Source organism: Triticum urartu, chromosome 3 (genome assembly GCF_003073215.2).
Source record: "Triticum urartu cultivar G1812 chromosome 3, Tu2.1, whole genome shotgun sequence".
Taxonomy (NCBI): domain Eukaryota; kingdom Viridiplantae; phylum Streptophyta; class Magnoliopsida; order Poales; family Poaceae; genus Triticum; species Triticum urartu.
Genome location: NC_053024.1, coordinates 593651201 through 593722493, shown reverse-complemented (window position 1 = coordinate 593722493; position 71293 = coordinate 593651201). Strand labels below are relative to the sequence as shown.

Here is a 71293-nt window from a genome sequence, read left to right as displayed (position 1 = left end):
AGTTTATAAGATCCAAAATTTTAGTTTCTTTGTTCCCGGTTTTTCTTTTTGATGTTTTCTATTGGTTTACTCGAAATTCCAAATAATGTTCTCGATACTGAAATTTGTTCAGAAATTCAAAAAAAATATGTGTATTTTCTGAAATTACTCATATTTTTCAAACATTGTTCATGTTTCTAGAAATCCGATTTTTTTAAAAAAAATTGAATGTTTTAGAAACGAGAACACTTTTCAATTTTTAAAGTTATTTTGAAAAAATACAAATATTTTCTCAAAATGCAAACATTTTTATAAATCACGAACAGTTTTTAACATAAGAAGTTTTTTTTAAACGGAGAAAATATTTTGAAACTCTTATTTTAAAACGTGAACATTTTTTAACCTCCCCCCCCCCATTTTTTTTTAAAATTGGATCATTTTTAAAAATTGGCGAACATTTTTTTAAAATACTAATAAATTTGGAAATACGATAGTTTATAAAAAAACTCAAACATTTTTTGAAAGTGCAGAACAAATTTGAAAACGTGAATAATTTTCAGAAACAAGAACACTTTTTTAAATTTGCAAACAACATTTAAATAAAGGAACAGTTTTTGGAAACACAAAAGTTTTTCCAGGACGTGAACATTTTTTGAAACTGCAGAACAAATTTGAGAACATGAATAAATTTTGGGAACACAAACTTTTTTTGAAAATGAGAACATTTTATGAACGAATTTAATTTTCAAAAACACCCAAATTTCCGTAAAATGCAAACATTTTTATAAATTTGTTGACAATTCCCAAAAAAACACAAATATTTTTTGAAATAAACGAGAACATTTGTCGAAAACTCAAGCTTGTAGCATTTTTTTGGTTTTCTTCTACTTTTATGGGTTTTCAATCAACTTTTAATATTTTTCCATTAATATGAATGTTTATTTAATAAAAGGTTGTGCATAATCAATATTTTTAAAGGACACGACCATTTTGTAAAACTGTAGACATTTTGTTATTACATGCACATTTTTAATAGTTTGCCAGTATTTTTTTACATGATTTCTTTCAAAACTACATGATTTTAGAAAATATGTTTCATTTCTTAAATTGCACAAACGTTATGAAAACTCACAATAGACATATAGAAAATTCACAATATATTTTAAATATATATAATTTCATATATATTCATGTATTTTTAATTAAATATGTATCAAAAAGGAGAAATAAGATAAAAGAATAGGAAATCCCTGAAAAGAAGAAGAAAAATAATTAAGAAAAAGAAAAGGAAATGAAGACTAAAAACCGAAAGAGTAAAAAAAGAATAAAACCCGAAGAACGAAAAAAAGAGAGAAAGGAAAAACGAAGAGAAAAACGCCAGCGAAATCGCTAATGGGGCCTGGGCCTACTGCCCCACGCCTGTGCGTTAGGACAACTATTTGCCGCATTGAGCGGCAAATAAGATTTTCGCAGCCGAATTCATCCCCTCTGCACCTCTTTTTTTTTTTTTTTTTTTTTTGAGGGGCATCCCCTCTGCACCTAGACGCACCTATTTCCGATAGGCAGGCCGGCGCTGCGAACCCACGACAGATCTCCCTATTGTCGCCATCTCTCTCACGGTCCTCTTCCCCTCCGGCGACTCCAGCGCGCGGCACAGCCGGCAAGGCGGCAAGCAAGGTAATACTCCGCACCCATCCTTCTCGTCCTCCTCTTCTCGCCCCTATAATCCTTCCAAGAATTCCTCTTATGTCGACATGGATCCACGGAAACCACGTCCCGGCGCCCCAGATCCATCCACGATCCGCCCCTTTTCTTGTACCAATCGAACCACCTGACCCCCGTCCTCTCCTTTCTTGGTGCGTAGATGGATTGGCAGGGGCAGAAGAGCGCGGAGATGCTGATGCAGGTGCTGCTGGTGGCGTCGGCGGTGGCGGCGTTCCTGGTCGGGTACGCGATGGCCGACTTCCAGCTGATGCTGCTCGTCTACGCCGGCGGGGTTGTCCTCACGGCGCTCGTCACCGTCCCCAACTGGCCGTTCTTCAACCGGCACCCGCTCAAGTGGCTCGACGCCGCCGAGGCTGATCGCCACCCCCGCCCGCAGATCAGCAGCGCACCAGCGACGACCGGGGGTAAGAAGAAGACCGGGAAGAACAAGTAGTCATGTTACTTATTGGTCCATGTGTCGCAGACATGTTTTATGATATATCAGTTGCAGAACTTCTGAGTATGACATGCTAGATGTTGTGTTACCTGAATGTTTTATATGACAAAAAATTAGCTTCCTTCTTGGTGTCTGGATGTCTGCTTTCATGGTGCTGAAAAGCCTGGTCACCTATATATGCTCAATACGGGCAGTGCCTATCAAAAGAAAGGAAATTATAGCATGTGCTCAGTTCTATCATGTGATTTTGAAACTAAATGCTTTGTTGCCACTCTGGAGTATGGAAAGGACTGGTGAGTTCTTAACAATTGCCAGGATATGAGTTGTGACTGTTGGTCATTGCAAAATTAAGATACCTTGAGAACTGCCTTGATTTGCCCGGGTGGTTTCAGGTTAAGCTGTGCCTACAAATTTTCTACAGTATCATTTTTTGCTCTCAGTTTTGCTGTTAAGTGCAATCTATGCTTAGCTACTGTTTTGCTGGTCGTTAGATGCGTGATGATAGACTGCGTTGTAGCATTTTATTGGTATCTCTGGTGTTTGTTTGTTTCAGTCATCATGATGTTCAAGAATACCATGCATGATGGAGCTTTTGTGCGTTCTGAGTTCATCATTAACCTGTTGTTAATGGTCAACGTTGCAACTGGAAAATATTGGTCATCCCTAGTTAGTTTCTTTGTCTAATACAACCTCGGTCCGAATTACTTGTCTTAGATTTGTTCAGACAAGGATGTATCTAGACAAGTGTAAATCTAAGACAAGTAATTTGGGACGGAGGGAGTATTTGATTGAGGTGGCATCTAACATGGTTGTCTGAAGGGGACAACTTGAACACCTTCAAGAGTCAAATTGAGTTTTTTTTCAGACTTTATCTCTGACCTTTGAGACTTCAGGGTACCAAACATGTATTCAGAAATGCTTTTGTTGGGGTAAAATAAACTTCCGGTTATGCTCCCCTAGTTATACGGCCATATCTTAGTCATGTTGTAATAATTTTTTAACTAAGGGAGAACCTTCAACCACTATGTCTCAACATTTGGGCTGTCTTATTGCCAATACTTCTGTCCACCATTGTTTGTCATATCAAAATCTTAACATCAGCCACACTTGAGCCACCACAGAAACTGGATGATTTTTGTATTTCGATGTACTCCCTCCGTCTGAAAAAACTTGTCCCTCAAATGGGTGTATCTAGCACCAAGTTAGTGCTAGATACATCCATTTGACGAACAAGTTTGGGACAAGTTTTTTCGGACGGAGGGAGTACATTTTTTTTTTGAAACGAAAGGGGCTGCCGCCCTGCCCCAACTTTTTATTAAAAAAGCAAAGGCAACCATAGCAGACTGTTTTTTTTTTTTTGCGGGAAACTTCGAGCTTTATTCAACTATTCTCTGTTCCCGCATGATCAGCCAAAACGCTGGTCATGAGGAAGCCAGGGGGGAGTCCATCCAGCACTCGGTGATCCCCAAGGTGCAAGCATGTTTAGCACACAAGTGGGCCGACATATTAGAGTTTCTCGATACATGTTGAACATCAAAAGATAGAAAAGATAAGGCTAGCTCTTCTATTTCTAATAATAGCGGCGCTACGATGGAGCGCGAAAACCGTCGCGAGTGCCATAGCTAAACCAATTCTAAGCAATCTGTTTCCATGAGCACTTGCGAAAAGCCTTGAAGTTGTGCGAATATCACCCCATCTCGCAAAGCAGACGCCTCGGGGTAGGGCTTACTCCAGGCTGCCAAGAAGGTCGAGGAAGTCCGTGCCACTCCTCCAGCTCCACTTCTATGTTCAAGCACTGAAACACTAGCATCTGTGTTTACCTTTGTCCAGCCTTGATACGGTGGCCTCCAGCCATAGCCAGGTAGAACCTTCGTCTGTTCCAAGGGAAGCTCCATCAAGGCAAGAGTTTCTCTTATACGTTTGAGAGATTGCATCGGGTTCATACTTGCTCTGTCATGCGTTATATTATTGCGAGAGGTCCAAATAACCCACATGACAGTAACAATTTTTGCCAGATCACTCTCTGAGAACCAAGAGTCGCAAAGAATATCCCTACACCAAGTCATAGGGTGTAACTCCGGTAGCTTGACTTGCAACCATTTTCGAGCTTCTGTCCAGAAAGTTTGAGCATGTGAACACTTGATCAAAGCATGCATCAAATCTTCATCAGCTCTCATGCACACCTTGCATCGTGCTATGGTTGCAATATGCCTGTACTGTAGTGTGCTCTCCACTGGAAGAATGCCACGGAGGACCCTCCACCAAAACACACGTACCTTAGGTAGCACTTTGAGCTTCCAAAGACGAGTCCATAACTGCTTATTATTCTCTGAAGATTCTGTAGTCGCCCCTTCCTCTAGAGTTGAATGCTCGTTATGAGTCATTAGAGCGCGATACGCTGACTTCACAATATAGGAACCCGACCTCTCATGATCCCAAGCCCAATAATCATCACCACCTCCTTGTCTGAGTGGAATATTTAAAATAGCATCAACATCCGGTGGGATAAAATTTTCTCAAACAACGCCAGCTTTCCAAGATCAAGTCACATCATCGATCAAGTCTGAAACAAGATTAATAGGTGATGTACCTATCTGTGCAGTGGGCCGCAACGAAAGCTTGCCTGGTAGCCATCCATCCTGCCACACGCGCGTGGACGAGCCATCGCCAATCCGTTTTAGCAGGCCAGTCTCCAGTGCCGCCTTCCCGGCAACGATTGCTCGCCAGGTAGCCGAAGCGTTACAAGGAACAATAGCATGCATAAAATCCGTGTTCGGGAAATAGCGGCCTTTTAACACCTACAAAAAGAGGGGTACACTTTTTGTACCCCTATAACTGTGCACGGGCAGTCTGAGCCACGGGCACCACCACACTGAGCAAGGCAATGGAGGTGAGCCAAGGTAAGGCCGAAGCTCAGGAGAAGCAGAACGACGCCAAGACCAAGACCACAGAGAGCAAAGGGGACGAAGCGGACCCCCCCCCTCGGCAAGATCCTTGCCGGGAGGCGGTTTTAGCAAACCCGGCAAGACCCTTGCCGTGGCAGCTCGCCCCACGCCTGCGGAGTGAGTCACCCTTGAGTCCACTGCCCCCATGGGGCAAGGATTCGGGAGACATCCCCGTGGTGGCATGCAGATCTTTATGAAGGCATTCAAGATCAGATACACCCTTTAGAAGATGATGATCCTTGGCGGGATCCCAGCCAAGGAAGACCACAAGGCCCCCGGCAAGAGCCTTGCCGGGGATGACAGCAGGCGCCACGGCAAGACCCTTGTCGGGGCCCCGGCAAGGCCCTTGCCGAGAACACCCGTAGGGCCACCATCAGGCCCACGCCAGTCAAACCTCCACCACCGTTCACATGCAGCTGCCGACCCAACCAGCTGGGCAACCTCAGCTGCCTGCCTGCCTACATGGCACCGCGAGCGCCGCTGGCCAGGGCGCGTGTCAACATGAGAGGGAGCGGCGACAGACGAGACAGGGCTCTCCCCCATCCCCGATAAAGCAAGGACACCTGGGCAAGATGCATTAAATGCGCCTTGTCATGTAATGCGAGGGATAACCTCACATCACTGTTCCCTTTCCACCTCCTGGTGCTACTGTGGCAACCCCTTTCCTATAAAAGGAGGCCCGAGGTGACCAGGAAGAGGATTCGGCTTTTGGAGCTCCTCACGTCCCATAGCTAGCTCAAGAACACAGATATGCAATCCACCAAAGCAGGAGTAGGGTTTTACGCATCCTCGCGGCCCGAACCTGGATAAACGAACCGTGTGCTACCTGTTAGATCCGCTCTTCTCACGACCCCGCGCCCCGCAACCGTAGCAGGGATTCTTGTGATCCCATAGGTGTCGTTCATCACCGACATCTTTGGCGCGCCAGGTAGGGGAGCGCAGTTGTGAGAATCGGCTTTAGCAGTTAGTTCGACGCTTCTTCATCATCATGGCGCCCAAGAAGAAGACGATGGTGGCGGTTGGCCCGTTGGAAGCCGGACATCCCGTCCCGACGCGGGCGAGCAGCGGACCGGTCGCAGAAAGGACCCGGGGCGCCGTTCGCGAACACCAACACGTCCCAGCAGCCGGAGTTTGGGAGACGGCGATGTTCGTGCGCCTGGTAACGGGCCGCACGCCGCCAAATCCAAAGACGGAGCCAGGCCCTCCGCGGGTGGCGCGGGGCCTTCCAAGATCGCTACCGCCCCGCCCGAAGGCGATGCGAGGGCCTCCAAGACTCCCACGCCGGCACCGACGGCGCGCTCTTCTCAAACGGCGCGTGACGAACGACGCAATCACGCAGAAGACCCCGGGCGACGCCGTGGGAAGAGCCCCGAGCGCCACTCCCGGGAGGTAGAAGACCTGCCCGCTTGCCGAGGCGCTGGTGAAGATGGCATGCGACCGCGGGGTCGTGATAGAGCTCCTTCTGACATGGTCAGAAGTCGAAGCGCGTCGCGATCCGTGCAGGTTTCGCTGCCACCAACGCCAGCAGAAGCCCTGGCGCGCGCGCGGTTGCTCCTCGATTTTCCTCCCACTACGGGGAAACTCGACGAATGGAGAGCCACTATCCGAAGCCTTGTTGCGGTGGCCAACAAAGACGAACCGAGTCTGGTGGAGCCCCCGAGTCGACGCTCCGACGGAGTCCCACGCACCAGTGGCAGGAAAGCCGGCGGCGCCGCGACCACGGTGCACTCGCCTCCTCCTCGCCCGGTACCGCGGACGCCAGCCCGTCGCGACGTTGCGGGCGACGAAATCTCCATAGCGTCGTCCGACCCGCGGACCCAGTATGACCAGCGCCAATTCCTTCGGGAATGAGAACATGAAGACGCTCGAACCACTATCGAGCGCCGGCGCGGAGCGCGCCACCAGACAGACAGGCGAGCAAGGCCTGCTGTGAACCACCCGGCACCGGAGAGCCCTGGAGGCCTACCTTACGAGGTAGGCTGCCCGGCTTTTACCCGTGAGCTGCGGCAGTTCCAGTGGCCCACTCACCGCACTTTCAAACCTGACGTGGACGAAAAGTACAGCGGCAAGACCCACCCGTCCGAGTTCCTCAGCATCTACACCATTGCGATGCAAGCTGCCGGAGCTCGTGACGATAAGGTGCTTGCGAATTACTTTCCGTTGGCTCTTAAACCCAACGCCATGTCGTGGTTGATGCACTTGCCGGTAGACTCTATTTCCTCCTGGTCGGATTTGTGCCATGAGTTTGTGGGCGCCTTTACTGGAGGCCACCAAGCCCATGGCCAAGCGAGCGACTTGCACATCATTCCCCAGAAGGGAGGCGAGAGTCTCCGCAAGTATATACAGAGGTTCAGCTGGATACATTACAATATCCCTGATGTTCACCCTGCCGCCATCATCAGCGCGTTCCATCAGAACGTGCGTAACCGCAAGATGCACGAAGAGCTGGCAATGAACAAGGTGAAAGATGTAGCAGAACTCTATGTTCTTGCTGACAGATGTGCCCGGACTGAAGAGGGAAGGAAGTACCCCGGCGAAGACGCCGGCGTGGAAACCGACTCCTCAGATGAAGATACCGCCGCCTCAGCGAAGAAGGGCCGGCGCCATAACAGGAAGCGCAAAGGTAAAGCCGTGCTTGCCGTTGAGGGATCTGGAGACACCAGCTCCACCAAGAAAACCAAGGCAGATGACCCCGGCAAGGAAATTGTCGGATGTGTCGCCTGCCGGGCCTTGGCGGTTGCCGAGAAGCCAGGAAACTCCGACAAGTGATACTGCAAGATCCATCGCACCAAAGGCCATGCTCTCCAAGACTGCCGACAGGTTGAGCTCCTCGCTGAGAAGCAGAGGGCTGAATATGAGAGGCGGGACAAGGAGAAGGGCCAAGACGGTGCTGAGGGGTCCGGCAAGAAGCGTGACGGCCAGGCGGGCCGTCGCGGCAAGGATAAACAACCGGAGAGGCCCGCCCGGGGCCGTGACAAAAAGCCAGACGACGACGATCACGAAGAGGATGACGAATCCGGTGACCAAGAGTTTCAGAAAGCTATAGAGGCCATGTGCGTCGACGGCGGCGCCTCGCTGCATACTTCTCACCGCCAGCTTAAACAGTGGGCACGTGAGATTACAGCGGCAGAGCCGTCGTTTGATGCCCGAAGGCCGCTGAAGTGGTCCAGCACACCTATCATTTTTTACAGGATCACCCTGATCGCACTACTGCGGTCGGGTGCTTGCCATTGTTGGTTTCACCAACAATACGCAACCTCAAGGTGACAAAGATGCTAGTCGATGGCGGGGCCGGTCTGAACTTGATCTCGCCTGCCGCGATCGAGAAACTGCAGATTCCTGATGGAGACCTCGAAGAGATGGGCATGTTTCAGGGGGTCAACCCGGGAAGAAGCCAACCTAAGGGAAAGGTCACGCTGCCCGTGACTTTTGGAAGCGACCTGAACTACAGGACAGAGAGGATTGTGTTTGATGTTGCCAAGATCCCCTTGCCCTACAACAGGATCCTTGGCCGCCCAGCGCTGGCCAAGTTCATGGTGGCGTCACACTACACCTACAACATCCTGAAGATGCCAGGACCTGTGACGATCATCACCATCCCCTCCGATAAGAAAGATGCGCTGATTTGCGCTGACCAACTATACCAGCAAGCAGTTGCAGCAGCTGCCGCCACTAGGGCACTTGCTCCTGCCGCTGGGACCCCGGGAGGGAAGAAGAAGACCGGTGAGACCTCAGACACCCACTCCGGCAAGCGCACCTCTTCGAAGTGTAGCACTCCCGTCGAGGACGTGCCAGAGAGATCCACCGGCGGAAACAAGAAGCCCAAGGCCATACCGCCGGGAACCAAGAAGGTTTCCGTCAATAAGGACGGCACGGGAGGAGCTTTCACCATAAGCTCCACCCTTGACGACAAATAGGAAGACGCGCTCGTCACCTTCCTACGGGCGAATGTCGATGTGTTTGCATGGCAAGCTTCCGACATCCCCGGCGTTCCCAGGGAGGTGATTGAGCACCAACTTGCTGTCTGTCCTCATGCGCGGCCCGTCAAGTAGAAGGTCAGTAAGCAAGCTTTGGAACGACAAGAGTTCATCACAAAGGAGATCCAGAAACTGGAAGCAGCGGGTTTGGTAAGAGGAGTGCTCCATCCAACATGGTTGGCCAATCCGGTCGTAGTGCGCAAGGCTAATGGGAAGTGGAGGCTGTGTATTGATTACACAAATATCAATAAGGCTTGTCCTAAGGACCCCTTCCCGTTGCCGCGCATCGACCAGATTGTTGACTCCACAGCTGGGTGTGATCTGTTGTCATTCCTCGATGCCTACTCCCGCTACCACCAGATCTTCATGACAAGAGAAGACGAAGAGAAGACAGCATTCATCACCCCATGTGGTACGTATTGTTTCATACGGATGCCTTTCGGGCTGAAGAGTGCTGGTTCGACGTTTGCGAGGGCGGTCCAGATTGGTTTTGAACCCCAGCTCCATAGAAATATGGAAGCTTATATGGATGACACAGTGGTCAAAACCAAGGACAGGGCAACCCTCATACCAGACTTGCAAGAAACATTTGCAAACCTGCGCAAGATCAATCTCAAGCTGAACCCTGAGAAGTGCGTCTTTGGCGTCCCGTCCGGCAAGCTTCTCGGGTTCTTTGTGTCACAGCGTGGGATAGAGGCCAATCCGGACAAGATCAAAGCTATAGAGCAGATTGAAGCACCCAAGCGAATCAAGGATGTGCGTCGGCTTGCTGGTTGCATCGCCGCCATTGGCAGATTCATTTCCAAGTCTGCCGAGCACGCCCTTCCCTTTTTCAAGATCCTGAAAAAGGCGGGCCTGATGGAGTGGACGCCAGAAACCGAAGCAGCATTGCAAGATTTGAAGAAGTACCTCTCCTCCGCGCCGATACTGGTTGCGCCTAGGCCACAGGAGCCGTTGCTGCTATACCTGACGGCAACGAACCAGGTGGTCAGCGCCGCATTAGTGGCGCAGAGAGAGGTTGGCGACGAGGTAATGGCAGCGACAGAGCCCGATACCACCAATGCAGAGACGACACGGCCGGTTGAAGTGCCGCCGAAGAAGAAAATGATGCAGCACCCGGTCTACTTTGTCAGTTCCCTCCTGCAGGGAGCTAGATCAAGGTACTCCGGCGTGCAGAAACTGCTCTTTGGCCTTCTTATGGCCTCGAGGAAGTTGCGTCACTACTTCCAGGCACACGAGATCACCGTCGTCACTCGCCTCCCTCTGCAACGGATATTGCACAATCCAGATGCAATGGGAAGAGTTGTGGAATGGGCACTGGAGCTGTCCAGCTTTGGCCTCAAGTTTGAAAGTACTTTGACGATTCAGAGCCGAGTCCTGGTGGAGTTCATTGCGGAATGGACCGCAACACCTGACGAAGAAGCCCAAGAGACTGCTCTCCCCGGCAAGGAGGCAAGTTGTAGTTGGATCATGTACTTTGATGGAGCTTTCTCCTTACACGGCGCCGGGGCTGGCGTACTGCTTGTCGCGCCCACCGGAGAGCACCTCAAGTACGTGATCCAGATGCAATTCCCCAGGGAGGTGTCAACAAACAATACGGCAGAGTACGAGGGGCTGCTTGCCGGTCTTAGGATCGCGGCGGACCTCGGAATCAAGAAGCTCATCATCAGGGGCGACTCGCAGCTCGTCGTCAAGCAAGTCAACAAGGACTACCAGAGCCCGTTGATGAAGGCCTACGTCGATGAAGTGAGAAAGCTGGAAGAGCATTTCGACGATATACAGGCTGAATACGTTCCCCGAGCGGAGAACGATATCGCCGATTACCTGTCAAAACGCGTTGCCCTCAAGCTACTTGTGAAACCAGGTACCTTTGTGCTCCAGCTAACTCAGCCATCCGTTGATCCATCAACAGAGCAGAACAAGAGGAGGAAATCAGGACCCGGCAAGTACTTTCCCGTCGAGCTTCCCGGAGCCGCCGGCAAGGATGTTGCCAGGGACACTGAGCCCGCCACAGGACGGCTAGCTCCGGCGGAGCGTCAAGCTCTTGCCGTCGAGACAGCCGTTCCTATAGCGGAGGAAATGCCTTTAGTCCTCGCCATCGAGCCCCAGGCTCCAGCGTGGGCACAACATACCGTCCGATTCCTCCAAACAGGGGAACTTCCTGAAGAGCGGGAAGAAGCGGAAAAAGTAGCCCGTCGCTCTACCATGTACCAGTTCGTTGATGACGTCCTGTACAGAAAGAGGCCGAACGGTGTAAAATTGAAGTGTATCCCTCGGGAGGAAGGACTGGAGCTGTTGGCGGAGATACACGGAGGCATATGTGGATCCCACATCGGATCAAGGGCCCTTGTCGGCAAGGCATTCCGGCAAGGCTTCTTCTGGCCCACCGCCCTCCAGGATGCGACGACACTAGTCACCAGGTGTGAAGCGTGTCAGTTCCATTCAAAGAAGCTTCATCAGCCAGCTCAAGCCCTTCAAACCATTCCTCTCTCCTGGCCCTTCTCGGTCTGGGGGCTCGACATACTGGGCCCTTTCCCCCACGCTGTCGGGGGCTTTGAGTACTTGTACGTTGCAATCGACAAGTTCACAAAGTGGCCGGAGGTGGAGGCAGTGAGGAAGGTCACAGCTCAGTCAGCCGTCAAGTTCTTCAAGGGACTAGTGTGCCATTTTGGTGTACCCAACAGGGTCATCACCGACAACGGTACACAGTTCACAAGCCGCACCTTCATGCAATATATCCAAGACCTCGGCAGCAAAGTCTGTTTCGCTTCCGTTGCTCACCCACGGAGCAACGGTCAAGCTGAGAGGGCAAACGCTGAAGTACTATGAGGATTAAGGACCAAGACCTTTGAAAGAACATGCGGTGCCCCCATGTTTGGTTTTGGTAATTGATGACAATCTCTATGGACTAATGGTTGCCTTGAGTTATATTTGAAGGTTTTTGTCCATAGGCTTTTCTTGGAGTACATGTGTTGGTTTCAAGGAGAGTTTGTGTCGACCAAGGTGCTATTCAAGGAATTACCTAAAGATTGGTCTTGTGAGAGGTTGATCAAGACTAAGTCAAAGAGTGAATCAAGTTGACCAACCCACAAAGCGTAGAAGATGTACCGAGAGGGATCAAGTGATCCCATGGTATGGTAAGCATTGTCAATTACGCTTCGTGTACTAACCCATGGTCTTCGTGAGGGTTCTTTGTGGGGTTAGGTTGTGGTGTGCAAGTTCAAGTGGAGTATCACGAAGAGATCAAATGCTTGAAGCTTGCCGTCCTTTGTGGTGACAATGGACTTGTGAAGATGTGCGGAAGAGTGGCTCACCCATAGTGGAGTATAGGGGAGCAATCAACTAGTCTTCATCAAGTCAACCCAATCAAGAAAGGTGGTCCAACTTGAGGGAGTCAAGATCGTCTTCATCTAGCTCAAGTGGACCATGTGCAAGGCAAAGGTTTGCCCTTGATAGGTTTTCTATTTTACCGGTCTCATGATGGTAGTTGGGAGACTGGGTTATAGGATCGATTGCCGTACTATCAAGGGGGGCTCTCGATGAGTAGCTTGATCGTATCGTTCACTGAGAGCTCAAACCATTGCATCCTTGCATCATCTTTCTTGGTTCTTGTTTGGTTCTCTTTGTGAGTCTTAGAGCTTATGGTCATCTTGATGACAAGCTTGAGTTCATCGAAAACGGAGTTCGCATGCGTCTTCTATGATGTTTTCGGTGTTGTAGGTTTTACCGGTCTTATCCGAGGAAGGGTCCTCACCATTTTCTTATGGGCATTTTCTAATTTGCTTCTTATTGTTATTTCTTTCAATATTGTGTTATCCCTTGTCGCTAGCTTTCCAACAAACTTGGTTTCATCGAAAACGGAGTTCGCATGCGTCTTCTATGATGTTTTCGGTGTTGGAGGTTTTACCGGTCTTTTCCGAGGAAGGGTTCTCACCATTTTCTTATGGGCCTTTTCTCATTTGCTTCTTATTGATATTTCTTTGAAGTTTGTGTTAGCCCTTGTCGCTAGCTTTCCAACAAACTTGGTTTCATTGAATTCGGAGTCCGTTTGCAAAAGTTGTGGCAGTTTTGGTGTTCTGAAAAGGCTGCAGCGGTACTACCGCGAATTGGAGCGGATGTAATTTTTTACTACCGCTCCAGAGCAGTACTACCGCGGCTCCTACAGCGGTAGTACCGCTCCGGACCAAAAACTCGTCCCAAGTCTTGCGGTGGTAGGCCCGGATGTATTTTTTTAGTACCGCTCGCAAGCAGTAGTACCGCTACCGTTTGCGGTAGTACCGTGAGGTCGAGCGGTAGTACCGTGAGGACGAGCGGTAGTACCGCTCCGGCGGTTCTTCTGGCCTTTTGCCTCCTCGCTGTTGTTTTTCAAAGGGGTACTTCCGCCCTAGCGGTAGTACCGCTCCTTGGAGCAGTAGTACCGCTCTGTGCGGGCTGTGAGCATAACGGTTGGATTTTACCCCACCTATAAAAGGTGGTGTTCTTCCCCAATGAATCTTATCCTTTTAGCTCGTGTTCTTCCCCCATTGTTGACCTTCTTAGAGCTTGCTAACTCTCAATCCCTCCATGGATTCTTGCTAGTTTTTGAGGGAAAAGAGAGAGGAGATCTAGATCCACGTTTCCACCAATCACTTTCTCCTCTAGGTGAGGGGAACCCCTTGGATCTAGATCTTGGAGTTCTTGGTGTTCTCCTTCTTGTTCGTCCTCTCATTTTCCTCCCTAGCATTAGTTGCTTCGGTGGGATTTGAGAGAGAAGGACTTGGGCATTCTGTGTGCCCTTGCCATTGCATTTGGTGCATCGGTTTGAGTTCTCCACGGTGATACGTGGAAGTGAAGTTTGAGAAGCTTATTACTCTTGGGTGTTTGGGCACCCTAGAGCTTGTTCATCTTGGGTGCCTTGGCGCCCTAGACGGTTGGTGTTGTTCGGAGCTCAATCATTGTGGTGTAAAGCTCCGGGCAAGCGTCGGGGTCTCCAATTAGGTTGTGGAGATCGCCCCGAGCAATTTGACGGGTACCGGTGACCACCCCCAAGGGTTGCCAAAGTGTACGGGTTCGGTGACCGCCCCCAAGGGTTGCCATTTGTACGGGTTCGGTGACCGCCCTCAAGGGTCCCTTAGTGGAATCACGGCATCTTGCATTGTGCAAGGGAGTGAGGAGATTACGGTGGCCCTAGTGGCTTCTTGGGGAGCATTGTGCCTCCACACCGCTCCAAACGAAGATTAGCATCCGCAAGGGTGTGAACTTCGGGATACATCGTCGTCTCCGCGTGCCTCGGTTATCTCTTACCCAAGCTCTTTACTTATGCACTTTACTTTGTGATAGACTTATTGTTTCTTGTCATATATCTTGCTATCACATAGTTGCTTATCTTACTTAGCATAAGTTGTTGGTGCACATAGGTGAGCCTAGTTGTTTTAGGTTTTATGCTTGAAAAATTAACCGCTAGGTTTATTCCGCATTTGTTAAAGCCTAAACCATAATTATTTTAAAACGCCTATTCACCCCCCCTCTAGGCGACATCCACGATCTTTCAACCTTTGACAGGCTGCACAAGAGTGGAAGGCGCTGGATTGATGAGTTGCCGACGGTTCTTTGGTCGATCAGGACGACGCCAAATCGAGCCACCGGCCAGACACCCTTTGCCCTGGTATACGGGGCAGAAGCAGTTCTCCCCACTGAACTCATATACGGGTCACCTTGAGTGCTCTCTTATGATGAGCTTGAGCAAGAGCAACTGTGGCAAGATGACGCAATGCTCCTTGAGGAAGATCGTCTTCGGGCGGCTGTGAGAGCGGCACGCTACCAGCAAGCCTTGCGCCACTACCATAGCTGCAAGGTTCATGCCCGAAGCCTTGAGGAAGGCGACCTTGTTCTTCGGCGCGTTCAATCAGCCAAGAATTCCAACAAGTTGACGCCAAAGTGGGAAGGCCCTTATCGGGTAATACGAGTCACCAGGCCCGGCGCAGTCCGCCTGGAGACCGAAGATGCCGTTCCGGTGAGTAACTCCTGGAACATTGAGCATCTTCGCAAGTTTTACCCATGAGGCGCGGCTTGCCGGGCCCCCCCGGCAAGCCACCTTTTGTACAAGCATTGTCGATGATGCATGTAACCCTTTGTACAAAGCCAGGCGCAGACCCTGAGCACAGATAAATGAAGCGCTGGCGCCCTAAGTTATAGCATGCATGCTAGGTCGAGTCTCGTCCTTGGTTAGGGTTGATAGTGCTTAGCGGCGACTAACCCCTAGCTTAGAGGTCGAGTGTGCGTATCTTTGTCTTTCTTTTGTCTTCTTTGGTTCACAGGACACACGGATATCCCTGCCAAACCACTTGGGAAGGAAAAGAAGATGAACAGACCAGCATCTAGCCCCCGGCAAGCCAGCATTGCCGGGGGCTGCAAGAGCAAGGATTCACCCACGGCGAACCAGGGTTGCCGAGGGCTGCATCTTCAGATAAGGTCTTCATCCCTTATCATGCATTCCATTATGGACCGAGGTATGTGAAACCTTGTTTTCCCCTAAGCTACCGTGCTCCCATAACTCTAGGCCCTAGGGCTCGTTCCTGGGGCCAGGTTTGGTCGTAGTCGCGGCAGCGAGAGGATGAAACAAGGAGCCTGAACCCACCTCATCCCTGCCTCCGCCAAAGGTGTGAGAAAGGTTGAGCGAAGTGGGGAGACGGCAAGGCCTGTTGCCGGGCAAGGAAATGTTTATCTTAAAGATATCAAGGATTTACTCCTTGTCGTGTGTTTTACCCACAAACAAATGACCCGACAAGCATCCCTTTTTCATTAAAAACATTCTACTCAGGTACAGTCCATAGGGAATGAAAAACATGAATGATGGGATTACAAGTTTTAAATTCAGCTAAGGCCCGAAGGCTTACGGACTAAAAAGAGATAAGGTGCACGTAATCCCTTCCTTGTCCCTCTCCTCAGGAGGCAGGTCAAGGAGGCGAAAAGGGCAAAAGGAGCGCCTAGGCGAGCTACGGGCGGCAGAAGACACCAAGAGAATATCTCGGTGGCCGTCCAAGGGCTGGATGGTGATGGCGGCGCCGGAAGCGGAGCTCGAAGACGAGGCGGCAGGACGTCAGCATGCGTCGAAGGCGTCGGTGCCCGCGTACTCCGACTTGACGGCCTTGCCGCCCGCCCTCTTCCTCCTCCGCGGCCTCCCAACGCCAGCCGCCCAAGGAGACGACCCCGAGAAGTTCAGGGAGCCGGCGACGCGGATGATGGGGTCGCCGGTGCCGCACGGAGCGGCACCCGACACCTAATCAGACCCGTCATCCTGCCGCCTGCTACCCTCGTCGTTGCTGCCGTTGTCCTTCTCGTCACTCCCACCCGAGGAGGAGTCTTCACTATCGGAAGAGCTCTCCACGCAGCACCTTGCACGGGTCCCAAAGCACCCGAAGACCTTGACGGAGAGAAGGCCACCCTCCATCAGTTTAAAATGGAGAGTGAGCCCCTCCGTCAAGCGGTGGATATGAGCGAACGTCTTCCATCCCCGACGAAGATACATCACGTGAGGGGAGGGGAAGTCGACGCGGGCCCGTGTGCCACTGATCCCGCAGCCCCTCATGCGCAGCCACAACGACTCCGGCGGATCCAGCTCCATCTCCCGCGCGAATGGAGTCGGGAGACGAAGGCGACGGCGAGGCGGCCGGCGCAGCCTGACGAAGAACTCGCAAGGGTCGTCCCCAACGTGGCCCTCCATGGGGGGAGGAACTGCCAGCGGAGGCGAGGCCGGCGCGCCGCCCCGTCCTCCTCTTCCCCGAGCGCCTCGGCCTCGCCCATGGCCTCGCCCCCTCCCCCTTCCCCTCGCGGCTGGCTCTGCCGCCGCGGGTGCAGGAGAAGGAAGGACGCGTTGTCGAGCGGCGACCCTCGCCGCCACCGTTGAAGGACCAGGATTCCCTCCCTCCATGACGGATGGGAGGGGGGAGCAGAAGTTGAAGGAAGGAGGAGATGAAGGAATGCAGGACGCCATCCCCCCGTTCTTTATAAAGGAACGGGGTGGGGGCTCGGCCGCCCCACTCAGCCAATCAAGACGCGGAAGGCGCAGGGAACTGGAACCGACCCGCCGCCCCAGCCCGCGGCGGCCCGGTTTCCCGCCTCCACCGTTCGCCACCCCGAGCGCATGAAAGCCACGTGGCGGGCGTGCAGGACCGAGGCGACGGGTGAGGCGACCTCTCCCCACCCCGTGATCGTGGGGAGTGGACGCCTTGAAGACTACGCCTTGGCCCGGTTCAGTAAATGGGCCGCGCCTCCACGCCTCCCTCACTCGCAGCTCGTCGTCAAGCAAGTCAACAAGGACTACGAGAGCCCGTTGATGAAGGCCTACTTCGATGAAGTGAGAAAGCTGGAAGAGCATTTCGACGGTATATAGGCTGAATACGTTCCCCGAGCGGAGAACGATATCGCCGATTACCTGTCAAAACACGCTGCCCTCAAGCTACTTGTGAAACCAGGTACCTTTGTGCTCCAGCTAACTTAGCCATCCCTTGATCCATCAACAAAGCAGAACAAGAGGAGGAAATCAGGACCCGGCAAGTACTTTCCCGCCGAGCTCCCCGAAGCCGCCGGCAAGGATGTTGCCAGGGACACTGAGCCCGCCACGGGACGACTAGCTCCGGCGGAGCGTCAAGCTCTAGCCGTCGAGACAGCCGTTCCTATAGCGGAGGAAATGCCTTTAGTCCTCGCCGTCAATCCCCAGGCTCCAGCGTGGGCACAACATACCGTCCAATTCCTCCAAACAGGGGAACTTCCTGAAGAGCGGGAAGAAGCGGAAAAAGTAGCCCGTCGCTCTACCATGTACCAGTTCGTTGATGACGTCCTGTACAGAAAGAGGCCAAACGGTGTAAAATTGAAGTGTATCCCTCGGGAGGAAGGACTGAAGCTGTTGGCGGAGATACATAGAGGCATATGTGGATCCCACATCGGATCAAGGGCCCTTGTCGGCAAGGCATTCCGGCAAGGCTTCTTCTGGCCCACCGCCCTCTAGGATGCGACGACACTAGTCACCAGGTGTGAAGCGTGTCAGTTCCATTCAAAGAAGCTTCATCAGCCAGCTCAAGCCCTTCAAACCATTCCTCTCTCCTGGCCCTTCTCGGTTTGGGGCTCGACATACTGGGCCCTTTCCCCCGCGCTGTCGGGGGCTTTGAGTACTTGTACGTTGCAATCGACAAGTTCACAAAGTGGCCGGAGGTGGAGGCAGTGAGGAAGGTCACAGCTCAGTCAGCCGTCAAGTTCTTCAAGGGACTAGTGTGCCATTTTGGTGTACCCAACAGGGTCATCACCGACAACGGTACACAGTTCACAAGCTGCACCTTCATGCAATATATCCAAGACCTCGGCAGCAAAGTCTGTTTCGCTTCCGTTGCTCACCCACGGAGCAATGGTCAAGCTCAGAGGGCAAACGCTGAAGTACTGCGAGGATTAAGGACCAAGACCTTTGACAGGCTGCACAAGAGTGGAAGGCGCTGGATTGATAAGTTGCCGATGGTTCTTTGGTCGATCAGGACGACGCCAAATCGGGCCACCGGCCAGACACCCTTTGCCCTGGTATACGGGGCAGAAGCAGTTCTCCCCACTGAACTCATATACGGGTCACCTCGAGTGCTCGCTTATGATGAGCTTGAGCAAGAGCAACTGTGGCAAGATGACGCAATGCTCCTTGAGGAAGATCGTCTTTGGGCGGCTGTGAGAGCGGCACGCTACCAGCAAGCCTTGCGCCGCTACCATAGCCGCAAGGTTCATGCCCGAAGCCTTGAGGAAGGCGACCTTGTTCTTCGGTGCGTTCAATCGGCCAAGAATTCCAACAAGTTGACGCCAAAGTGGGAAGGCCCTTATCGGGTAATACGAGTCACCAGGCCCGGCGCAGTCCGCCTGGAGACTGAAGATGCCGTTCCGGTGAGTAACTCTTGGAACATTAAGCATCTTTGCAAGTTTTACCCGTGAGGCGCGGCTTGCCGGGCCCCCCCGGCAAGCCACCTTTTGTACAAGCATTGTCGATGATGCATGTAACCCTTTGTACAAAGCCAGGCGCAGACCCTGAGCACAGATAAATGAAGCGCTGGCGCCCTGAGTTATAGCAAGCATGCTAGGTTGAGTCTCGTCCTTGGTTAGGGTTGATAGTGCTTAGCGGCGACTAACCCCTAGCTTAGAGGTCGAGTGTGCGTCTCTTTGTCTTTCTTTTGTCTTCTTTGGTTCACAGGACACACGGATATCCGTGCCGAACCACTTGGGAAGGAAAAGAAGATGAACAGACCAGCATCTAGCCCCCGGCAAGCCAGCATTGCCGGGGGCTGCAAGAGCAAGGATTCACCCACGGCGAACCAGGGTTGCCGGGGGCTGCATCTTCAGATAAGGTCTTCATCCCTTATCATGCATTCCATTATGGACTGAGGTATGTGAAACCTCGTTTTCCCCTAAGCTACCGTGCTCCCATAACTCTAGGCCCTAGGGCTCGTTCCTGGGGCCAGGTTTGGTCGTAGTCGCGGCAGCGAGAGGATGAAACAAGGAGCCTGAACCCACCTCATCCCTGCCTCCGCCAAAGGTGTGAGAAAGGTCGAGCGAAGTGGGAGACGGCAAGGCCTGTTGCCGGGCAAGGAAATGTTTATCTTAAAGATATCAAGGATTTACTCCTTGTCGTGCGTTTTACCCACAAACAAATGACCCGGCAAGCATCCATTTTTCATTAAAAACATTCCACTCAGGTACAGTCCATAGGGAATGAAAAACATGAATGATGGGATTACAAGTTTTAAATTCAGCTAAGGCCCGAAGGCTTACGGACTAAAAAGAGATAAGGTGCACGTAATCCCTTCCTTGTCCCTCTCCTCAGGAGGCAGGTCAAGGAGGCGAAAAGGGCAAAAGGAGCGCCTAGGCGAGCTACGGGCGGCAGAAGACACCAAGAGAATATCTCGGTGGCCGGCCAAGGGCTGGATGGTGATGGCGGCGCCGGAAGCGGAGCTCGAAGACGAGGCGGCAGGACGTCAGCATGCGTCGAAGGCGTCGGTGCCCGCGTACTCCGACTTGACGGCCTTGCCGCCCGCCCTCTTCCTCCTCCGCGGCCTCCCAACGCCAGCCGCCCAAGGAGACGACCCCGAGAAGTTCAGGGAGCCGGCGACGCGGATGATGGGGTCGCCGGTGCCGCACGGAGCGGCACCCGACACCTAATCAGACCCGTCATCCTGCCGCCTGCTACCCTCGTCATTGCTGCCGTTGTCCTCCTCGTCACTCCCACCCGAGGAGGAGTCTTCACTATCGGAAGAGCTCTCCACGTAGCACCTTGCACGGGTCCCAAAGCACCCGAAGACCTTGACGGAGAGAAGGCCACCCTCCATCAGCTTAAAATGGAGAGTGAGCCCCTCCGTCAAGCGGTGGATATGGGTGAACGTCTTCCATCCCCGACGAAGATACATCACGTGAGGGGAGGGGAAGTCGACGCGGGCCCGCGTGCCACTGATCCCGCAGCCCCTCATGCGCAGCCACAACGACTCTGGCGGATCCAGCTCCATCTCCCGCACGAATGGAGTCGGGAGACGAAGGCGACGGCGAGGCGGCCTGCGCAGCCTGACGAAGAACTCGCAAGGGTCGTCCCCAACGTGGCCCTCCATGGGGGGAGGAACTGCCGGCGGAGGCGAGGTCGGCCCGCCGCCCCGTCCTCCTCTTCCCCGAGCGCCTCGGCCTCGCCCATGGCCTCGCCCCCTCCCCCTTCCCCTCGCGGCTGGCTCTGCCACGGCGGGTGCGGGAGAAGGAAGGACGCGTTGTCGAGCGGCGACCCTCGCCGCCATCGTTGAAGGACCAGGATTCCCTCTCTCCATGACGGATGGGAGGGGGGAGCAGAAGTTGAAGGAAGGAGGAGATGAAGGAATGCGGGACGCCATCCCCCGTTCTTTATAAAGGAACGGGGTGGGGGCTCGGCCGCCCCACTCAGCCAATCAAGACGCGGAAGGCGCAGGGAACTGGAACCGACCCACCGCCCCAGCCCGCGGCGGCCCGGTTTCCCGCCTCCACCGTTCGCCACCCCGAGCGCATGAAAGCCACGTGGCGGGCGTGCAGGACCGAGGCGACGGGTGAGGCAACCTCTCCCCACCCCGTGATCGTGGGGAGTGGACGCCTTGAAGACCACGCCTCGGCCCCGTTCAGTAAATGGGCCGCGCCTCCACGCCTCCCTCCGTTTATGGGGAAGGCGCGAACCGCCCCCTTTACTACGACGTGACGCATGCATGCAAAGCCCAGCCCCACGCATGCTGCCCACGTCACACACGCCTCCCCACGCCGCGCCACGCACGGGAAGCACGGCGCGTGAAGAATCTTACCGCGGTAAAAACCGCCCCGTCTGCCCGCGCACCGTTTTTGGGCCTAGCCCAACGACGCGATTGCGCTTACGTGTGGCCCAGGCCCGGGGGCTCCTGTCGGTGTACAAAAAGAGGGGTACACTTTTTGTACCCCTATAACTGTGCACGGGCAGTCTGAGCCACGGGCACCACCACACTAAGCAAGGCAAGGGAGGTGAGCCAAGGTAAGGCCGAAGCTCAGGAGAAGCAGAACGACGCCAAGACCAAGACCACAGAGAGCAAAGGGGACGAAGCGGACCCCCCCGGCAAGATCCTTGCCGGGGGGCGGTTTTAGCAAACCCGGCAAGACCCTTGCCGTGGCAGCTCGCCCACGCCTACGGAGTGAGTCACCCTTGAGTCCACTGCCCCCATGGGGCAAGGATTCGGGAGACATCCCCGTGGTGGCATGCAGATCTTTGTGAAGGCATTCAAGATCAGATACACCCTTTAGAAGATGATGATCCTTGGCGGGATCCCAGCCAAGGAAGACCACAAGGCCCCCGGCAAGAGCCTTGCCGGGGATGACAGCAGGCGCCACGGCAAGACCCTTGCCGGGGCCCCGGCAAGGCCCTTGCCGAGAACACCCATAGGGCCACCATCAGGCCCACGCCAGTCAAACCTCCACCACCGTTCACATGCAGCTGCCGACCCAACCAGCTGGGCAGGCACCTGCGTGGCAGCATGCAGATCTTCGTGGAGACCTACCACTGCGCCACCTCAGCTGCCTGCCTGCCTACATGGCACCGCGGGCGCCGCTGGCCAGGGCGCGTGTCAACACGAGAGGGAGCGGCGACGGACGAGACAGGGCTCTCCCCCATCCCCGATAAAGCAAGGACACCTGGGCAAGACGCATTAAATGTACCTTGTCATGTAATACGAGGGATAACCTCACATCACTGTTCCCTTTCCACCTCCTGGTGCTACTGTGGCAACCCCTTTCCTATAAAAGGAGGCCCGAGACGACCAGGAAGAGGACTCGGCTTTTTGGAGCTCCTCGCGCCCCATAGCTAGCTCAAGAACACAGATATACAATCCACCAAAGCAGGAGTAGGGTTTTACGCATCCTCGCGGCCCGAACCTGGATAAACGAACCGTGTGCTACCTGTTAGATCCGCTCTTCTCACGACCCCGCGCCCCGCAACCGTAGCAGGGATTCTTGTGATCCCATAGGTGTCGTTCATCACCGACACCGAGAGCATAACGAATTTGGGCTGGTGATAAGCCTCTAGCCATGTTTCCCTAACAATGCAATGTTGAAGCATTCCAGATCACGAAATCCCATGCCTCCTCTGATTTTTGGAAGCGACAAAGACTTCCAATCTATCCAATGTAGAGATCTTTGATCTATAGAACTGCTCCACCAGAACTTTGCCATCGGTGAGGAGATGTTTTTGTACACTTTTTCGTGAGTTTAAAGCAACTCATAGTGTATGTTGGCACCGCCTGTGCTCTTGCCTTGATGAGCACTTCCCTTGCCGCGCAAGAAACCAATCTTTCGGTACCCCCATTCAACTTTGACCTCACCCTTTCTCCAATGAAATCAAAGGTGTCTGAGGTGATCTGTCCAACTGCTGTGGGGAGGCCCAAATACCTCTCATTGAATGCCTCAACTGATATACCCATCGCAGTTTTCACAATTGCTCGTACAGGACTAGGAGTGTTTGGACTAAAAAATATGGAGCTCTTCTCTTTGTTAACACACTGTCCCGAACACTTACCATAAATCCTGAGAATGTTGTTTAGACGCTCTGCACTCTCCAGTTTAGCTTGCATGAATATAAGACTATCATCTGCAAACAGTAGATGATTAATCCACGGTGACTGGGTGCACACTCGAATCCCCTTGTCTGCATACACTCCACCATATCTGTTTAAAAGTGTAGTAAAGCCCTCGGCACACAGAAGGAATAAGTAAGGTGACATGGGACATCCTTGCCTGAATCCCCTAGAAGGGGTGAAAAACGGAAGCAACTCCCCATTCACTCGAACCGCGAACCGCACTGATGTTACAAACTTCATAATCAGTCGGATAAAGGACGAGCTGAAGCCCAACTTGGTCATAATCACATGAAGATAATGCCATTCGACACGGTCATAAGCTTTCATCATGTCCAACTTAACAGCACACACCCAGTTCTTTCCTTTCCTCCTTTTCTTCATTGCATGGATACTCTCATGAGCAATAAGAACATTATCTGTAATGAGGCGCCCAGGCACAAAAGCACTTTGCTCCTCACTTATACTCTCATCCTGTTAACAATACATTTTGATGCAATCTTGTACAACATAGGACAAAGAGAAATAGGTCTATATTGGGTTATTCTTTGTGGATGCCGAACCTTTGGGATGAGGGTGATGGATGTATCATTCATACCTTCTAGAATCTCGTCCCCATTCAAAAAGTTCAACACTGCCGGGGTTATGTCATCTTTCAGCAGTGGCCAATGCCTCTGAAAAAATCCAGCAGTAAATCCGTCCACTCCGGGTGCTTTGGATGGTGCCATCTGAAACAGCTCCACCCTCACCTCTTCTGCCGTAAATGGCTTATCTAGGTGTGCATTCATAGGTGTTGTCACCCTATTTGGAACTAAGTCCAGTAGTTCATCAAGGGGTCTGACTCCTTGAGATGTATACAAAGTTGTATAGAACTGGTGTACCTCCTCATGGTCATTTGCCCAGGACTGGCATACCGACCCATCAGCTCGCACAAGTCCCCCAATTTTGTTAATTCTTCTGCGTTGAGCTGCTTGTGCGTGAAAAAAAATTGTATTCCTGTCTCCCTCGCGCAAGTATGGTACTCTAGACCTCTGGCGCATCCATATTTCCTCCTGATGAAGTGCCTCACGTAGCTTCTTGACTATGGCTTTCTCTTCATCAGTTGGACCTCTCCTGCCCGCGCGGCTCCTAAGCTGGTTCAACCTCTGTCGAAGTTTCCTCACTTTGGCCGCCAGGCTGCCGAACTCACGTGCGCCCCATGTGGATAATGAACTCTGCATGTTATTAAGCGCGTTAATCACCCCTGCCAGGCCATTCAAACCAGCTCCTTTTTGCAAATTATTCAAGACAACACTATCATAGTCTGCATGTGTCTACCATACATCTTCATAGCGAAACTGCTTCCCTCCCCTTCTCCTCTCGGCCACATCCTTACGAAGTTCGACCAGGACCAAGCAATGGTTGGAGTCCGTGGTACTTATGTGCCGAACTCTTGAGTGCCCGAATATCTGGATCAATGTTGGGTTCCCAAACGCTCTATCAAGTCGGGCCCTGACATTATCGTCACCTGTTTGACCATTATCCCAAGTGTACTCTATTCCAGACCACCCCATATCTTGGAACAAGCAATCATCAGCTGCTTCACGGAACGCATGCATCTGCCATTCAGGCCGGGCAGCGAGTGAAAAATGTTCCGTAGCATACAGTGTTTCATTGAAATCCCCTACGCATAACCATGCCGGCTGTTGGATAGAAAACAAAGTCCGAAGACATCTCCAACTGTGGTGCCTGTCTGATGCTCGAGGGGCCCCATAAAACCCCGTAAATCTCCATTTATCTCGATTCAGATTACTATTCTGCACCATCACGTCTATGTGCCCCGAACTGAAACTCTGAAGATCCACCTGAACCTCACTTGTCCAGAATAGACCGATGCCACCGCTTAGACCATCACTATCAACTGCAAAACAGCCCGCAAAGCCCAGAAGATTTTGCAGACTTTCTACCCTCTTTGCCGCAATCTTAGTCTCCATCAGAAATAAGAGACCGGGCCCTTCTTGATTCACCACACTGCGAAGCTCACGAACTGTCGCTGGGTTCCCAAGCCCGCGACAGTTCCAGCTGAGGCAATTCATTGTGCCCGGCATGGCTGCACCGCAGCCTCTGCCGTCTCAGCGGAGTTGACCTGTGTAGGTTTCTTCTTCTTTAGCAACCTCTCGCCTTCACCACTTTTCTCAGAGGAGTCCGAGAGCACCTCTACATCGCCCTCTTGGCCATCCTCTGGGTCGTGTGCCTTATCCCTCAGCAAGGGTATAACCCTCATGTACTCTTGTTTCTTCTCTTGCGGCCCTCCCTTGCGTTTATTTAAATTTTTGCTCTTAACCGGAGAATTAACTTCAGCTCCTTTCTCAGCTACATTACTCGAACCTCTTGTCTCTGCTTTGTTCTTTTGACTATTTGATTGATCTCGAGACGAGTTCTCGCTAGCACTCAGCGCTCTGCGATCTTCCGATGCCCGCAGTCCTCTTCCAAAGGGGAGGTCCCCATTGGCATCTCGAGTCCCCGGGGTCGGACAATGCAAATCGGAGTGGCCCAATCTTTCGCATGAGAAGCAGAAGTGCGGAACATTCTCATATTGGATGTCATACAGGTCCGTCTGTTTCCTCCTCGCTGACTCAATTAAGATCCAGCGCCTTAACGGTTTGTCCACATCAACTGAAACTCTAGCTCTGAGATAGCCATTAACATGATCAAACTGCACCCCAGATGCTTGCTTATCAATCTGTTGAGCTATTGCAGCACACCACTTCTCTCCCCGTAGATTGAAAGGCAAGTTGATGACCCTTGCCCACAGATGAATCTTGCTAAAGCTCAATTCAGAAGGCCGCATGCATTCATCAAACTCCGACAAGACGACGGCGTTTTTACTTACATGCCAAGGTGAACCTTCCCAAACTCGATCACGATCTCTCTTGCTCGCGAACTCAGCCACGAACGTGTTTTCCTCTACCGATCTAAAAATCAGACCTTTAGGGTTACCCCAGGCCAGACGAAGTGCGCTGATGATTGTCTGTATGTGTAGAACACGTCAGTGCAGAACCTTCCCCGCTATCATCCACTTCTCCGGCTGACCTTCTTCTCTATCATCAAGAACCAGCGGCGTCGCCTTCTCATAGCAGACTGTTGACAGCTCTCGGCTCGAGCCAGAATGTAGCTGCAGCAGAATTATTACAGGCGAGGAGTACTAAAAGTCTGAAACAACAATTAAATGAGTCTAAGGCCCCAAAGGAGAGAAGCGACAAAGAGGAATGATGATAACATCCTTGCTACGTGATTCCCCCAGGGCCATCCATGCGCCAAGCGATCCTAAGCAATTCCCTGCGATGATGGTCGAGCAGCCTCAAGCATCGGAGGAGTAGCGTAGCTTGGGAGTCCACACATAGGATTTTCCATTGGCGAATATGTCTCCCCACCAAGTCCAGCACACATTTGATACTTCGTCAACTTCTCCCTTGAAAAAAAATTTTATTCCGAAGCAACCATAAGCTCCATAAGGAACTGAATGATTAAAGAGAAACAGGAACTGAATGATTAAAGAGAAACAGGAACTGAACGATTAAATAATCTGAGCCTTTCTCATAGTTATCATCAAACCAGATGTTGTGCTTTGTTTTTAACTTAACCAAATGTTGTGCTTTTGTTTTGCTCTGTGCCATGTAGTTTTTTGGGAGGCAACTCTGTTCCATGCAGTGATAATGCTAGCCTAATTTGAGTTGTGTGCATCAGGGTCAGCCCATGTAGGTCTCTGCCCCTGGGAAGAGGCCGAGTTCTAACTGACCTCCATATTTTATCACCTTGCATAACCTGATTATTCTCAAGACTGGTAGTTTGTATGTGCATAAGTTTTCGTCTTATGATTCTTTTGATGGGTAATTTGATGAAAGAGGTGCGCGTAGTCATGCATCTCCGACTGTTTTTTCATATGCCAAAGATTAAGAGAGATGCTAACAACATGGACCATGAAATTAAAAATTTTGTCTTAAGTATGAGAATGATGGTCTGTTTGTGGTTGCCGTACTGACCTACATTACGGATTATCTTAAAGATGATCATATGCACATTGCTTTTTTGGGGATTGCATAAACTTTGATGTGTGTGTGTGTGTGCCTGTGTGCTTCGCGAAAGGGACCTCAGATGGGCCGGCCCGATTAACGAGCTACTTCTGTTTCATTTTTTACCTTTGTTTTTTTTTTCAGATCGTGGGTTCTCTCCTGCCATTTTGGTATTTTATTTTTGCACTTATTTAGTTTTTATATGTTTATTAATATATGGTGAACTTTTCTCAGATGCACACTCAACTTTTATTGATGTGATTTTTTTTTCAAATGCACACTAACTTCTTTTTAGCATTTTGTGAGCATTTTCTTTAAATTACAACCTGAACTCTTTTTATATATGATGAATATGTCTGGTGTATGCATTGAACATTTTAAATATATAGTGAATGTTTTTTTAATACACACCAAACATTTTTAATACACACCGAACATATTTTTTATTATGGTGAATATTTTTAATGTACAGTAACCTTTTTATAAAACATATATTTAACAATTTTTGAAAATATACTTTTCTAATTTTTAATATGTTATAGGAATTTCCAGCTTCTAATTGTTTTTAGTTTTTTTGGGATTCCGACGAAAACCTGAAGAGGAAAGACCTAAAAAGGAGAAACCCGCTTCGTTGGCAAAGTGGGCCGGCCAATTCGTGCAGGCTTAAGTGAAGCTACTCCTAACGCACGAGCATGAACTAGGAGTTCTCCTCACCCTAAAAAATAGGAGTTCTCCTTTTAATCCATCATTTGACAGAAAATAATAATAAATCAGGCCTGTCATACTAAATTGAACATTTAAGCCTATCAAGTAAGTGGATTGATTTTGCTTCAACCTTCTCTCTTTGGCGCATCCTAGCTGGCACTGGTTGTTATGTCCCACGTCCCATCAAATAAGTGGATTGATTTATTTTTTGGATGCGTTTTTGGGTTTGTTTTAGTTTTGTCGGGTTTATGATTTTACTTGGGTTTTTTTGTAGGTTTTCATGATTTTTTTACTTTCTTTCTCTTACCTGAAGCACACTGTGCGGAAAAATATAGTTGTGATTCACGGTGAACAACATATATGTTTTTCCCATGAAGCCCGACTGTGATTCTCAAAAGTGAAAAGGCACAGTTGTGCTTCTGCGTATCTGTGCTTTCCACAATGGTGCTTCTTGGAAAGTGAAAATCACAGGTGTGTATCCTGAAAGTGAAAAGGCACAACTTTCAAAAAATATATGAAAAGGATATATGTGCTTCTGGTTCCCCTTTTCCAATTATTTTGTTTCCCTTTTTTGGCTTCAGTTTTCCCCTCTTTTCTGGTTCTTTTTTTATTTTTGTTTTTCCCATTTTTCAAATTTTTATTTTCTCACCAGATTTTTTTTCCGGAAAATGTTTGTTCAAACCTACTAACATGGGATCTAATTTCGAAGATCTCGACACGAGAAGCACAACGATGAAAATAGTTCAAGATTTTAGACCCACGGCTGATGAGATAAAACATTTAAAAAGCCTAAATAAATGAACGAAAAATAGAAAACACTCAGGTTGTGTCAAGTGTTAGAGTGACCTTTGTAAGGAATACACTGTAACTAATGATTTTGATCTTCACCGGGAGATGTGTACGCGGCCACTTCAACGGCTCTTTGGTCACCGAGTGCACTTACGACCGGTGACGCTTGTACACGCGAGCAACACTAAGGGGAATCATCCAAACGCAAGCTAACACTCTTTTTTTTTTCAAGAGTATGATAAGACATACTGTTTGTTTTTATAGAAGGCGAATACAAAAGACTAACTTTGTGTAGTTTAAAATACGCCCGAGCTAATGCAAAGATTAGCAACCGCAATCTTTAAAAACACAATGAAAATGGACCTGCCCTAAACAGAAACTCGACACAATGATGATTTATTCAGCTTCTGAAGTTCTTGGGCCAGCTGCCGAAGAACAGTGGCATGTAACAAGAATGGGTTTGTCTAGAACACATCTAGATGTGACATAGTTATGTCACATCTAAGCTGATTTTCATTCTGTTTGTGGTCTATTTTTTTGTCCTATTTTTTTGTTTCTTGTTAATGCATTATATACTTGTGGGAGGTTAGATGTGACATCTTTAAAAAACATCTAGATGTGAATTAAACAAACTGAACAAGAATGGGAGGAAAAGTGCCGAGGATTGTGTTTGGATGGCAGGGTGGCAGCCCAGTCCAGGCATTTTCCTTCTCCCAGGCCAGGCGACCAGGGAGCTGAACCTTTCGAAATCACAGCACGTCTGCTGGACTACTCGACGTCCCAACCTGGCGGCCCGAGCGGCCGCACAGGTGATACCCAAGAGGCCAGAGCCCAAAGAGAAATGGAGAAAAGCTCTGTCACCTGTCGTCGGCACGATGCCTGAAAAATCCTTTCGGTTTCGCCACCGCCGTTCTCGTGGGCGACCCGGCCACGCCGAACGTGGCGTCGAGCCAGAGCGGCGCACGCCCCATGCGTGCATGAGCAGCAACGTGTGTACACCGGTACGTACCGTGGGAGGAGCGTGCTGGTGCTGCGGCATGACCCGCCGGCCAGCCGTGCCGCTCGGTGCGTTCTGCGAGTCGCGACATTACACGATACACGCATGATGAATCCTGCTCTGCTCTGGACGGCCACGAGACGGCGAGACACTTTCCGGAGCGTGAAAGAAAAAAAAAAGAACGGCCGTGCACGGCTCCGCCGAGCAGCAGAGCTGTTCGGTTCTGCTTGGTCGGTTGTTGCCGTATCCCCTTTTCGCTCCCTAGAAACCTCAGAAACTTCGCGGCGCCATTCCGGGCGAAACGAACAAGGATCGCACCATTATTGTTTTAGAAGTAGGATGTCACTTTCACCACCACTCCGGCGGCTTCTCCGCAAAAATGAAAGGGCAGCACAGCAGTGCACCTTTTCCTAACATCTTTTTTTGGGCGAATATTTCCATTCTGGCGGTTAACAACTTTTCTGCTTCTGCGCGTCAATCAGTGCGTCCGTCGATCAGCGCGTCGCCCTGCGTATTTACCCCCTCGACGACGGCGACGACGACGACCGTGGCGAACTTGCTTGACCCGGCGAGACGCTGCGACACTCTCCCCTGTTACAAAGACTTCTCTGTCACGGGCTGCGTCTACACGTTCGACGCATTGCACCCGTCCGTTCGATGAGAATCCAACGGTCCAGCCAGACCGCGAAACTCCCCCTGATGCTTCCCGGCTAAGGTCGCCGGTCAAAGTCTCCCCCACGGCGGCCTCACCAATCTCGAGGCGGATCCGACGGCTCGTTCGCCCGCTATCCCGTCTCCATAAGCTGCGCCTGAGCCCAAGTGAAAGTCTACCAGACGCGTCTGGCCAATACGCGCACCTCCACGACCCGGCCCCCCCCCCCCCCCCCCCCACCCAGATCTCGCCGCGATGGCGCCCGCCGATGCCGCGCGCCGCCTGCTCCTGCTCCTCGCGGTGGCCGGGGCCGTCCTCCGCCCGGCCGCGGCGGAGATCAAGCAGGAGTCCTTCAAGGACGACTCCCGCGGGACCATCCTCTTCGAGAAGTTCGGCTTCTCGCACCGCGGGTCCGTCTCCATCGCGCTCACCGGCGCCAAGGCCGTCTCCAAGCTCGCCAAGCCGGAGCCCGCGCAGCTCGGCTTCTTCCTCCTCTCCGACGAGGCCCTCTTCGAGGCCATCTACGAGCAGCCGCCGCCCACGGATCTGAACCCCAACCCCGACCCCAACACGGGCTGCGTCCTCAACAGCCGCTACGTCATCCCGCTCTTCACCTTCGGCGACCTCGACGCCACCGGCAACTACAGCAAGACCTTCCCCGTCTCCCACCCCGACGAGTACAGCCTCTTCTTCGCCAACTGCGCGCCCGAGACCGCAGTCACCATGGAGGTACGCACCGACATGTACAACACCAACCCCGACGGCACCAAGGACTACCTCTCCGTCGGCCAGGCCCCCGTCCCGACGATCTACGCCTTCTTCGCGCTCGGCTACGTCGCCTTCCTGGCCGCCTGGCTCTACCTCACCCTCTACCACAACCGCCTCTCGGCGCACCGCATCCACCACCTCATGTCCTGCCTGCTCCTCGCCCGTATGCTCTACTGCATCTCGGCCGCCGAGGACCAGCACTACATCCGCGTCGCCGGATCTTCGCATGGCTGGGACGTCATGTTCTATCTGTTCCAGCTTGTTAAGGGTGTGATCTTGTTCGCCGTGATCGCGCTGATTGGTACCGGCTGGTCGTTCCTCAAGCCCTTCCTGCAGGACAAGGAGAAGAAGGTGCTCATGGTGGTGATCCCGTTGCAGGTTGCAGCTAACATTGCTGCAGCCGTCGTTGGTGAGACCGGGCAATACTTGCAAGCATGGGTGACATGGAACCAGATCTTCTTGTTTGTTGATGTAGCCTGCTGCTGCGCGGTGCTCTTCCCGGTTGTGTGGTCGATGCGTTCCCTGCGCGAGTCGTCCAAGACAGACGGCAAGGCTGCCCGAACCCTCGCCAAGCTCACGCTCTTCCGCCAGTTCTACGTCGTTGTGATTGGATACTTGTACTTCACAAGGATCATTGTCTACGCGCTCAAGACAATCACCAACTACAAGTACAGATGGGTGAGTGTCGCGGCAGAGGAGGTGGCCACCATGGCATTCTACATGTTCATGTTCTACATGTTCAAGCCGGCTGAGAGGAACCAGTACTTTGCTCTGGATGACGATGAGGAGGAGGCTGCGGAGATGGCTCTCCGTGAGGAGGAGTTCGAGCTCTAGAGTGTTGCTGCGAGGGGATACATGATGACAGGAAATGCAGCCCTACCTGTTCAATTTCTCCTCCTTGTGATGTTGATCATACTATACAGATGCAGGATTTAACTTATATTTGTCTATGTACAGGGGGATGTGCTGCAAGGCGATTAAGTTGGGTAACGCCAGGGTTTTCCCAGTCACGACGTTGTAAAACGACGGCCAGTGAATTGTAATACGACTCACTATAGGGCGAATTCAATCACTGCTGTCATTTTGCCAAGTCTCAGTTTTGCTTCGTGCCCACTTTGTTATATTTCCTTTATGAGCAAACAATTTCATTTGTACAGTGAGAAGAGAACATTGATTAACATCTTGATGCCTCATAATATGACAGCAAGATCTGTTAGTGTATTTCGATGAAGAAACTTGATGAGGATCTGGGAATTTGCATAGAACCGGTGTGTGATTGTTCGTGCATTGCCATGTAGCTGCAAAGATTTGTATGCTTGCCTGAGTAGCAAATATGCACCTAGAGACCTACATGGTTTGTGAACTTGGAATCAACAGTAAGACCCAGTGTTCCAGGTTAGCATCGTGATATTGATCGTGTGTTACTGAGCTATCTGCCTTTTTTAGTGTGTTTGTTCTCTGAACTATGTTTTTTCTCCCGAAGTAAGTCATTATTGCCTGATTGCCAGATACATTTCTAGCACAGGTACAGGCTTTCAGGTATACTTAGTATAGTTTGGAAGCTGCCGGATTGCAATCGTTTGTTAGCTGATCTTCCTGAGAGTGAAATTTTGATGCTTTTGACACTTCAGTCTGAACTATATTTGAGTTGGCCAATGCGTAGCAGATTGGCAATGGAGCTACAGATTATTCAGGGCCGGCAGAATATGCTCTCTGTGATGATTTTTATGTTCCACGGCAATCTTCATCAACATTTTTCTAAAGGGAAAATGTATTTGGCGAAAGTTACATATTTTGTTATATAACCGAACGACTCGTACGACGCACAATTCGCTTGTTTGGGCCTTTAGTTTGCACGATGGCATGTTGTGCTCGGCATGCTAAAAGGTTGGCAATCATCCAAACAAACACTAATTTTTTGGTCAGCCAAAAATTGTGTAGGGTACACTTTGCTCACAATCCCAACATATCTGAGTGATAACAGAACCGCATATAAGAAACAAATTTCCGTGCTGAATTTGTGACATCTTGGCAAAACAGGCTCCAAGATAAACTTCCCCAAACTCACAAGAAATTCTAAGCTGATTGACTGAAACATTTAGTGGCTACTCTGCCAAAACAGGCTCCAAGATAAACTTCCCCAAACTCACAAGAAATTCTAAGCTGATTGCCTGAAGCATTTTGTGGCTACTCTTTTTTTTTTGCGGGAAATTTAGTGGCTACTCTGCCAAAACAAACAAGTATATATGCCTTTTGACAGGGACAAAGCATATCTGGCATGCACCAAAAACCATCCAGTGAAACTGAAAGGAATTGCAAAAATTAAGAAAGGCAACCAGCATCATCTCGTTTCTCCTCAGCCTATCCTGCCAGTGGTCCACAGAAAAAAGGGGCAGAAATTTACGAACATCAGTTCAGTTCAACAAAAAAGGAACGACGCTGTCGAACTGACCGACCGATGCAACCCTCGGTAACTTCCACATGGGAAACTGCATCCACATCTACAAGTTTCACCAGAAATTTATATGCCTAGCATCATCTCAATAACGTGGCCTATATATATATTCCTAAGTATGCATGGTATACATATATATACTGTATATATCACCAGATCCCTGTTCCTACCAACTACTGGAAACAGAGTTCCCCGCTTTCACCTACCGTCGGCGACATCTTCCAACCTCTGCCCAATGACAATAGGCTCATCCACGACATACTTATCAAGGTCATAGACGCAGAAGTCCCAGGCCAGCTCAGGTAGACGGCAGAGCGCGCGGAAGCCCCTGGCGAGTCTCGGGAAGACGCCCCTGGCAAATATATTAGAAAGAAAAAAGGTTTCTATCCTGTAAACTATAATTTGGAAGAAGACACATATCTTGGAAATAAGGTGAAAATTAGACTATATTAGAAAATGAAACAAAACTACAGGGCTTACCCAGTAGTATGAAGAACCCAAGCGAAAGTGGCACCCAGCGCCAGCGAGAAGATAAACCAATATCCGACTAGGAGGACAGAGGGTGTTGCAGCAAAGGAGTCGAATTCACCTGTGCACAATAGGATTATCCTTCCAAGTGTGAAAGGGGTAAATGCAGATGTACAGGCCAGAACCATGTCAACCATTGTCACCTGATTAGATAGGCATATGTTAGAATTTTTTAGAGACATGTAAAATGACAAGCAGAAAAAGAAATGTAAAGCATCCATTTCAAAAGCATGAACTAAGCCAAAACCTTGTAAAAGCCCGGATAGGATTAGCCTTAAAAACACTGCATGATCACAACGGGAAAGCACCAAAAAGAACAAGTTAAGACACTGTCAGTTGTGCAGACAGACTTTCAGACTCTGCTGAGCGTGCTGGCCCTTTTATCTCTTGGGTAAATTCCCTTGTTTAGGTCCCTACCATGTTGCACATTACCCCTGCCCACCTTCTATCTTTTTCTACTGTATATACTTGTACAGCTTTGTCTAACATTTACTGTCGGGGGCACCCCTACGGCTTCCCTGTCAAAATAACCAGAAGATTATACTGCACCTAAATTTGGGAATGCTCCTCTTATCAATGTATTTATCAGTAGTTCAGTACCGATTAATTGGCAGTAGGCACAATTGCAGGGCAGAACACAGAGCAAGGAAATGAGTATCATCTTACTTATACAACAACTCTTACAGGTTTCTTCAATATGGACATCATTTACTTTTGGCAATCTCTAGCCATAACATGTAACCTTAAACCAATGTGGGAAACCATGGCAACAAGATGTGCTAAATGCTACTCCCTCCGTTCACTATTATAAGACTTTGGATATTTCAATATAGATGATACGGACTGAAACGAGGTGAACAAACACAGTAAAACGATTCAGAAAAAAGTTAAAACATCTTATAACAGTGAACGGAGGGAGTAGTAGAGAACATAGGCACGTTAATTGGTGCTTTACTAGTATGGGAAGAATGTAGGACCACATCATTGTAGTATCAAAACCACAATATTAATAAAGTATCAGCAGATATACTAGACTGGTTGAGGAGCAAGGAGAGTAAGCATACCGCCACGGAAAACTGAAGGAGGCGCAGCACGGCGACCTGGCAGCGGCTCCGACGTCCCCCGTACTTTGCGTGAAACACGCGTTCAGCTCGGAGCGCCAGTTGAGCAAGGACAGGAGGTTCAAAGGGGCGGACGGAGAGCAGACGGAAGGCCTCGGCGCGGCTCCTGGCGAGCGCGAGGCGCCATAGGTACAGGCTGGTGAGCTCCCAGGCAACCTTGACTGTCAGGATGAGGCACAACAGTGATACAATGAGACTCGCAAGCGTTGCCAGGGCCGAGGCATCCACGCCGTGGATGGGGCGGATAGAGATCTCCTGTCCGCACACCTGATCAATCAAAGTTCAGCACTTGTCAGTTGGCCCCATTTTACATAAAGGTAAGAGGATCTGTCGGGTCAAGAACGAAAAGAAAAGAGGATCTAAAGGGACAATTTCTTCGCAGTGCTTCAGCCTCAGGATGCAGGCAGACGCGGACGTCTGTGAGCCCGCTTAGAGTGTAATTATTCATAGAAAAATCTGGATGTGTGTAGCAGCTAGTATGCAAAGTTGACCATGGTGCTATATTCTTCAGGCATTTGCAGTTTTCTCTTTTGTTTGTTCAGGAACTCACATATGAGCATAGCGGGCAGCTGAACTCGCGGACGCAGGCGTTGACGGATGGTGGAGAGGGTGGAAAGCCTAGGCAGGGGAGGAGGAGAGGGTGATAGGTACCTCGCAGCGGCGCTGGCGGGTGGTGGAGAGCCACTGGAGCTGGCAGTCATCATGGACGAAGCGGATGCTGCCGCGGCAGGCGCAGGGGGCGCTCCGGCTCGGCGGGGTGGCGGCAGATGTGACACTGCTGCTCCTCTTCCTCCTCGTTCCTGGAGCTGTCCGCCACCGTCGTCCGCAGAACTCCCGCGGCGGCGCCCATCCGTAGAGCCCGGACTGGCTGACGCCCCGGGCGAGAAACTAAGGGCAAAAAAAACCCAGTTTCAAGGTAACAAAAGTCAAGATTTGTTGCATAACTCATAAGAAATCGTAACAAAAATAATAGTTGAATCAGAATAAGTTGGTAATGGAAAAGGAGTGGGAAAAACTCAACTTTGTTAGCTTTTGAAATGTAACGGTATACAAGTACAGTGCAATGTTCGGTTTAGAACACAGTTAGGAAAAATCTTTTCTGAACAGCAACTCTGCATTACCTTGAAAAATGGAAGCAAGGATCCCAATCCAAAACAAATGGATGAAAAAGATCAAAATTGCATGTAAATTGCCAGGCATCCAGGATCTGCGTGGGAGAACCTAAATAACGGTTTTCGATTCAGCTGGGGAGTGGGCGGTATCGACCATGAGTTGTGAACTTGTGATGTAAACCGATTACATGGGACCTAATTACAGGCCACGTGAAACAAACGCATGTAAAGCTTTCAGGTTACGGTGTTATCAGTTTTTTTTTTCGAAAAGGGGGTTACCCCGGCCTCTGCATCAGAACGATGCATACGGCCATCTACGGTGTTATCAGTTAACGGGCTGAAAATCTCGAACCAGGCCAAATGGGTATATCCATGGACTTGAAGATCATGTTTCAATCCAGGCAAATGGCTATACGTTTGAGGTCAGCAGCAAGAGAAAAGAGATACTACATTTCTTTGTATTTCAGCATTTGATAAACACATAAGAGGCGTCTCTTTTCGGCATTAACAAGATAAAAATTGGGATTTGGGAATTGCGAGAGTCTGAGATGAGGGATACCTTTGTTGCTGCTGCTTCTGAGGCGGAATGCCGAAGGGCGCAGGCCGCCGGGGTTGCTCCTCCTCGAGATCGAACGGGGTCGACGCCTCGCCGGGGCAATTGCCTGGGGAAGCAACGAAGAAGGGGACGGAAGGGGAAGATTGCCGGCCTGCTGGGTAGAGCGAAGGCCGAACGGCCGAACGCGACGGCCGGACGGGGCACGGCGTGGGTGGCGGCCGCCCGGCAGCGGCGACGGGGTAGGGTTTCCTTTCTTCAGAGCGAGACGGAGAGCAGTGGGGTTTTCCGGAGTGAAAGGAGGAAGACGCGGCTTCCCTCCAAATCCATCCAAAAAGAAAAGGAAATGAAGCCCAAAGCGGCAGGGCGGCCCACCCGTCAGTCTCTGCGTCCACAGGTCCATTCCACGCCACACTCGACACGAGCGAGCAGATCGCACTCCCTGCCAGTCGGCCAGTCCGGCGATTCCCACCCGATTCCCAACTCTAGTTGACTCCTGACGGCGGCGCCGGCCAACGACGGCAGCCACGCGCCCACGCCGGGCAGCGGCGGCGGTTTCTGCGGCCAGTCTGTCGCTCCCAGGAGGAGCCAGGTTTCTGCGGCGGCAAGCCTCCCGTAGCGCAGTCCCGCTCCTCCGATTGACGGTTGTCCTGGTCGGCTGCCTCCCCGAAGCCCCCAAAAGATCCATCCACGGCCAGTACCGCTGCCAAACAAGTTTCTTCAGGTAATTTCTCCTCTGACTTTCAACAATTCACAAGCTTTTTTACAAGTCCATGCTACTGATCGCTACTTTGTTCTTGTGATTTACGTAGATGTAATTGTTCTTGTGATGTGGGTGTAGTGATGTGCTGATGCATCTTTTTGTCAAAATCTGTTGAAATGGTACTTTCCTCTATGAACTATGTGAAGAATCAACTAAGGAATAAAATGGGTGACGAATATTTGAAAAATTGCTTGGTCATGTTTGTTGAGTGAGAATTCTTCAAGCAAGTTAAAGACTCAGAAAGGGGACCGTAGAGTTATATTGTAATTTCCCTTGTTGTTTTGTAATCTTTCTTAATTGTTAGAGATGTTGCCATATTTTTTTATCGATATATGGTCATTGACTCATTGATGTTGCTATCTTACCGCACATTTGTTGTCCTGTTATATTGCATTGCAAAAAAAAAAACCAAGAATACCCAGGAGCAAATTCCTAGCTCCGCCACTCCTTACAGGTCATCACTTCTAAAAATGAAACTTGCTCTAGCTGGAATAAACTCAAAAGGTTTTGAAAATCTGCATCAGCCGTCCACCTCAACCCGCTCTATTCGTTATCTAGCAGAAGTAATATGCCGGGAATAGGAAAGAAAGGTCGTGCGTTCTTTATTTTGAGGACTAAGTGTGCAGTGTCTTTTGCGAGCAAGAATAAGTCTCTAGTATTTACTATTTCACTTTTTACTCTCAGTCACCTGACAATCTTAGTTTGTAGATGTCAAGATTTGTCAATTTAACATTGAGATCCAATTAAAGTTAATACTTTTAAAATTGAGAATAAATACTAACAAATATTCATAAGTTGAACAAGTTTTGTCTAACATTTACTGTTGGGGGCACCTCTATGGCTTCCCCTGTCAAAATAACCAGAAGATTATACTGCACCTAAATTTGGGAATGCTCCTCTTATCAATGTACTATTTATCAGTACCGATTAGTTGGCAGTAGGCACAATTGCAGGGCAGAACACAGAGCAAGGAAACGAGCATCATCTTACTTATACAACAACTCATACAGGTTTCTTCAATATGCACATCATTTACCTTTGGCAATCTCTAGCAAAAACATGTAACCTTAAACCCATGTGGGAAACCATGGCAACAAGATGTGCTAAATGCACACTCCCTCCGTTCAGCATTATAAGATTTTGGATATTTCAATATAGACGAAAAGCTCAATGGGGCAAACATCTGTCGTCGTGATACGGCCAAGGAAACCAACTAAGTTTGCTGAATATTCCAATTGGCATGAAACAACTAATTCAGTAACTGATGTCACGTTTCATGGTGGGAGGCTCCAATGTTAAACAACCACACACGTGTTGAAATGATGGCGATTTTAACAATGGAAAGGAGGAGTTTCTGAATTACTAAGTGGAAGATTGCATCATTCCTTCTTGAAAGATTTCAGACAAACCAATAACAGGGCACCGCTCTCCATTCGAAGACGATCCGGCGAGTGGGCGTTCGGGTGTGGGGTCGCTGGCCTGCACCAAGACCGGGCGCACCCCTCGCGTATGCATGCGCGCGCATTATTATACTGCTACGACCAGCACACAACGCGGTACTCACGAGGGAAGCGACTCCCAGGCGCAGGTCTGCGGGAAAAGAACAGTTTTCAAACAGGGAGAAGGCTTCGCCGTGCCCGTCTCAGGGCATGTACAACGCCGGTGCTTAGGCCGAGCGCTAGGATCAAATTCCTGGCCGTTAGGTGTGATTCCCGGCCAAGTTAAGGAAATTAGCTAGCGTCGATGCCAGGAAAGTCCTCGGACGCTCCGGCTTTTTCGTTGTGGGATTAGCCAATCTCTCCGTTCTTTTCTAACTGGCCTAGCGCCTGCTAGCGTTGTAGGAATGGACTCTAATGCGGGCGCTACAAAGAAGAATATTGCCCATCTAAGCGCTGAGCATTGGAGATGCCCTCAGAGGGAAGCGTCTCTCCTCGTCTCGCCGGTTTGGTACGCTGCAGCTCGTCTGCTCACGGCCCGGTCCGGTCCAGTCCAGTGCACCCCCGCCTGCATCGATCGCCTGTCGGTCGCCGGGCGGACAGATCAGCATGTCCTCTGTCGGGAATCTTCTTGCCCGACGACCAGCCACTCGGACGACCATGATCATCATGGTGCTTCCTCTGGAATGGCTCGGTTGCCGCTTTCGTCCGTTCCAAGCCGAAAAACGAGCCGCTACTGGCACATACTCTTACTACATACAAGTGGTAGTAGGAGGTGTTGAGCATTTTTTGTTTCGGTACTGGGTACATTGTCAGAGGGGGAGGCGGCACGGGAAATGTTTCAAGGAAGCTGTATATATATTCTAGAGAAAACTGGTTGAGCTACCAATCAACAATGGTTACGCCCAAGCGAAACCAAACCCCATCCTTGCTGCTTTCTCCGCCACAATACTGTTGTTAAATTCTCCTCTAGAACCAGAGAGATGTCCGATCAGCTGCGCTCGCACAAGCAAAGCAGAGCAGAGACTTTTACGGATGGATGCAGTATCGGAGAAGCGAGTGGGAGAGCACGTAAGCCGGTGCGTACCTTGTCTCGTGGCCATTCATTACGGCCCGCCGATGCAGGTGTGACCCCTTTGGTTATGATAAGTAGACCTAACCATCACCCAACCCAAACCCATGTCTCGATCCCTCCCGCACGCTTCCTATCTAACCCAGTCTCTGTTATACCAACACATGAAAGCTAGCCGTGACATTTTCATGTTAATATGCTAGCATCTGATGTTCGGTTAGGAACATAATAAAGGGATATGGTAACATGAGAACGGCACAGATTTGTGCTCTGTTGTTCGAAAAGGGGTCCTGCTTTATTCGTTTCAGTGTCTATAACAAGGAACGTTCTTCTTTTCTGCACCAGTGAACAACACGGCGCATGCATTATGAGTGAAGTTCCAAACCACATCCCACCAAATAAAGTGAGGCGGGAGAAACGGATAATAAGTGATCGACCACAACACTACAAAACCATGTTGCTTTGCATCAGACTGCGTTTGTTTTTCCTGAGATTTGGACAAGCATTTTGGAACAAAAATAGCAGTAATACTTCATTTCACAGGTCTACAAGGCTACAACACACTATGGAAAAATGAACAAAAAGGGCAGTGGATAGGAAAGCATATGTAATGTATGAACCACTTAATTATTTGACTTGCAAAATCACAAGGAGAAGAAAAGAAAAGGAAAAAAGAAGTCAAAAGCACATCTGTTCAACAATTGCAGAGACCGATAGATGATAATAGTGTGGCATCTGCTTAATCATGTCATCGTCTTCTTCCCTCCTCGGACGGTTCAAATCAAACGTACGCATCCGCGCGCGCTGCACGAATGATCACCTCCTCTTGTTCTTGCTGCCGAGCACGAGGCTGAAGTAGAAGAGGATCCGGAAGAAGAAGCCCCAGGCCGCCGTCACCAGCAGGCACTCCCACTTGCCGAGCTGCGTCACGGCCGCCTGCCGCAGCACGCTCCGCCCCGTGGCCACGCAGGTGTCGGCGCCGATCCCGACCCCGAGCGCCGAGCTGATGGACGCCAGCACCCGCTCCTTCACCGCCTCCGGCAGCGCCCCCAGCGGCGAGTTGTCGAAGATCTGCGTGCCGCGCACGAAGCACTCGCCGCCGCGCGCGAACTCGTTCTGCAGCACCCCCTCGAACGGGTACTTGACCAGCGACAGGTAGTGGAACCACAGCCAGTAGGCCGGGATCCTGTCCCGGTTGATGAAGAAGCCGCTGAAGAGCAGGAAGTAGGCCAGGATGGCCACCACCACCGTGTACCCGATCATCACGTGCGGGATCACGCCGGAGAGGAAGGTCACGAACCCGCTCCCCGCCCAAAAGGACGCCAGGATGGCCAGCGTGTAGAAGGCGAACCCGGACGCGCCGCCGGCCAGCCCCACGGCGAAGAAGGTGGTGAGCGCGAAGGCGAGAGAAAGGACCACCAGCGGCGGGAAGGAGACGATGGCGTTGGAGAGCACGTAGGAGACGTGGCGGTACGCGCCGTAGGCCGTCTCCCGGAGGAACACGTACCGCTCCTGGAGGAACACTGGGAGTGCGTCGGCGCAGGTGTAGAACATGGTGGACATGGCGAAGGCGAAGAAGCCCAGCCGCTCCTGCGCGCCCTTGGGCGACTGGTCCAGCTTGAAGAAGACGGTCGCCAGGATCGCGCCGGTCACCACCACGGCGCCGAGCCGGATGAGGAACAGCTCCGGCATGCGTCGCGTGTTGATCGCCGACCGCTTCGTCAGCACCTTCATCTCCACCCAGAACGGGTTCGCGTACGTGTGCATCGACGCCGCCTCCCCGCTCGACACGTCCGCGCCCGACACCAGCTTCCCGCGCGAGATGCTCGCGCTGATGGCCTCCTTGAGCGACATCGTCGGCGCCCACGCCGCGGCGTCGTCCCTCGCCGCGTGCATGAGCTTCCACGTGCGGTGGAAGTCGGCGAGAGGCTTCGTCCCCGTCGGCGACGCCTCGAGCTCGCGGATGAGGTCGAGCGCAAACTCGGCGCGGTTCTCGTCGTCGGGGACAGGGAACCCGAACTCGGCGAAGTAGGTCGGGAGCGCGGAGGGGGCTCCGCTGAAGACGGTGTGACCACCGGAGAGGAGGATGAGGCGGTCGAGGAGGCCGAGGATGCGCTGGCTGGGCTGGTGAATGGAGGTAATGACAATGCTGCCACTCTCGGCGATGCGGCGGAGCACCTTGACGACCATGAACGCCGACGTGGAGTCGAGGCCGGAGGTGGGCTCGTCGAGGAACAGGAGGATGGGGTCGTGGATGATGTCGGTGCCGATGGAGACCCTGCGGCGCTCGCCTCCGGAGACCCCGCGGTGGCCCTCGTCGCCGATGATGGTGTTGGCGGCCGCGCGGAGGCCGAGCTGGTCGATGAGCGCGTGCACGCGCGCGCGCTTCTTGGCGGCGCAGAGCGAGCGCGGCAGGCGGAAGTCGGCGGCGAAGGAGAGCGTCTCGGTGACGGTGAGCATGGGGAACAGCAGGTCGTCCTGCATGACGTACGCGGACATGGACTTGAGGATGTTGCCCGTGAGCGGCTCGCCGTTGAGCGTGACGGAGCCCTTGAGCGCGTCGCGGGAGATGCGGTTGGCGAGGGCGTCGATGAGCGTGGACTTGCCGGAGCCGCTGGCGCCCATCACGGCGAGGATCTCGCCCTCCTTGGCCTCCCCGGAGACGCCGGCCAGCAGCGCCTTGGTCCGCGGCGCGTGCGCGTCGGGCGCCGCCGTGACGCGGTCGGACCGGCGCTGCACGGGGAGGCAGAGCCCCCCGCCGCCGCCGTCCCCGCCGTGGCGCGCGCGCCGGACGCTGTAGGTCAGGTCGGTGAACGCCAGCCGGAACTGGATGGTCCGGCCCGGCGCCTCGCCACCCGCATTATTGTCACCTACGCCGGCAGGCGCGGACTGCGGCATCGGGAGGGAGAACACGGAGCCGTCGTCGTCGGTGCCCGCCGGGTCGACGGTGGCCGCGCTGACGAGGCTGAGCATCTCGGAGAGGGACGGGTTCCTCCGCCTCCCGGCAGGCGCCGGCGGCGCGAGCGCCGGCTCCGGCGAGGCGAGGAACGGGAGGCGGTCGTGCACGGCCCGCGCCATGGCATGCATGTATGTACGCACTACGCGGCACTCCTGCTGGCTGGCTGGCTGGCTACTGGCGTAAAGGCAAGACACGCAGAGGCGAGCTTAAGTAGGAGGACGAGGGGTCGGGAGGTGGGTTTGAAGAGGCGATGGCGCTTCTCCTCCAAGGCAGCCCGGGCGAGGTGTGGTTAAGACTTTGTCGGGGGAGTCCCTGGGAGCTCGTGTTTTAAAGAACTCGGCGGCACGTGTGGTGGTGGCGCGGTCGGGATGCGGTGGTGTAGGAGATGGGGTGGTGACCAACGCGCGCCATTGCGGAGCAGCGGGGGAGGGGAGGAATCGGGGTGCGAGCGATGGCGGCGGGGGCGCGTTGCGTGCATGGTCTCCCCGGGCCGGGGAGGAGGGGAGAGGGTGGGGTTAGCTGACTGACACGTCTAATTCGTGTGGTGTAGGTTTGGGTGGGTGGTGAGGAAATGTTGACTTTGATACAGGAGAGGAGAGTTAGAAGGACAAACAAACTAGACTTTTTGAACAAGAAAGGTAAACAATTGAGGTTTAGGGAGAGAATGCGAGACGGTGCAATGCGTCTTGACAGGATCTTTTGTGGGTTACTAAACATGGCATGTTGACCAATGCAACCTGGGTGCACATGTACCCGAATTTAAAAAGGTACTACTGTATAAAACATTTTTGTGCTATTTTGTAACAAATATGGTTTTGTGTTACGTGATTGTTAAATCTTAGTCGACTAAGATTTAACCAAGTCTCAACCGATACTATATTCATGTGATCTTACGTGGAGATCCGTGCACATTTTTCTTTTTAGTTTTTTCTTTTTTTCTTTCTTTCTTGCATGTTATGTCACTTGATTTAGACTTGGTTAAGTCTCAGTCGACTGAGACCTAGCCACATCCTTTGTGTTATGTTCATGTGTAAAGTTCCGAGAAGGGATGACTTTCATGGTACTCTGGGAGAAAAATGTCATTTGGTTGCCTTTGTTGCACTGGGTTGATGCACTACCCGACGTTTGGTTGCGCGATGCAGTGTGATCACCCCTTCGTACTAGTGATAACCTTACCACACATGATTAAAAACATCGTTTCTGTCCTATCTAGGAAACAAATGGCAGATCATCCTAACTACTAACAAACAACAGTACAAATTAAAATTCATATGGTTCAACGGGGGAAAGTTCATCGACGTCGAACTCGGTGGAACTCTGTCCCCTTCTTCTTCTTCTTCTTCTTCTTCTTCTTCTTCTTCTTCCATTGCTGCTTTTTCTCATCTACTGTAGTTGCTTCTTCTCCTTCAGATCCTTGTGTGAGCCCTGTTTGCCCTTGTTGACTCAGCCTGCTCCATCCTTTTGTTTTTCCAGGCTTCATTGTCAAAAGCCTCCACACCAAGGTCGGAGCTATCAACATCATCAGCCGTCACATCTCCTCCTCCGTCACAAGCTCATCATATCCCCGTTGTAGGATCTAGTTATGAAGGATGCAACATGCAAAAACAAGCTTAATCTGGGTGGAAACAATGTGGAATGGTTTCTGATCGAGGATCTTAAATCATTCTTCAGAGCTCCAAATACCCTCTCAACCATAACTCTACGGCTAGAGTGTCTCAAATTAAACAATTCATGTGCAACCCTAGGATAGTTCTTGCCAGAGAACTCGTTCACATGGTACCTGGTTTTCCTGAAGGGTTGAAGAACACCAGGCCGACATGCATAGCCAACATCTCCTAGGTAGAAATTGCCATCAGGTCGAGACATGTCGTGAGAAAGAATGTTAGCATCATGGGCTAATCCTTCCCAGCCAGCTAACACATATGTCAATTTTAGATCAAACTCAACAGCAACAAGAACATTCTGACTTGTGTAGTGCTTTCTACCCATGTATGATGCGGCTTGTGACTTCGGCACTCTAGCAGACACATGAGTAACTAATACGTCCATTTTGCGTCATGTTTTCCTACTGTTATTTTAATGTTTTAGAGTTATAATCCACTTTATGATGCAATTTTAATGATTTTTTCTCTTAAATTGCAAGATACATGACAAGAGGGAGATTGTTAGGAGCTGGAATTCTGATCCTGAAAAAGCTACATTAGATATAGCTATTCTCCGGAGCTTCAAATGACCTGAAAATTTACGAATAATTATTTTGGAATATATAAAAAATACTGGAAGAAAGAAGTATCAGAGAAGACCCTCGGTGGGGCCACAAGCCAATGAAGGAAATATGCCCTAGAGGCAATAATAAAGTTTTTATTTTATATTTCCTTATTCATGATAAATGTTTATTATTCATGCTAGAATTGTATTGATTGGAAACCTAAATACATGTGTGAATACATAGACAAACACTATGTCCCTAGTGAGCCTCTACTTGACTAGCTCGTTGATTAAAGATGGTTAAGGTTTTCTGACCATGGACATGAGTTGTCATTTGATAACGGGATCACACCATTAGGAGAATGATGTGATGGACAAGACCCATCTATTAACTTAGCATATTGATCGTTCAGTTTTATTGCTATTGCTTTCTTCATGTCAAATACATATTCCTTCGACTATGAGATTATGCAACTCCCGGATACCGGAGGAATTCCTTGTGTGCTATCAAAAGTCACAACGTAACTGGGTGATTATAAAGATGCTCTACTAGTATCTCTGAAGGTGTTTGTTGATAGATAAAGGGAATTGCGTATGTTGTCATAACAGTTCGACCGATAAAGATCTCCGTAGAATATGTAGGAGCCAATATGAGCATCCAAGTTCCGCTATTGGTTATTGACCGGATAGGTGTCTCGATCATGTCTACATAGTTCTCGAACCTGTAGGGTTCGCACGCTTAACATTCATTGACGATATAGTGTTATATGAGTTATATGATTTGGTGACCGAATGTTGTTTGGAGTCCCGGATGTGATCACGGATGTGACAAGGAGTCTCGAAATGATCGAGAGGTAAAGATTGATATATAGGATGATAGTATTCGGACACCGGAAGCGTTCCAGAGTGTATCGAGTATTTATCAGAGTACTGGAGGGGTTACCGGAACCCCTCGGGGGGAATATATGGGCCATGAGAGGGGAGCACACCAGCCCACAAGGGGTGGCGCCCCCCTCCTATGGCAGGAGGCCGAATCGGGAGAAGGAAAAAGGGGGTCTGCCCCCCTCTTTCCTTTCTCTCTTCCCCCTTCCCTTTCTTCTCCGGTGAAATAAGGAAGGGGCGCCACTTGGGGAAACCCCAAGTAGGATTCATATCCTACTTGGGGCGCACCCTGGCTGCCTCCCCTCTCCCTCCCACCTATATATATGGGGGGCACCCCCAGCACACACCAGACAATTGTCTAGCCGTGTGCGGTGCCCCCTCCACCGTTTACGCCTCCGGTCATATTTTTGTAGTGCTTAGGCGAAGCCCTGCGGAGATCACTTCACCATCATCGTCATCACGTCGTCGTGCTAATGGAACTCATCTACTACCTCGATGTCTTGCTGGATCGAGAAGGCGAGGGACGTCACCGAGCTGAACGTCTGCAGAACTCGGAGGTGTCGTACATTTGGTACTTGATCGGTCGGAGCTAGAAGAAGTTCGACTACATCAACCGCGTTGTCAAACACTTCCGCTTACGGTCCACGAGGGTACATAGACACACTCCCCCCCCCCCCCCCGCGTTGCTATGCATTTCCATGGATAGATCATTGCGTGTGCGTAGTATTTTTTTTCCATGCAACGATTCCCAACAGTGGCATCATGAGCCAGGTCTATGATTAGATGATATGCACGAGTAGAACACAAAGAGTTGTGGGCGGTGATAGTCATACTACTTACCACCAACATCTTATTTTGATTCAGCGGTATTGAGGGATGAAGCGGCCTGGACCAACCTTACATGTCCACGCACATGAGACCGGTTCCAGCGACAGACATGCAACTAGTTTTGCATAAAGGTGGCTGGCGGGTGTTTGTTTCTCCTACTTTAGTTGAATCGAATTTGACTGCGGCCGGTCCTTGAAGAAGGTTAAAATAGCAAACTCGATGAAACACCATTGTGGTTTGATGCGTAGGTAAGAACGGTTCTTGCTAGAAGCCCATAGCAGCCACGTAAAACTTGCAACAAAAAAGTAGAGGACGTCTAACTTGTTTTTGCATGTCATGTTGTGATGTGATATGGTCAATACATAATGTGATAAACATTATTGTATGAGATGATCATGTTTTGTAAGATATCTGACAACCGACATGAGCCTTATGGTTGTCTCTTTATTGTATGAAATGCAAACGCCATGTAATTGCTTTACTTTATCACTATGCATTAGCGATAGTTTCAGAAGCAATAGTTGGCGAGACGACCACGACGCTACGATGGAGATTAAGGTGTCGAGCCGGTGACGATGGAGATCATGACGATGCTTTGGAGATGGAGATCAAAAGCACAAGATGATGATGGCCATATCATGTCACATATCTTGTTTTCATGTGATGTTTATCTTTTATGCATCTTATTTTGCTTAGTACAGCAGTAGCATTATAAGATGATCCCTTCACTAAATTTCAAGCTAAAAGTGTTCTCTCTGAGTATGCACCATTGCGACAGTTTGTCGTGTTGAGACACCACGTGAAGATCAGGTGTGATAAACTCTATGTTCACATACAACGGGTGCAAGACAGTTTTGCACATGCGGAATATTCGGGTTAAACTTGACGAGCCTAGCATGTACAGACATTGCCTCGGAACACTGGAGACTGGAAGGTCGAACGTGAATCGTATAGTAGATATGATCAACATAGAGATGTTCACCATTGATGACTACCCCATCTCACGTGATGATCGAACATGCGTTAGTTGATTTGGATCACATATCATTTAGATGACTTGAGAGATGTCTATCTAAGTGGGAGTTTTTAAGTAATTTGATTAATTGAACTTAATTTATTATGAACTTAGTCCTGATAGTATTTGCATATCTATGTTGTAGATCAATGGCCCGTGCTACCGTTTCCTTGAATTTTAATGCATTCCTAGAGAAAACTAAGTTGAAATATGATGCATGGTAGTAACTACACGGATGATACGTCTCTAACGTATATATAATTTTTTGATTGTTCTTGCTATTATATTATCTGTTTTGGATGTTTTATATGCATTAATATGCTATTTTATATGATTTTTGGGACTAACCTATTAACCTAGAGCCCAGTGTCAGTTTCTGTTTTCTTCCTTATTTTAGAGTTTCGCAGAAAAGGAATACCAAACTGTAACATCCCAAATTTTCAATTTGGAATGTTATACATAGATCATTCTTGCATATCATATTTTATTGCATTTCGTCTCGCGATCCTTGAAATCCTAAGCAACTCAAGGACCCTCGGAGAGAGTTGGGGATTTCCCTGGTTTTCAAATTTGATTTTTATCAAACTTTGAAACAAGGATTTTTGGTTTTAATTATTTTTCTCTCCGAAAATATTTCATATTAAAATATATGAGAGGAAATAATATGACTTCTCCAAAATAATTGAAATATTGGATGAAAAATATTAAAATCAAATATTTGTTTTTATTTGGATTTTATTTGCAATTTTGTTTGCACTAGAAAAATTGCACGTTTTCAAAATTGCATTTTAGGGCCAAGAAAATGTTCATCTCGTTCTAAATATTTTATTTAGACGGTGAAAATTTGTTTTGGCATTTTTAGAATTTTATTTTATTTTCTAGGATTTTTTTTTCTGTTCGGCGTAATTGTTTAAAAAAAAAATCTTTGGACGCCGACTGGGCCGAAACCCCAGCCAGGCCGGCCCATCCTCCCCGCGCGCCGTCTCCCTCCTGGAGACCGGCCGCCGCCGCCGCCGCCGCCTCGGACGGAGTCCGAGCCGGACTCCGCCTCCCGCCGCCTTGCCCCCTCCCCAAGTCACCCCCTCTCTTAAATACCCAAGCCCCCTGCCACCACCACCCACCCCGCCACCCTCGCCCCGCCGCCGCTCCCGTGCCTCACCACTGCCGCTGCCAGCCGCCGCCGCTCCCGCATCTCACCGGACCGACGAGGTAGCCGTTCGCCGCCGTTTTTTTAAGAAAACCGATTCGTTTTTTTAAAAACCCTAGTTCGTTTTTTTAGTTCGGTTCACCGGTTTTTTTCCAGTTCTTCTCTTTAGCGGACGTTCGTCCGTACGTTCGTTTTAACGATCGGTTTTCGCTCATTAGTTACAGACAACGATCGCTCGTTCGTTAGCCTGTTCGTCAGCTTTCTTTTATCGGATTTTTCCGCGATTATTTCTGATCGCGATTTCTGATCCGATTTTCGTTCTAGTTTATCTTTTCGCTCGTTTGTCGGAATCAGGCAATTCAAGCGCCTAGATCTTCGTCTCGAGACCCTCTTTCTGGTTAATCAACTTGAACAAGGTTTTGCTACTGTAAAATTTGACCTAGGTCCAGATTAGTAAACGGATCTTGTTTCTTTCGCCGTTTGAGTTTCGTTGCTCCGCTTGATTTGATTCTTTTTGCAAACCAGTGTTCTTAAGTTGAACTTTCTGGTAGACCTTCTTATTTGAGATTTACCCGTGCTTCTTTGCTTGATTTCTTATGTATGCTATTGTTTGTTTGCGATAGAATTCCTGGGGTGCGAAGCGTGTTATTTGGAGTCCCTAGGTTTCGCGGATCGTCAGCAAGGCAAGTAACACTTTGATCATATCCCTTTATCACCCAGTTTTTATGCATTAGCTCCAATCCCCAAACATTGCATGGTTAGGATGTGATTAACATGTGGGTTGGGAAGTAGTTGATGAGGTAGAACCTATTGCCCTGTTTATATTCAAACCTTGGGAGTTACTTATACGAATTGCTTATATTGCTATGCTCGTAGACGTGGTTTGGGTGAGTGAAATCCATGACAGATGTGAGATTATTAATTAATGGTTTAACTTAAGGTGGCAACTTGAATACACATCTGGGTGGATTGAGGCGCCTGGAGAACCCAGTGTTGTCTGTATTTTTGGAAATCCCGGGGTTCCGTGTGATTTTCCTATGGACCGCCACCCAGGCTCAAAGAGAACTGAGATGATTCATGCTAGAAACTTCCGTGTGCAGCCACAAGCTATTATGGGCTCTAGCATAGTTGAGTAAGTTACGTGAAGCTCTTGAAGAGGTGGATCAGCAGGTAGTGGGTTGTAGGTTTGGTATGGTATGCCCGGAGTAGAGAGTTAATGTTCCTAAAGAACTCTGTCTCGGTCATCCGTTTCTCAAACATCAGGTAGTGCGAGAAATCCAACGGAGGCGATCGAGTCTTCTGAGGAAAAGTTCGCAAACCTCTGCAGAGTGTACAAACTAATCATGGTTAGCCATGTCCCTAGTTATGGACATCTTGAGTATCTAGTACTTGGAGTATCTTAAGTATCTCATCACTTTTAATTTAATATTGTTGGGTTGATAATTACTTTAATTGGGATTGAGTTGGAGGAACCTTCTCAATAATGTTTCAACTACCATGATAGTTAAATTAAAATCTATTCCTTTGTTGTAGGGAAAATTTGGCTTTTCGCAAAAACTATAACCATAGAGCTTTCCACCAGCCAAATATGCATGTAGTGATAGCATTATTCTGTTCTTGCTCTACTGTGTTACTTTGCCAGCATATTCCATGTGCTGACCCGTTTTCGGGCTGCAATGTATTATGTTGCAGACTTTTCAGACGAGGAGTGAGGTTCGTTAGGTCGTTGCCGTGCAGCTCAGCTATGCCGTTGGAGTTGATGAACCCACTTTATCTTCCAAGCCTTCCGTTGTTATCGTATTAGATGGCCTTAAGCCATATTTATTGTAATAAGTTCTCTTTAGAGAAATTCGATGTAATAAGTGTGTGATTGCTACTCTGTTATAAATCCTCGAGTATTGTGTGTGTCAGCATTACCGATCCAGGGATGACAATGAAGCACAGAGACTTGACCGTTTGAGGTCGGGTCGCTATAAGATGGTATCAGAGCACACGCTGAGTGTAGGACACGACCACTAAGCTAAAACCATAGATCACTATTCTCTTCTCATGTCTGACTCCTCTCCATTTTCCACTCTTTAGGATGGCAGATGCAAGGAACAAGTTTGAACAACCGGATGAAGACACACCTTTTGGGCGACACTTGAAGGAAGTCACTAGGTACCTGAACATAGGAATACCAAGCTTCACCGGGACCTACAACGCCACTTTACCAGAAGAGGAGCGATGGATGATTCAAGTTCAAGTTCCAGGAAGGACATTCACACCAGTCACTAAGCCCATAGAGTTTTCCTTTGATGCACCAACCTGGAGTCTAGAAAAGAGTATGGCAGCTCACATCACCATGGGACGCATTGGAGAAGTTTACGAAAAGGAGCTTAAGGATACTATCTACCAGATCTGTGGGCGCCGAGATGAGCAATGGGAGATGATCAGCACCAGGAAAGATAGATCAATTGCATCTTTCATCCAGGAACTAAACCAGCACATTCGACGTCAGGAGAATCAAATGTGTGCAGGCATGATAGATCTAAAGAAGGCGAAGACAAGGATCATCGAACTGGAAGAAGAACTTAAGTCTACACGCGATGGATATGAGGAGGAAATTGCGACACTATTGGAGAAGAATGACGACCTGATTATGAAGATCGGAGTATTCATGGGAGACCCCGCACCAGTAGAAGAAGACGAAGAACCCAAGGAGATCCGTCAGGAGGACTACATCATCATCGACGACACCGACTCCGACCTTAGCGATGATGACTTTGAAGACGAAGCTGGAGCAGATATCATGGAGTCTTCAACCGAGGAATATTTTTAGTAGACCACCACATCCGTAATAGTATTCCACCATGTAAATAGAGTAGTCTGAGCACTTTTGCGATAGTTCTAGACCGATTGTATGCCCTTGCTTGATTGATTGAGTGAAATGATTGTGTTTGTCTCATGTTCATATGGGTAGTGCTTTCTCATTAGACCTCATTCTATTCTAATATCTGCCCTCTAAACCCATCAGATGCCTCCGAGACGTGACCCCGGATTCGCTTTCCCACCCGAGCTCACTCAGTTGATCCAGCAGCAGAATACCCTGATGCAGTTGTTAGTCCAGAATGAAGGCAACAAAAACAACAACAACAACAATCCACCACCACCACCAGTTGACAACTTAGCCCGTTTTCTGAGGTTGCAACCGCCGGTGTTTTCCAGTAGCACCGAGCCTATAGTAGCAGATGATTAGCTCCGCAGGATTGGAAGGGAGTTAACCACTGCAGGATGTACCGATGCTGAGAAGGTGCGTTTTGCCGCACATCAGTTGGATGGACCAGCAGCCTCATGGTGGGAGAATTACATTGTCACCTACCCTATAGCCACGGTGACATGGGATCAGTTTCAGCAAGCTTTCCGTACAACCCATGTCTCAACTAGAGCTATGAGTATGAAGAAGCATGAGTTTCGTAACTTATGCCAGGGGAACCGTACTGTGGCTCAGTACGCGGATGAGTTTAGCAAGTTATCTCGCTATGCCCATGATGATGTGGCCACAGATGCCGCAAAGCAGGAGAAGTTTATGGAAGGGCTAAATGATGAGATGAGCATGCAGTTGATGGTGGCAACATTCAACAACTACCAGGAGTTGGTAGATAAGGCTCTTATGATTGAAGGGAAGCAGCAGCAGATTGAGAAACGTAAGAGGAAGTATGGACTAGGGAGGTATAACTCAGGAGCTCAGCAGAAGCCTCGCCTAACCCCGAACACGGGAGGACTTGTTCATAACCATGGAGGCCACACCCACAATGGAGGAAGTAACCATAATCATACTGGCCCAAGGAATGGGAATGGGAATGGAGCAAGCAACAATCAGAATCGCCCCAATCCAGCTACACCCACCAAGAGAGACCTAAGCCACGTTACTTGTTTCAAGTGCGGGAAGATTGGACACTATGCCACGGAGTGCCCTGAAGGGAAGAATGGAAACGGAAATGGGAGCGCTGGGAAGAAGCCCAATCCATTCAACAAAGGACAAGTGAACCACGTTAACATGGAGGAGGTGGAAGAGCAGCCAGACACGGTTATAGGTAAGTTTTTGGTTAAGTCATTTACCGCTCTTGTTCTTTTTGATACTGGTGCATCGCATTCATACATATCAAGGGAATTTGTGGATAGGTTTAAACTACCAACCCAAACCCTTAGGACCCCTCTGTTAGTGAGTTCACCTGGAGCAGAGTATATGGCTAGTCGATGGTGCGACCAGATACCCTTAACCATTGGCAACCATGTTTTTCCGTCCGACCTAATTATCTTGGAGTCACAAGGATTGGATGTAATATTAGGAATGGACTGGATGTCAAAGTACGGAGGAAGCATTGACTGTGTTAGTAGGTCAATTTGTCTCACCACCCCTGAGGGCAAAATGATCAAGTATGTATCTAGGCATGCGCCAAGAAGTAGCCAAATAAATACCCTCACGGGAGTTGTTCAGGAGGAAGTGCCTGTAGTAAAGGATTACCCGGATGTTTTCCCAGAGAAGTTACCAGCCATGCCACCGGATCGAGATATCGAGTTTTTGATAGAGCTATTGCCAGGCACAGGGCCAATATCCAAGAGACCCTATCGGATGCCCGCGAATGATCTGGAGGAGATTAAGAAACAGATCAAGGAGTTATTGGAGAAAGGTTACATTCGACGGAGTTCATCACCATGGGGAGCCCCAGTGCTTTTGGTTGAGAAGAAGGATAAGTCCCTAAGAATGGTTGTTGATTATCGGGCCTTGAATGAAGTAACAATCAAGAACAAGTACCCATTGCCGATGATCAATGATCTGTTTGATCAGCTGCAAGGAGCTAAGGTGTTTTCGAAGATCGATCTGTGATCGGGATACCATCAGTTGAAGATACGAGAGAAGGATATACCAAACACATCATTCACCACACGGTACGGGTTATACGAATATACGGTCATACCGTTTGGACTGACCAACGCCCCTGCCTATTTCATGAGCATGATGAACAAGGTGTTCATGGAATATTTGGATAAGTTTGTTGTGGTGTTCATTGATGATATAATGGTATATTCGAAGAATGAAGAGGAGCACAAGGAGCATTTGCGTTTAGTTCTCGAGAAACTCAGGGAACATCAGTTGTATGCCAAGTTCAGCAAATGCGAGTTTTGGTTGAAGGAAGTAGGATTCCTTGGACATGTTATATCAGGAGAAGGTATAGCAGTAGACCCCATCAAGGTTTAGTCAGTCACTGAATGGTTGGCACCCACTTCAGTTAGCGAGATCCGCAGTTTTCTTGGACTCGCAGGATACTATCAGAGATTCATTGAGAATTTTTCCAAGATCACGAAGCCAATGACAGAATTATTGAAGAAGGATACCAAGTTTAAATGGATGGAAGATTGCGAGGAAATTTTCCAGGAGCTGAAGAACCGTTTGACTACAGCCCCAGTGCTGACACTGCCAGATATACGTAAGGATTTCCAAGTGTATTGCGACGCCTCTCGCCTAGGACTTGGAAGTGTGCTTATGCAGGACAGAAGAGTTATTTCGTATGCCTCATGACAACTAAAACCACACGAGTTGAATTATGCCACGCATGATTTGGAGTTAGCAGCCGTAGTGCATGCGTTGAAGACCTGGAGACATTACCTTATTGGAAATCGTTGTGATGTGTACACGGATCATAAGAGTTTGAAGTACATTTTCACACAGAAGGAGCTGAACCTTAGGCAGAGAAGATGGTTGGAGCTTATAAAGGATTATGACATGAAGATTCACTATCATCCAGGCAAGGCCAATGTCGTAGCAGACGCTTTGAGTCAGAAGAGTTGTGCTAATACCCTAGTAAGCACAGGATTGCCAAAGGAGTTAGCAGAGGATCTCAGGGAACTTCGATTGGAGATTGTTCCTAGAGGTTTGGTTGCAACAATGGAGGTTCAGTCTACATTGTTAGGAAAGATTCGAGAAGCTCAGAAGGATGACAAAGATATTGCTGAGATAAAAGAGAGAATGAGCGAAGGAAAGGCCAAAGGTTTTCGTGAGGATGAGCACGATACCTTATGGTTCGAGGACCATGTTTATGTGCCCAATAACATAGAGATCAGGAAATTAATACTTCAGGAGGCTCATGACTCACCATACTCGACACACCACGGAAACACCAAGATGTATTTGGATTTGAAGGAACGTTTCTGGTGGACAGGGATGAAGAAGGATATCGCCGAGTATGTAGCCATATGTGATGTATGTCAGAGAGTGAAGGCAGAGCATCAAAAGCAAGAAGGATTGCTACAACCTATGCCAATACCCGAATGGAAGTGGGATAAACTTGGCATGGATTTTATCACCGGATTACCAAGGACCAAATCAGGGTATGATTCTATATGGGTAGTAGTTGACCGCTTGACCAAAGTGGCACACTTTATCCTAGTGAAAACAACTTATACCAATGCAAAGTTGGCCAAGATATATATGACCAGGATCGTATGTCTGCATGGAGTTCCGAGGACCATCGTATCAGATAGAGGAACACAGTTTACCTCAAAGTTTTGGCATCAGCTGCACCAGACTTTGGGAACGAGATTGGAGTTGAGTACAACATTTCACCCGCAGACAGATGGACAGACCGAGAGAGTCAACCAGATTCTGGAGGACATGTTGAGGGCATGTGCGCTAGATTACGGATCTAGTTGGGATGACAATATGCCTTATGCAGAGTTCTCATACAACAATAGTTACCAAGCCAATTTGAAGATGGCACCGTTCGAAGCCCTATATGGACGAAGGTGCAGAACACCGTTGATGTGGGATGAAGTTGGAGACCGACAGTTGTTTGGACCAGACTTGATCAAAGAGTCTGAGGAGAAAGTTAAACTGATTAGAGATAGATTAAAGATAGCTCAGTCCAGACAGAAGATTTATGCAGATTCGAAATGCAAGGAGGTAACCTATGAAATTGGAGACAGAGCATATCTGCGAGTATCACCTTTGCGAGGAGTGAAACGTTTTGGAGTTAAGGGAAAGTTAGCCCCGAGATTTGTAGGACCGTATCGTATTTTGGAACGGATGGGAGAAGTTGCCTACAAGTTGGAGTTACCTGAAGGACTGTCAGGAGTTCACGATGTGTTTCACGTTTCCCAGTTGAAGAAGTGCCATGCTGAGATGGCCGATATACCGCTAAGAGATACCGTACCCTTGGAGGCGATTCAGTTGGACAATGATTTGACTTATGAGGAGAAGCCAGTCAAGATTTTGGAGTTTGCCAGTCGAGTCACCCGCAGCAAGGTTATTAAGTTTTGCAAAGTTCAGTGGAGCCACCATACCGAGGATGAAGCCACCTAGGAACGAGAGGATGATCTTCGCAAAGACCACCCAAACCTATTTTCTAGCCAACCCGAATCTCGAGGGCGAGATTCATCTTAAGGGGGGTAGGTTTGTAACATCCCAAATTTTCAATTTGGAATGTTATACATAGATCATTCTTGCATATCATATTTTATTGCATTTCGCCTCGCGATCCCCGAAATCCTAAGCAACTCAAGGACCCTCGGAGAGAGTTGGGGATTTCCCCGGTTTCCAAATTTGATTTTTTTATCAAATTTTGAAACAAGGATTTTTGGTTTTAATTATTTTTCTCTCCGAAGATATTTCATATTAAAATATATGAGAGGAGATAATATGACTTCTCCAAAATAATTGAAATATTGGATGGAAAATATTAAAATCAAATATTTGTTTTTGCTTGGATTTTATTTGCAATTTTTTTTGCACTAGAAAAATTGCATGTTTTCAAAATTGCATTTTAGGGCCAAGAAAATGTTCATCTCGTTCTAAATATTTTATTTCGACGATGAAAATTTGTTTTGGAGTTTTTAGAATTTTCTTTTATTTTCTAGGATTTTTTTATGTTTGGCGTAATTGTTTTAAAAAAAATCTTCGGGTGCCGACTGGGCCGAAACCCCACCGAGCCGGCCCATCCTCCCCGCGTGACATCTCCCTCCTGGAGACTCGACGCCGTCGTCGCCGCCGACTCGGACTCCGCCTCCCGCCGCCTTGCCCCCTCCCCATGTCACCCCTCCCCCTCTCTCTTAAATACCCAAGCCCCCTGCCCCCACCACCCGCCGCCGCTCCCCGGCCGCGCCGCCACCGCCGCCACTCCCGCGCCGCGCCGCCGCCGCCGCTCCCGCGTCTCGCCGGACCGACAAGGTAGCCGTTCGCCGCCGTTTTTTAAGAAAACCGATTCGTTTTTTTAAGAAAAACCCTAGTTCGTTTTTTAGTTCGGTTCACCGGCTTTTTTCCGGTTCTTCTCTTTAGCGGACATTCATCCATACGTTCGTTTTAACGAAAGGTTTTCGCTCGTTAGTTACAGACAACGAACGCTCATTCGTTAGCCTGTTCGCCAGCTTTCTTTTATCGGATTTTTCCGCGATTATTTCTGATCACGATTTTTGATCCGATTTTCGTTCTACTTTATCTTTTCGCTCGTTTGTCGGAATCAGGCGATTCAAGCGCCTAGATCTTCGTCTCGAGACCCTCTTTCTGTTTAATCAACTTGAACAAGCTTTTGCTACTGTAAAATTTGACCCAGGTCCAGATTAGTAAACGGATCTTGTTTCTTTCGCCATTTGAGTTTCGTTGCTCCGTTTGATTTGATTCTTTTTGCAAACCGGAGTTCTTAAGTTGAACTTTCTGGTAGATATTCTTATTTGAGATTTACCCGTGCTTCTTTGCTTGATTGCTTATGTATGCTATTGTTTGTTTGCGATAGAATTCCTGGGGTGCGAAGCGTGTTATTTGGAGTCCCTAGGTTTCGCGGATTGTCAGCAAGGCAAGTAACACTTTGATCATATCCCGGGGTCACCCAGTTTTTATGCATTAGTTCCAATCCCCAAACATTGCATGGTTAGGATGTGATTAACATGTGGGTTGGGAAGTAGTTGATGAGGTAGAACCTATTGCCTCGTTATATTCAAACCTTGGGAGTTACTTATATGAATTTCTTATATTGCTATGCTCGTAGACGTGGTTTGGGTGAGTGAAATCCATGACAGATGTGAGATTATTAATTAATGGTTTAACTTAAGGTGGCAACTTGGATACACATCTGGGTGTATTGAGGCACCTGGAGAACCCAGTGTTGTCTGTATTTTTGGAAATCCCGGGGTTCCGTGTGATTTTCCTATGGACCGCCACCCAGCTCAAAGGGACTTGAGATGATTCATGCTAGAAACTTCCGTGTGCAGCCACAAGCTATTATGGGCTCTAGCATAGTTGAGTATGTTACGTGAAGCTCTTGAAGAGGTGGATCAGCGGGTAGTGGGTTGTAGGTTTGGTATGGTCTGCCCAGAGTAGAGAGTTAATGTTCCTGAAAGACTATGTCTCGGTCATCCGTTTCTCAAACACCATGTAGTGCGAGAAATCCAACGGAGGCGATCGAGTCTTGTGGGGAAAAGTGGGCAAACCTCTGCAGAGTGTACAAACTAATCATGGTTAGCCGTGTCCTCGGTTATGGACATCTTGAGTATCTAGTACTTGGAGTATCTTAAGTATCTCATCACTTTTAACTTAATATTGTTGGGTTGATAATTACTTTAATTGGGATTGAGTTGGAGGAACCTTCTCAATGATGTTTCAACTACCATGATAGTTAAATTAAAATATATTCCTTTGTTGTAGGGAAAATTTGGCTTTTCACAAAAACTATAACCATAGAGCTTTCCACCAGCCAAATATGCATGTAGTGATAGCATTATTCTGTTCTTGCTCTACTGTGTTACTTTGCCAGCATATTCCATGTGCTGACCCGTTTTCGGGCTGCAACGTATTATGTTGCAGACTTTTCAGACGAGGAGTAAGGTTCGTTAGGTTGTTGCCGTGCAGCTCAGCTATGCCGTTGGAGTTGATGGACTCACTTTATCTTCCAAGCCTTCCGCTGTTATCGTATTAGATGGCCTTAAGCCATATTTATTGTAATAAGTTCTCTTTGGAGACATTTGATGTAATAAGTGTGTGATTGCTACTCTGTTATAAATCCTCGAGTACTGTGTGTCAGCATTACCGATCCAGGGATGACACTGAAGCACAGAGACTTGACCGTTTGGGGTCGGGTCGCTACACAAACGGAGTCCAAACGGAATAAAACTTCCGCGCTGATTTTTCTTGGACCAGAAGACTCCCACGAGACTTGGAGTGCAAGTCAGAAGAGCCATGAGGCATCCACAAGGGTGGAGGGCGCGCCCAGGGGGGTGGGGCATGCCCCCCAACCTCGTGGGCCCCTCAGTGGCCTCCTGACCTAGATCTTCCTCCTATATATATACTCTTATACCCTGAAAACTTCCAGGGGAGCCACGAAACCACTTTTCCACCGCCGCAACCTTTTGTACACATGAGATCCCATCTTGGGGCCTTTCCCGGCATCCTGCCGGAGGGGGATTCGATCACGGAGGGTTTCTACATCAACACCATTGCCTCTCCGATGAAGCGTGAGTAGTTTACCACAGACCTACGGGTCCATAGCTAGTAGCTAGATGGCTTCTTCTCTCTCTTTGATTCTCAATACAAAGTTCTCCTCGATGTTCTTGGAGATCTATTTGGTGTAATACTCTTTTGCGGTGTGTTTGCCGAGATCCGATGAATTGTGGATTTATGATCAGCTTATCTATGAATATTATTTGAATCTCCTCTGAATTCTTATATGCATTATTTGATATCTTTGCAAGTCTCTTTAAACTATCTATTTGGTTTGGCCAACTAGATTACTTTTTCTTGCAATGGGAGAAGTGCTTAGCTTTGGGTTCAATCTTGCGGTGCTCGATCCTAGTGACAGAAGGGGAAACGACACGTATTGTATTGTTGCCATCAAGGATAAAAAGATGGGGTTTTCATCATATTGTTTGAGTTAATTCCTCTACATCATGTCATCTTGCTTAAGGAGTTACTCCGTTCTTTATGAACTTAATACTCTAGATGCATGCTGGATAGCGGTTGATGTGTGGAGTAATAGTAGTAGATGCAAAATTGTTTTGGTCTACCTGACACGGATGTGATGCCTATATTCATGATTATTGCCTTAGATATCGTCATAACTTTGCACTTTCCTATCAATTGCTCGACAATAATTTGTTCACCCACCGTATTAGTTTCTATCTTGAGAGAAGCCTCTAGTGAAACCTTTGGCCCCCGGGTCTATTTTCCATCATATAAGTTTCTGGTCTACAATTCTAGTTTCCTATTTACTTTCTTTTGCAATCTTTTACTTTCTGTTACATAAACCAAAAATACCAAAATATTACTTTACCATTTATCCATATCTATCATATCTCACTTTGTGAATAACCATGAAGGGATTGACAACCCCTTTGTCGCGTTGGTTGCAAGTTGGTGTTTGTTTGTGTAGGTATTCAGTGGCTTGTCGCGTTGTCTCCTACTAGATTGATACCTTGGTTCTCAAAACTGAGGGAAATACTTACGCTACTTTGCTGCATCACCCTTTCCTCTTCAAGGGAAAAACCAACGCAAGCTCAAGAGGTAGCAATAAGGATTTCTGGCGCCGTTGCCGGGGAGATCTACGCCATTCCAAGACATACCAAGTACCCATCATAAACTCTCATCCCTTGCATTACATTATTCGCCTCTTGTTTTCCTCTCCCCCACTTCTAAAACGATTTTGGAAAAGATTCGTGTTTTCTTCGCCCCTCTTTCGTTCGTATTTTTAGTTTGCTTTTTGTGTGCTCGTGTGTTGGATTGCTTGCTTTGTCATGATGGCTCAAGATAATACCAAATTGTGTGACTTTTCCAATACCAACAACAATGATTTTATTATCACTCCCATTGCTCCTGATGCTAATGCAGAATCTTGTGAAATTAATACCGCATTGCTGAATCTTGTTATGAAAGATTAATTTTCCGGCCATCCCAATGAAGATGCCGCATCCCATCTTAATAATTTTGTTGATTTGTGTGATATGCAAAAGAAAAAAGATGTGGATAATGATAATCCCCAAGTGCAAGGAATCATCATAGCAATTTCCAAAGGTGGAAGTGATAAGTATGGAATGTCGAACCCACAAGGAGCTAAAGGTAAGATCAATATTCTCTCAAGCCCTATCTGCCACTGATACGACTCTACATACACCAAACATTTGCTTGCAACTAGAAACGAGAAATAAAACTACGTTGTAGGTATGAAGTGGATAACTTTATATGATATCAGAGAGCTAAAATATAAAAGGAGGTGTTGTTATCATAAAGTTAAAATATATTACTAAATATTATAAATAGCGAGTGTGGAATAATGGTGGATCGGTGTGCGGAATTGTCCTAGGCAATGGTTTACAAGACCGGTAATCACTATTGCAGTTTCATATGAGGGAGAGGCATAAGCTAACATACTTTCTCTTCTTAGATCATATGCACTTATGATTGGAACTCTAGCAAGCATCCGCAACTACTAAAGATCGTTAAGGTAAAACCCAACCATAGCATTAAAGTATCAAGTCCTCTTTTGTAATGCCCTCGATGCGGCTATATCTCCTATGTGTCGAAGCACGACTTAGAGGCATAACCGCATTGAAAGCAATGTCGCAAGTAAGGTAATCTTCACAACAACCCATGTAAAAAGATAATAAGGGGAAAGGTACATAGTTGGCCTACACTCGCCACGTCACACAAAGTACATAAATAGCATTACATCATCCAATACACTCATGGTCCGACTATGGTACCAAAATAAAAGATCAACCCCAACGTGCGACATGTTCCCGATCGCCCCAACTGGGAACCACTACTGATCATTAGGGAAAGACACATAGTAACAGCGTGAGTCTTCGTCGAACTCCCACTTGAGCTCAAGCGCATCATCTGGAACGGAGTCATCGGGCCCTGCATCTGGTTTGGAAGTAATCTGTGAGCCACGGGGACTCAACAATCTCGCACCCTCGCAATTAAGACTATTTAAGCTTATAGGCAAGGCAAAGTAATATGTGGAGCTGCAACAAGCGACTAGCATATATGGTGGCTAACCTGTTCGCAAATGAGAGCGAGAAGAGAAGGCAAAGCACGAACGAAGAACTATAGAACAACCTACCGCAAACATTACTCCAACACCGTGTTCACTTCCCGGACTCTGCCGAGAAGAGACCATCACGGTAACACACGCAGTTGATTCATTTTAATTAAGTTAAGGTTCAAGTTATCTACAACCGGACATTAACAAATTCCCATCTGCCCATAACCGCGGGCACGGCTTTCGAAAGTTCAAATCCCTGCGGGGAGTCCCAACTTAACCCATGACAAGCTCTCACGGTCAACGAAGGATATACCTTCTCCCGAGACATTCCGATCAGACTCGGCATCCCGGTTCTACAAGACAACTTCGACAAGTTAAAACAAATCCAGCAACACCGCCCGAATGTGCCGACAAATCCCGATAGGAGCTGCACATATCTCGTTCTCAGGGCACACTCAGATGAGTGCTCCATACAACTAAAACCAAACCTCGCGTTTCCCCGAGGGGGCGCTGCACACGACTCTAGTTTGGACCAACACTCAGAGGAGCACTGGCCCCGGGGGGGGGGGGGTTAAATAAGATGACCCTCGGGCTCCGGAAACCCAAGGGAAAAAGAGGCTAGGTGGCAAATAGTAAAACCAAGGTTGGGCATTGCTGGAGGAGTTTTATTCAAGGCGAACTGTCAAGGGGTTCCCATTATCACCCAACCGCGTAAGGAACGCAAAATCCGGGAATGTAACACCGATATGACGGAAACTAGGGCGGCAAGAGTGGAACAAAACACTAGGAAAAAGGCCGAGCCTTCCAGCCTTCACCAAGTATATAGATGCATTAAGATAACAAGATAATATAATGATATCCCAACAAATAAGCAATGTTCCAACAAGGAACGATCTCCAATCTTCACCTGCAACTAGCAACGCTATAAGAGGGGCTGAGCAAAGCGGTAACATAGCCAATCAACGGTTTGCTAGGACATGATGGGTTAGAGGTTTGACATGGCAATTTGGGAGGCATGATAAGCAAGTGGTAGGCATCATAGCATAGGCATAGCAAAAGAGCGAGCATCTAGCAAGCAAATATAGACGTGATTTCAAGGGTATGATCATCTTGCCTGCAAAGTTGTCAGAGTTGACTGGATCCTCGAAAGCAAACTCAACGGGCTCCTCGTTAGCGAACTCATCTCCCGGCTCTACCCAAACAAGACAAACAAGCAAAAGGAACACAATCAACCACGTGCAAGTGCTCGAACAACATGATGCAAACATGGTATGATATGCGGGATGCGATATGTGATACATATGCAAGATTTGACAAGGAAAGATGGAACCTGGCCTCAACTTGGAAATCCAAGTGTGCTGCTAGAAAGGTGAGGTGATTTCGGTTGAAATCGATATAAAGAACACCGGAATCGGATGCACGGTTTGGAAATGGCGAGCAAAACAAATATGGCAACGGTCTGCGATAAACAACAAGTAGCCATCTAAGTGCATCAAGATAAATATGCTATAGCACTCAAACATGGCAGGGATCCACTCATAATGCTTGACAAAAGATGAACACTGAGCTATGGCCAATTCATCCATTAACAGGTTCAAACAAGCATGTCAAAAATGCAAATGATAAACAGGTTTCAGACTTAGTGAAATTAACACAAGCCTGGAATTTCAGATCAGGTAGCACACTTTGGAGCAAGAAAACTACATGCTACAGGAACTTAACATGGCAAAGCAAGGCATGGCATGGAGCTACTCAAAGAGCTTAATAAAAATCCCTTAGTGACCTTGAGCCAAAAGGGATCAGAAAAATACAATTGCAAGCATGTGAACATGGCAAAAACATAATCAGATCTCAGACTTGGAGAAAAACTGGAGCATGCAAATCTGTTAACGAGTAGGCATGTTTACGAGCTTGATGCACTCACTATAGAGCAAGGCATGACAATCTAAGCATACACCCATCAAGAAACCATATTATATAAACTAGACATGGCAAGAACAACAACATAGCATGCAGGGATCAACGACAACATCCTCGGCAAAATCGCTAACAAGTAGACAATCTGCCAGGAATTATGAAATAGCAAAAGTAGAGCTCGATTCACTCAAGCTAGGGTGCTCCATAAATGCAAACAAGGACACGGATGGATAGAGCACCACAATATTAAGAAATCATCCTTACTGATCATCCTCAAAAGAGGCACGGATCACTAGGAAACAACATGAACATATGGCATATTGATAAAAACAGATCAAGGACTTAGTGAAATTCTAAGTCCCTGAGATCAGCATTAACGAATGCACTACTTTGCAAGCTTGTGCTAGTCACCACACATATCACAAAAATACATGGATAGCACCTCTTTAAATATGGCAAAGCATATAACAAAACTCATATAGAGCTCAGGGGCATATCATGCACACATTAATCATGGAAAAAATGACAAATAGCTATTTGGTGCAGCAGATCTGACAATTAACTCAAATAGCTCTCTTCCAACAACATTTCGGGCATGAAGATGAGCCCAAATGAAAATGATGCAATGAGATGAAATGATCTACTCTCTGAGACGAACATTTTGATATGCTACACGCACAAAACGGAGCTACGGATGTGGAGTTACGATGCGATGAACATGGAATAAAATACTGCAGAAAAATGACTTAGAAAATATCTCGGGGTCAACCTAGGGTTTGACCCGATCCAGATCTGGCGCACGGAAGCCGAGGATGGCCGTAGAAGGAGGTTCGCCGAAGTTCCACGCGGTGGCCGGAGCTAGGGCTCGCCGGAGAGCTCAGGGAGGAGGTCGGCGGCTTGCGGACGACGAGGGAGGCTCGAGAGGACGGAGGCGCGACGCGATGGAGCTGCTCCGGCGGCCTTGGCGCGCTGGACAAGGTGGCGGAGTCGGTGCCGGCGACGAGCTGGCGGGCGGCGGGGGCGGCCGGCGCTCGAGGCGGCGCGGAGGCCCTGGCGGCGGGGCGGATCGAGGACCGGGACGCGGGGAAGCCGGGCCGCGAGGGCCCCGCCTGGGCCCGGGCGGGCCGGCGGCGCGGAGGCGGCGAAGTGGGCACCGCGGGGACACGTGGCGTGCCCTTATTGGACGAGGGCTGCGGCGGCGAAATGTCCGGCCGGAACGGACATTGTCCGGCGGCTGGAGGGGAATTTTTTTAGGGTTTGGAAGAGGAGATCTGGGATTTCGGAGGAGGGGCTATTTATAGGCATAGGAGGAGTTAGGAGAGTCCAAATGAGGTGCAGTTTTCGGCCACGCGATTGTGATCGAACGCTCTAGATGATGAAGAGGGTTTTGGTGGGGTTTGGGCCAGTTTGGAAGGGTGTTGGGCTGCAACACACACGAGGCCTTCTCGGTCCCTCGGTTAACCGTTGGAGCATCAAACGAAGTCCAAATGGTACGAAACTTGACAGGCGGTCTACCGGTAGTAAACCCAGGCCGCTTGGCAAGTCTCGGTCCAATTCGGAAATGTTTAACCCCCACACACGAAAAGAAGGTAGAAAGGACCACCGGAGGAGATAGGAGCACCAGAATGCAAAATGGACAACGGGGAAAATGCTCGGATGCATGAAACGAACACGTATGAAAATGCAATGCACATGATGACATGATATGAGATGCATGACAATGACAACAACACATGGAGACAAAAACCCGAACCCGAGGAAATAACAGAACTTAGCGCCGGAAACGGCAAGAGTTGGAGTACATATAAGGTAAATTACATCCGGGGTGTTACAACACTCCACCACTACAAAAGGATCTCGTCCCGAGATCTAGGACTGGAAGAACGCCGGGTACTCAGAACGGAGGTGATCCTCGCGTTCGCAGGTGGTTTCACGGTCGGAATGGTGTGACCACTTGACTTTGAGGAATTTGATTGACTTGTTGCGAGTCTTGCGTTCAGTCTCTTCAAGAATAGCAATGGGGTGCTCACGATAAGAGAGATCTTCTTGGAGATCAATGTCTTCGAAGTTGAAGGTGCGGTCAGGAGTCTTGAAGCACTTGCGGAGCTGAGAGACATGGAACACGTCATGCACATTTGCAAAGTTTGAAGGAAGCTCGAGTTGATAGGCGAGATCTCCTCTCTTGCTGACAATTTTGAAAGGACCCATGTATCTAGGGGCAAGCTTCCCTTTGATACCGAGGCGACGAGTACCTTTCATTGGAGAGACGCGGAGGTACACATGGTCTCCGATCTCGAAAGCCAAATCACGGTGCTTACTATCATAGTAGCTCTTCTGGCGCGATTGCGCTGCTTTGAGGTTATCTCGAATGACCTTGCACATTTACTCTGCCTCTGTGATCAAGTCATTTCCAAGAAGTTGACGTTCACCAGTTTCTGACCAGTTAAGAGGAGTACAACACTTCCTGCCATACAGAATTTCGAATGGGGCCTTGCCCGAACTTGCTTGAAAACTGTTGTTGTAGGAGAATTCGGCATATGGAAGACAATCTTCCCACGTCATACTGAAGGAGATAACGCAAGCCCTGAGCATATCTTCAAGAATCTGATTGACACACTCGACTTGACCACTAGTTTGAGGATGGAAAGCTGTGCTGAAGCGGATGTTGGTGCCCATGGCCTTCTGAAAAGAATCCCAAAACTTGGAGGTAAAGATGCTGCCACGATCTGAAGAGATCACCTGTGGAATACCGTGCAGTGAGACAATCCGAGAGGTATAGAGCTCTGCCAATTGAGCTACAGTGATAGACTCTTTGATAGGCAGAAAGTGAGCCACTTTAGTGAGTTTGTCGATGACAACGAATATAGCATCATTGCCACGCTTGGACTTTGGAAACCTAGTCACGAAGTCCATCTCAATGTGGTCAAACTTCCATTCTGGAATGGCAAGAGATTGGAGGAGACCAGCTGGCCTTTGGTGTTCTGCCTTCACTCTTCTGCAGACATCACATTCATTCATGAACTAAGCAATCTCTCGCTTCATTCGAGTCCACCAATAAGCCTGCTTGAGGTCCTGATACATCTTCGTACTCCCAGGGTGGATGGAGAGGAGTGAATTGTGAGCCTCATTCATGATAACTTTACGAAGGTCACCTTTGGGCACAACAATACGATCCTCGAAGAAGAGAGTATCCTTGTCATCAAGGGGGTAGCACTTGTACTTGGGTTGACTCTTGGCAATCCCAATCTTCACCTTCTTCACCATAGCATCAAGAAGTTGAGCCTCACGAATCTGATCTTCCAAAGTAGGAGAGACTTGAAGGTTGGCGAGGAAACCTTGAGGAACAACTTGCAGATTGAGTTTGCGGAAAGCTTCAAAAGCTCGGGTTGGTAAGGCTTGAGAATCAGACTGTTGCAGTAAGCCTTCCTGCTCAACGCGTCAGCAATCACATTGGCCTTGCCTGGAGTATACTCGATACTCGGATTATACTCTTGAATCATTTCGACCCAACGAGTCTGCCTGAGGTTGAGATTAGGCTGAGTGAAGATGTACTTGAGACTCTTGTGGTCAGTGAAGATGTCCACTTTTCTTCCCAATAAGAGATGTCTCGAAGTCAAAAGAGCATGCACAAATGCCGCCAACTCGAGGTCATGAGTGGGGTAGTTCTTATTGTTGGGCTTCAACTGGCGAGAGGTATAAGCCACAACTTTCTTCTCTTGCATCAACACTGCACCAAGACCTTGAAGAGAGGCATCGCAGAAGACCTCGAACGGTTTGGATTCATTAGGAGGAGTCAGAACTGGAGCAGTGACCAATTTCTCTTTCAAAGTGTTGAAAGTGATGTCACATTCCGGAGACCAAACGTACTTGACGTGCTTCTGGAGAAGGTTTGAAAGAGGCTTCGCGATCTTAGAAAAGTTCTCAACGAACCTTCGACAGTAGCTTGCGAGACCAAGGAAGCTGCGGAGTTGCTTCACGTTCTGAGGTGGTTCCCAATTCACAATTGCAGACACCTTCTCAGGATTCACCGCTATGCCCTTGGCAGAGATGATATGCCCAAGATAGAGAACCTCATCGAGCCAAAACTCGCACTTTGAGAACTTGGCGTAGAACTGATGTTCCCTGAGCTTATCGAGCACCAAACGCAAGTGCTTGGCATGATCTTCCTTGTTCTTCGAAAAGACCAGAATGTCATCGAGATAGACCAAAACGAAGTCATTTGTGTAGGCGTTTAAGATGAAGTTCATCATGCGAGAGAAAGTCGGAGGAGCGTTGACGAGGCCAAAAGACATGACAGTGTATTCATATGAACCATAGCTTGTTCTGAAAGCCGTCTTGGGAATATCTTGCTCACGGATTCGAATATGGTGATAACCCATACGGAGATCAAGCTTGGAGAATACTTGGGCACCTTTGAGTTGTTCGAACAGCTCATTGATGTTGGGAAGTGGGTACTTGTTCTTGATAGTCTTCTTGTTCAATGGAAGGTAGTCAACACAAAGTCGGTCCGTTCCATCCTTCTTCTTCACAAAAAGAACTCCACAACCCCACGGAGAAGAACTAGGTCGGATGAGACCCATTCGTTCTTGAATATCGAGCTTCTTCTTCAGCTCCGTCAACTCTTCAGGTCCGAGCTTGTAAGGACGTTTGCAAACAGGTTCCGTGCCAGGCTCAAGATCGATGACGAATTCAACTGGCCGGTGCGGAGGCATTCGTGGAAGCTCTTCTGGAAAGACGTCTTGATATTCGCAAATGACTGGAATTTGGGAGATGGCATCCAGTTCACCCTTCTCACTGAGAGAAAACAGACGGATTGTATCATCACGAGCGGCAAAGACAATTACATCCTCAGACGAATGAGTCAATTGAATCTGCCTGGCAGCACAATCAAGATGCGCCTTATGCTTAGAAAGCCAATCCATTCCGAGAATAAGATCGATATCCGAGTCACCCAGAACAATAGGAGAAGCTAGAAATTTGTAGTCGCCCAATGTGATAGTAACATATGGGATGCATACTCAAGATGTCATTTGACGGGCCGGAGAGACAATAGCCAACGGTTTCGGCAACACTTGAGTAACAAAATCATGCTTAGATGCAAAAGGTCTTGAGATGAAACAATGCGATGCACCAGTGTCAAAAAGAACTCTTGCAGGAATATCGTTAACAGGAAAGTTACGCATGATGACATCTGACGAGTCCTCTGCCTGAGCTGCATTCAGCAAGTTGACCTTGGCGTGCTTGGGGTTATGCTTGACCACAGCTGTACTTGCCGATCTCACAGGAGGAGGAGGAGGGAGACGCCTCTGGTTGAAGCATTTGTTGGCATAGTGACCCTTCTGTTGGCACTTGTTGCACGTGACCTCTGAAAGCGGACGGTGATATGAAGCACTCGATCTTGGAGCTTGAGATGAAGTCTTGTTTTGAAAGCCAGGGTTGGGTGGGTGGGAAGATCCACTGGCACCTTTGCTCTTCTGTTGATACGGCTGAAGGGACAGAGGAGGAGGAAGCCAATACTTCTGCTGCTTAGCCACTTGAGTAGAGGAAGAAGGAGTAGCATCTCTGACTCGCTTCTTGGAAGCATCACACTTCAGTTGAGCAGCCTCTTGCTTCAATGCCATGTTGTAAAACTCATCGTACCTCCTGGGCTCAAAGAGAACGAGAGCTAGCTGGATTTCTTCTCTGAGACCACCCCTGAACTGGTATATCATGCTCTTCTCGTCAGGGACGTCCTGCTTAGCAAAGCGGGCGAGCTTCTGAAACATCTTGTTGTAGTCATAGACATACATAGAGCCTTTCTTCAGGTTGCGGAATTCCTCACGCTTGCTTTCAACCACGCTCTGAGGAATATGATGAGCTTTGAAGTCTTGACAGAATTCATCCCAGGTAATCTCATGGCCTCCTCTGGAATCTTTGTACTGATGAAACCATTCTGCAGCTTGGTCTTTGAGTTGGAAGGAAGCGAACTTGACAAAGTCCTCAGGCCTGACGTTACTGCACTCGAAATGCTTGCACAAGTCCACGAGCCAATCATCAGCGTCAGTTGCCTCAACACAATTGCTGAAAGTCTTTGGCTGGTTAGCAAGGAACTGGTTGAGTGTAGCAAAGCGATTCTGATTGTTGCCTTGGTTCGCTTGGTTGCGCTCTTGAAGAATTTGCATGATCAACTGCGTGTTTGCATTGGTAGCGGCCATCACAGCTTGCCATGCCTCCGGAGGTGGAGGTGGTGGTGGCGGATCAGGATTTGGAGTCGTGCGCGTTGGAGGAGCCATCTTGAAGAGGTTGACATCCATTAGCACATTGACAGATAAAATTGAAGCTGAATCAAGCAAATGCATTCCAATAGAAATGGTCACATATCCATAAATTGAGAAGCCACTTAGAATTTAGGTAGAGGAATAAAATCAACAAGGTACAGAGCAAGAACGAATACTCGGTAAGGATCACCCAATCTCAAACCAAATATCCGTGGAAGAAGAACTAGAGCTACAAGAATTCCCACCTATGAAACTCCCGAACCTTTCCGGTTATGCAATCAGGTGTTGGGGATACAGGGGAAGCATAATATCTCACCCAAATCTAGCAAATCCTACATCCAGCTGTATCCATCCTTCAACACATAACCGAGAAAACTTCGGAAATCGTCTACCTCAACCTTCGAAAAGCATCCGTTATACAAGTTATGGCAATATTCCCGAACTCCCGCCCCAGTACTGGGTGGCGTCGAGGTTATCTCACCAACAACTGCATAAAAGAGATTTTCGATGTCGGCGAACTAAACTCAGGTATTCCAGAACTGCAACAATAAAATTGTGACGACAACACCTCGGAGCTCAACTCCCCCGGACACTGCCACAACCCCTAAATGACAGGAGGCACCAAGAACAATGTTCTCGTCACAAATCGATCGGAACGATTCCAAGATACCCGCGTGATCCTAAATTTTTTAGTGAAATTTGAAAAGAGAAGAGTCAAAACTCTACGTCAGGATGCCTTACCAGAGCGATGATGGGACTAGGGAGTAAAAAGAATTCCTAAACTCTCTGATATATAATTCCTAATGACTCAAAATATTTTCTAGACTCAACTCGTCCGCTAATTCGATCAAGCAGTGGGGGCTCCTAAGGTCGGGGAAGGCTCTGATACCAACTTGTAACGCCCTC

The 71293-nt window shown here is 48.8% G+C and overlaps 4 protein-coding genes across 4 annotated transcripts; 2 read left to right on the top strand and 2 right to left on the bottom strand.

Annotated features, from left to right (window-relative positions):
• Nucleotides 1-1504: 1504 nt before the first annotated feature.
• On the top strand, nt 1505-2261 carry LOC125545223 (signal peptidase complex subunit 1-like). Its single transcript, XM_048709114.1, has 2 exons — nt 1505-1656; nt 1844-2261. The coding sequence occupies exon 2, from the start codon at nt 1844-1846 to the stop codon at nt 2135-2137; it is 294 nt and encodes a 97-aa protein (XP_048565071.1). The 5' UTR covers nt 1505-1656; the 3' UTR covers nt 2138-2261.
• A 28271-nt stretch (nt 2262-30532) lies between these two features.
• LOC125545222 (protein CANDIDATE G-PROTEIN COUPLED RECEPTOR 7-like) lies at nt 30533-32077 on the top strand. Its single transcript, XM_048709113.1, has one exon. It carries the CDS (start codon nt 30615-30617, stop codon nt 31959-31961), a length of 1347 nt encoding a protein of 448 aa, XP_048565070.1. The 5' UTR covers nt 30533-30614; the 3' UTR covers nt 31962-32077.
• Nucleotides 32078-33588: 1511 nt separating this feature from the next.
• Nucleotides 33589-40202, bottom strand: LOC125546999. The gene is made up of 6 exons (XM_048711057.1): nt 40183-40202; nt 36903-37152; nt 35883-36119; nt 35175-35498; nt 34063-34253; nt 33589-33934 (listed from the first exon to the last, which is right to left on the bottom strand). Exons 1-6 carry the CDS (start codon nt 40200-40202, stop codon nt 33781-33783), a joined length of 1176 nt encoding a protein of 391 aa, XP_048567014.1. The 3' UTR covers nt 33589-33780.
• A 470-nt stretch (nt 40203-40672) lies between these two features.
• On the bottom strand, nt 40673-43431 carry LOC125545221 (ABC transporter G family member 6-like). The gene has a single exon (XM_048709112.1). It carries the CDS (start codon nt 43252-43254, stop codon nt 40984-40986), a length of 2271 nt encoding a protein of 756 aa, XP_048565069.1. The 5' UTR covers nt 43255-43431; the 3' UTR covers nt 40673-40983.
• Nucleotides 43432-71293: the final 27862 nt, after the last annotated feature.

What these genes read in the sequence shown, in the direction of transcription:
- LOC125545223 (XM_048709114.1), top strand. Translation starts at nt 1,844, where the DNA reads ATGGATTGGCAGGGGCAGAAGAGCGCGGAGATGCTGATGCAGGTGCTG.
- LOC125545222 (XM_048709113.1), top strand. Translation starts at nt 30,615, where the DNA reads ATGGCGCCCGCCGATGCCGCGCGCCGCCTGCTCCTGCTCCTCGCGGTG.
- LOC125545221 (XM_048709112.1), bottom strand. Translation starts at nt 43,254, where the DNA reads ATGCATGCCATGGCGCGGGCCGTGCACGACCGCCTCCCGTTCCTCGCC.
- LOC125546999 (XM_048711057.1), bottom strand. Translation starts at nt 40,202, where the DNA reads ATGAATGGCCACGAGACAAG. An exon ending in ATGAATGGCCACGAGACAAG is followed by an intron (nt 37,153 to 40,182) that starts GTACGCACCGGC and finishes CTCGCTCTGAAG; the next exon opens with AAAGGAAACCCTACCCCGTC. An exon ending in TGGGTTCTTCATACTACTGG is followed by an intron (nt 33,935 to 34,062) that starts GTAAGCCCTGTA and finishes TATATTTGCCAG; the next exon opens with GGGCGTCTTCCCGAGACTCG.